Genomic DNA, 72,089 nt, shown 5'->3' with positions numbered 1-72,089 from the left:
ACACATAAAACAAACTTAAATATAACTTCTCAAAATATCCATATTCCTATTCATCTGACTTATAATTTCTGAAAAACTATATCCACCTATAACCATTTTTAATACTACAATACATAAATGCCCAAAGATTACCTCGTTAAAATGTTGTATACGATTGCTACTGTACCCTATATTATAACCAAGATTTTTACAAATGTGTTTGGTGGATTACCTGTGAATGAATCAAATACATACTTTCTATTTCCTTCTTTCCAATAACAAATCCAATGAGTTCCTGAATTTTTAGACGTATCAAAATTAACAACATCACACTTATTCTTTTCTGGCTCTCTAGGTAATTCATCACTCATGAATACACCTCTAAAGGTTCTTATCTTAACCTGTTTAACAAGATTAATTAGATCCAAGTTATTAAAGGTCTAATTTCTTTACTTTTTGGGCTTTACGTTTTCTGGGAAGCTTGCCACCTTGCTTCTCTTCCATTGCCAAGTTTTGTCTCTTTTGTTCTTTTAATTCATTTTTATTCTTTTTGCTTCATCTACCGTTTTGGCTATAACAGCAGCTCCGGTAGCAACAGAACCTAGTGCACCTATTATAGCTAAAATTGTTGAAAGAGTAAATATAAAACCACCATAATTAATATTGTCTTTAGTTTTCATTTCTTTGTTTACTTTCTTCACTTGTGGAATTGAAAGAGATAACTATATTTCTCTACCTTCTTTAATCTTCTTAGCTTTATCACTTAATTGTTTATTTGTTAAAATGTGTTAAATATTTAATTTATTATGCTCTTCGTTAGCTATTGTAAACGTAAAACTACTCAACTTCATACTTATATATTTATTATAAAACTTTTATGGAAAATCCATAAATATTAAACACAATAATTGTAAACCTAAACCAAACCTTACTTTTGAATTCATAGCCAAAGCAGTTGCAAAAGCTGGTAATCGTTCTGTTATCAAGTTTCCATCTTTCGCAAAAGCTCTTTCCCATGCTTTTTTTCTAATTCGTTGTCTGCAATATGTCTAGAAGGTGTATCTTTATTATCTCTGTAGTAAATATAATGTTTTCTACAAGCTTTATCTAGAGGGATAATACCTTTATCTCTCTTTCTAACCCTTCTTGTAGCTTTGCGTAAGGACCGCAAAATTCATAACCCTGTATATGCAACTCTGGCATTCCCTTCACGTTTAAAATCTTATTCATTAGTCCTTTTCCATACTTCTCATTATTCCAAAATTTTGGTGGTAACGTATGCAATATCTTTATCAAATAACCTATGCGCTTCGGATCGTTAGGAATAAATTGCGAGAGTTTAGAATTAACCATATCCATTATGCCTTATTTCTCATTATAAAAGTTATCATTTCCAGATTTTTCCTCTCCGTCAATAACTATTAATCGATCAATTAACTTTCTCACATCATCCATCCATATATCTTCTTTTGGTAATTCGTTATATATTTTGATTCCCTTTCCTGTTTTCTTTCTTGTTGGTGTTGGACCCAAAGTTGGTTTTATATACTTATCCCAAATAGATTTAATAATTTCTTTATATTTTTCGCTTCTACTAGTTCGTTGTTTTTTGTATTTGGGTCATTGTTATGAAATATTACATTAAAATCAATTACTATTTATTTACATTTTTCTAGATCATCTTCATTATAGTTTTTGGATTATGTTTTGTTAGTAAATCCCATAAACCTTCTGTTCTTGTGTAATGTCGATTATTAATAATTAATCATCACTATGAATTTTAACTTCTGCATCCCCTATCATATGTATGCTTTTTCCATGTTCATCATATGGTTGTATTTCAAAACCTTTATCATCTCTAGCTGCATAATATCTTGAGGCAATCTTATTAAAATGAGTAGTTGCTAAAGATTCTATTCCTTCTATTTTATACTTAATTTGGTTTTTCATATGGTTTAATTCTTCTGTTATAGGCGTATCACTCTCATTTATTGAACTCTCATACATAGGAGGTATTACTAATAAGCTTGAATCTACTTTTGCGCTTTTATCTACAACTGGAACTACCGCTTGAATTATATTTTTTTCTTCTCCTACTTTTGATATGTCTTTTCCTAAATCTTTAACTGCATCGATAAAAGGCTGATTTTGTTCTTTATATTACTCATTTACTTCGATTAGCCTGTTTAATTTCCTTAAATCTTTTAGTAAGTTCTTGTTTTAACTTTATATATTTCTTAGCTTTATTAACATCCATTTATTATTTAAGAAAAATAAAAAACACACACGTTCATATACTTTCCCCCACGTTCATTTACGTTCAATCAGGCCTTGGCATCATTTAAGTAAGAAAAATATTTGTTTTGTTTGAATAGAGAGCTATACTGTAGCTCCCGGATTTCATGCCCCTTTGATTCACTATACTTTTAAACAGTCTTTCATTTTATTTGTATATTTACCACTATTTGTTTTCCTAGTCATATCTATTGTTAAGAAAGCATGTTCTTCCTCTCAATACTTATTGCATGAAGATTGTCATTTTTCAAACGACATATCAGATCCAACAAATTCATAATATATGTGCTTTAAATTCACATTGTCTAGTCTAAAGATAGAAAGAAAGTTTAAGTTATCACTAATTAATTCTTTCGATATTTTAGAATATGTTTGTCTTAGATAGAAACAGTTTAAATCCTTACGATGCCTCGAGTAAAATATTCTCTAACGTGGTTTTATTGTTCTAAAATGAAATCATCAAACTCTACCACAGAATCATTCTTACATTCATCTAATGGAATAATCTCTTCGCTATTTCATCTTACTTCTGCTACTGTGTCTTTAATATCACATTCTATATCTCAAAAAAGTTGTATTAGCTGTTGGTATTTAGGTTGATGTAGGCTTTTAGAATCTATATAAACATCTGCATATTTTAACCATTCAGGTCCTAACAAAAAATTATCAATCTTTAACGTTGTTTACCACAACCACTAGGCCCAATTATTAGACATCTTATATCATCAGGTAACAACAAGCCGTTCCTCTTTTTGTTTATGGCATTTTCTGTTAACCTTCCTTTAATATTCCAACCATCATTTTATTATTTATTATATAATAAGTGAAAGTATTTAATTTAAATGGTTATTCATCTGTATTAAACATGCCTTTACATTATTAAATTGAAAACAACTTAGAAATAACTCTTACAGGATTTTACACAACATACTTAACACCAAACATTACAGAAAGGAACAATAAATTAACATTTTGTAGTAATTTTTCTAACTGTCCTCAATTTTCAAAACAACTCATAGTTCAACCTTGTCAATATAATTTAAAAGAATTAGAAGGATATATTAAATCAAATCTTCCATACACCGCCGATACTTTTAAAAATATTCAATTTAATGAAGAGAGAGAGAAAAAAGAGTTAAAATATTTAACGAGCACTGCAACATAACCTTAGATACAATTAATACTGTATTAGGTTTTAGTGAGTAAAACTTGCCTAGTAACATAGAACATGTCGGAGATAAGATTCCAAAGTTTCATCTATTTGATACTATAAGTATTCACTGTGATTTAGCAGAAGGTACGATTTTAAAACATAATGATACAACACATAACGAAACAGATTTAATTGCAACATTTTGAACAAATACAGAATTTAGAGAACCAATTATATATGGGCCTAGAGAAAAGATATTTTCCCCCATACAACAGAAGAAATTTAATAATTTCAAAGTTTCAATTCGAGATGAGAATGGTAATTTGATTGGAGCACGAATAACTGTTCTTCTCGCTGTTAAATAGACATAATTTTTATATAATAAATAATGGATATTTTGGTAATGTTAAAGTGAGGTAAGTGGTATTAATATTAGCGAAGTTAAATTAAAACTATTACAAAATTTAAATAATGTTGTTAACGTAAAACAACTTGAATCATTAGAAACCAGTGTTCATAGTCAATTAGAAAACGATAGCAAACGATTTGAACATGTGTTAATATCGTTACGGGGCACATATATCACGAAAGATAAGATTGATGCTAAGATATATGCTACACAAGAAGACTTTCAAATGTTAAAGAAAGGCATCGCATAATTAATAAAGCAGAAAGAAACTATACCCCAATTATGTCGATTGAGAGCTAGAAATGTCAAGTAGCCTATCCTTAGAATATTTAATCTCTCTAATGGTTACAAATTTCTCTATAATGGTAAATAATGCACATGGAATTAAGCTTTGACAGATATTTTCTAGATACATATTTGGGCGATACTTTAATTGGAGCGTTACCTTTTAGCTTTAACAAGAGCGATATAATTACGATTAAACCAAATAAAAATTCTGCTATGAAAGAAGGACAACTATTGTTTGTTGTAATGTATGTAGAAAGAGAGCCTTAGTAAAAAATTTGGTATAGAATAAATATGGACATTTTTGGTAATATTAAAAGTAGAGAGGAAGTTTTTACATCATGGGTTGATCTTAAGAGAAAAGATTGGTTAATGTATCTAATGCTATCGATAAACAAAATTTTGTAACATTATTACAGCTTGAATCAGCAAAAGAAGAGTTTACACGAAAAGAAACTGTAGAATTACCATGTCGATTGGCAGAAGACGATCTTGAGAAACCTGTCTTTTTGGTATATAATTTAGCTGCCGGCTACAAATTTCTTTATAGAGGTAGGTTAATGCATATAGAATCAAGTCCAAATTCATATCTAATAGACATGTTTTTAAATGACGCTCTAGCTGAAAGTTTTCCATTACACTTTAATATAAATGATCAGTTAACAATTAAACCATCCAAAGATTCTGATCTGAAACAAGGAAAATTATTATTACTTATTATGTATATAGAAAAAGATGAAACGAATCAAGTGATAATGATAATGTTAGGAGTGTAGTATTAGGTAATTTTGAATTTTAAATTTCTATATAATAAACAGGATGTATTGTGTTAAGTGTAAGAAATTATCAGATACGAAGAAAAATACCATTAGAATAGAACAAACACAGAATGGAGGATATCTAAAGAAAGGTATTTGTTCTGTATGTGGTGTTACTAAATCTCAATTCGTTAAAAAGAAAGATTGACTACAAGAAGGTAAAGGTATTATAGAAGACATTATAGAAGAAATTCACAAACCTTGCAGAAGAATTATCCTAGGTTAACTGTTATTGTTAAAGGTATAGATGATTTATGGCAAGCAGATCTTGTAGAAATGGATTGTGTAGTACCAAAAGGTGTTTCCAAGTTAAATAAAGGATACAAGTATTTGTTAACGATTATAGATTTATTCTCGAGATATGCGTTTGGTGTTCCTGTTAAAGATAAGAGCGGTAGGAATGTTACACAAGCATTTGAATCAATATTAAAAATTAGAAAACCTAGTAACTTACAAACTCATCAAGGCAAAGAGTTCTACAATAAAGAATTTAAGAAGTTGATGGAGGAAAATAAGATTAATCATTACTCAACCTGTACTGAGAAGACAGTTTATGTTGTTGAGAAATTAAATAGAACTCTTAAACAAAACATGTGAAAGAAATTTACAACACAAGGAAATTATAAATGGATAGAAATATTACCAACACTAGTTAACGAGTATAATAATAGTATGCATAGAACAATTGGTTTAAAGCCTATAGAGTTAACAAAAAGAATGAGCAAACAATATTGGATAAACTGTATAAGAAAGAATATAAGCATGTTAAGCCGAAGTATAAGATTGGTGATTATGTTCATATAAGTAAATCGAAAGGGTTATTTGAAAAAAGATATAGACCTAATTGGTCAACATAAGTATTTGTTATTAGCGAAGTCATTCCATGTAATCCACTTACGTATAGAATTAAAGATTTAAAAGAAGAAGATGTGCAATGTAGATTTTAGGAACCAGAATTATTAAAGACGAAACATGAAGATGAATATTTGGTGGAAAAGGTGTTGAGAAAGAAAGGTGATAAAGTATACGTTAAATGTTTAGGAATTGATGACTCACGTAATAGCTGGATAGATTATAACTGCTACCAGGTTATAGAAGTACTTTTCGTAAACGCCCTGTATATTTCGTAAGGACAGTGATTATTATTTTCGATGTGTACTTTATTCTGCAACGCATATAAGTTCTATGTTCGGTGGGAATAGCTTCTTTCCCACACAATTGGACAAAGAAGTATTTCATCGGAGAAAGAACATTTCAGTTAGTGACAAACCATTCAGTGTTTCTCCCTGACTTACTATATGCACAGTATATATTCTGCAGTTATTTGGAACTGAATTAAGTGCTCTCTTTAATCGCTTATGGAAATATTGCAGTAATATAGAGAAATACGGGCTGAACAGGTATTCAAGTGACCAGAGTGGCACCAGCCTCACAATTTTTGCAGTTTCTTATCTGTATTTTCTCACGCCCGAGTTATCGCAGTGTCTCGTGCATTCTGAGCAGTTGACTAAAATTAACATAAATTGTTTTCTATATTCTGTTTGCATGTGCATACAGATGAGTTAACTGAGTGATTTTTAGAATGAACTGCCAACACTTTTTAGTTGACCATTGCCGACCATACCTTGAGCTTTGGTGCTCAGGGAGTTTGACTCCGGTACTGTACGCAGCCACCACGCACGTTGCGTTGGGAATCAAGTATTAATTTGTATTAAGGGGCACAAGCTATTAGCTGGTGAAGGACGTTTTCTTACGGCTAGCCCCCAAATAGTGAAGTCCCAGGTCCGCAGACCTTGTGCGTACATGTCTATTATACACGCGCCCTCCAACATCAGCATTCTACTTTTTTCTTTTATTTGCTGACGTCTCATCTCTACGCTTCAGGATTGTTTGGCGCAACAACTGGATTTCTCTTGAGTTTGTCCCGACAACTTTTCCCCAGTGCTAATCCCCCAAGTGCATCAATGATGTGAGAGAAGCATTTGTAGTGAAATATGAATTATAATCTCATATATATATATATAAAGGGCTACATCGCATATAAAGGCAAAGTGTGATTTCAGTGATGAAAATTATTACACATATTCTGTGTCGTGTTGTGTTCATTCCTCTTCGCTCTTTTTTTATATATTAGTATTCTAATAAATAAGTATAGTGTTATTTAATATAGTGTGTTTTCGTTGTTTGTGTGAGTGGTGTTTGTGTGCGTTATGGTCTGGATGACCGTCTGATCGTCCGTGAGGTTTTCGAGACGAGACATCCGAACCTCTCGGTGCCTAATGCTCATCTCATCATTGAGATCGACGAGCAATTTGGATACAATTTGTAACTCTTCTTGGAGAGATCCTTCATCGTCCTGCCCAGGTAAGTTCCAGTCTCAGGAAAATACTTATTGGTAGGACCACGAACCACAAACAGCGACCAGATTACACGGAGTGTTTACAAATATATGTTCACCGAAATGGAGACCTCGAATTGGTGTGATTACAAATAAATGGAAGCCCGAACAGTGACACGAACTCCAGCCGGTTACAAGATAAAAGTAATGTTGTAGTGTAAATTTAAATATTGTCTTTTGTGGATTAATAACCATAAAAGGTTAGTATGGATCAAAGAGTGAATGAGATATATTGCAAACATATTAAAGATAACTATTGGTATGGAAAGTTACTACGATCTAAAATAAGCGCTTCCTCTAATCATAGGAGCCGCTCTAAAAGCAATGGTCGCTGGTTAAAAAATAAACATTCCAAAAACTCATAAGGTACTATGATGAGAAATCCTAGTCCCAGTATTCTAGGAGTCGCTCTTCCACATACCTAGTAAAAAAAAAGGAAACAAAGAAACAACCTCAATCAAACATTAAACGGCTGATATTTAACAGTCTAACTTAAATGAAAAAGAATTAACATAATTTCAGGTGTAGCAATCATCAAAGGTAACAAGTGGCAAAGGAGAGCGAAATTTTAAAAAAAAATATTTGTGCATAATAAAATGAGTGCCGTGGATAATTCTTTTAGCTTAAATGACATTTGTTACGGGCAGATCACAGATAACTATCGGTTTGTTAAATTTGGTAATGTCAAGTGGATATAGACAAATCAACGGGATATTTCTACGCCACTAAGTTGTGTAAAGAATTTGGTAAGTGGTTAGATAATTGGTTTCAAAATAAAGAAACAAAAGAACTCATAGCGTACATTTCCAGAACTGGAATTCCAGGAATAGAAATTATCAAGAAAGCAACTTACGAAATAAAACTCGCAGATTGCGACGAAAATAAAGGGAAACAATATTTTCTATATAATAAATGTTGGTACTATAGATAGTTCTCTTAGTTTAAGCGCTATTTGTTAGGAATAGATTAACGACAATTATTGGTTTGGCATTTTTGGAGATTTTAAACTGATTGTGGATACGAGTACACGATACTTCAATGCTACTAAGTTGTGCCAAAGAGGCGGTAAAAGGATTGATCACTGGTTAGAAAATAAACAGTCAAAGAGTTATTAGATTACTACAACAAACTTCGAAATTCCCGGGAGTCCGGACACTTTAGAAACTCATCTTATACAGTAAAACTAGGTGGTAACGAAATAAACAATCTAATTTCAGAAACATATATGTATAAGAAGATATTCCTCTCTATTGCTTTTTGGATATCATAAGACTTCTATGACAAGTGCTATGATATTATAGAAAACTACTACACACAAGACTTTGGACAATACCGAGTAGACATTGAAGAATTACAATCAAGAGTAGAAGAAATTGAAAACTCAATGGGAAGATTAAGGATTCGAAACGAAGGCTTAAAAGAAATAGCAGCACCATATACTGACGATGATTCAGAAGATAATTGTCTAATCATATACAAGAAGAGTAAACTTAATGATCGTTTTCCTTTTTGTGCTATCAGATGTCAAAAGCGAAGTCTATACAAACCTCTTAATGAAGCACAAAAAATATCCAGATCATGAGATAATATACAAAAAGTTTAGAGATCCTAACAATATAAAGTTATTCAACCGAGTGCAACAAGAACTAGATATTCGTAAAGGTAAAGGTAATGAGTTTTGGACATCCCTACCAGAAGAAGATTTGGCTAAAGATATTGATTGTTTATATGATCGGTTAATATCTAATTTTATGTACAAACTTTTAATATAATTTTTATGATTATTATCTCATAAAAGCTTAACATCAATCTCCGCTGTTGTTAGTTCCATTCCTCTCCAGAAAAAAACGGATTATCAAAATCAGGATTTTCTTAAGGATATTCATTATTGTTATTATTGTTGTTAAGTATAATAACTGTTCTACACAAAGGACAAGTGTTATTAGCTCTTAACCAGGTAAGCATACAGTCAACACAGAACACATGCCTACACGTCGTTTTACACTGTTTCTTTACATACTGGGCATTCTTCTGTGTTCTCTATTAAACGTAAACCTGTTAAGAGTAGCAGTAGTATACATACCTCACTTCTGGCGCATTTCCCCTCCGCCCCCTAACTACCAAAATATTATGAACCCACCACTAACCATTACACTTTACCACAAAAGGATAGCGCAAAGTATCCCCGTAACTACAATGTTAAAGTGAGATTGAATATGCTTTTATGACATTTAAAATTACATCTAAAAAACTTACATCTAAAAACTTACAATCTAAAAACTTACATCTAAATCTACATCTCTTCTAACTTATAATGTCCCCATGGTAGGGTATTGATCCCATCCTTTAAAACACATCTCTTATCATCCACACAACTTAAAGCTAACTTATTTACTTCTATACTGTACAAATCGTGTTTATAACTTCTAATTAAATTCATCTCCTTATAATACTCCGTTTGACTAATCAAGCAGTCCTTATATTCGTTAAATGTAAGTTCTTTATACACGACACTCTTCTTAACGCCTTTAGCTTTCTTACAACACTTTTCTTTATCGAACTTCCCTTTAAAGTCTTTATCTATTAAATCTATTTGAGGTGCTTTTATACTGTACATCTTACTTCTTAAACCCACAAACTCTTCTATGATTGTGCCTTTAATCGCACCCTTCATCTTACCAAGTATTTTCTTATTGATCTGTGGTATGTTGTATCTATTGTTTTGAGGGTAATCACTTGTATCGAAGTAATCAATATAATCTTTCATATCTTTGTACACATCTTTTGTTTGAATGTGGTAAATGTAACTATCTGTGTCTGTGTAACATATTTCTATCTTTTCTTGATACTTTGGCTTCATCACATTATAATGAAAGTCATACATTAAATACTTTGAAAGATCTAATATACACATTCCAACATATATCGGTTTGTTAAAGGTTAGTTTGGTTTTATTTAATACTATCGCACATAAGTTCTCTGTGTAAATAGTTCTACTTCTAAAGTTTGGTTGAGCAATTAGTTTCTCTACTCTAGCTGGATCACATTCTACTTTTATAGGCTTACATCTCTTTCTAATATTTTCCATTGTCTTCCCGAATACACTGTTGTTCATCAGCTTATAGAAGTCTTTCTCAAAGTCATTTTTTGCTCTTGTTCTCATTTGTGTGTTTAAATCTATATAGTTCTTTAACCAATCTGATTGCTCGAACTCTATTACTCGATGTATCTTCTTAAGTTTTAATCCAAGTGATAGACACTGTTTTAAGTTTCGATAGTGAATCACATATTTCTCTTTATCATATAGAGTTGTTAATAGCTTTGATTGTTTTGAACCAGGTGGACATATATTTTGAGGAGCTAACGGATAATCTTTGTGATAGTCATGTAACTCTTTTGAATATTCAAGATCAACTTCTAATATGTAACCAGTATTATAATTATCAGGTATGCTTGAGAAATCGGTTTCATTTATCTCTTCTTCACTCAACCATCTAAATTCCTTATACGGTAGATACTGATTCATAGCCCATCCATATAGATTGTTTGCGCCTAAGTACATTAGGTAAGAATCATTTTTGTTCTCATTATATTCTTCCATGTATTTATTATTTGCTTTTACATATCTTTTGGAACATTGACTAATACCATCTCTTATACCTTTCTCTATCATCAATACCATATCATAATCAGTAGAGACCGGATGTTAGGCAAAATGCCTATTCTTTAATATTAAAGATATGATCAAAAATGACGTTTTAAAGTTTATATGAGGGGTTATAATTTCGATTTAAGCCAATTTTATTTTGCCTATTTTGCCTATTTCGACTTTTACTGCCTAAATAATTGCTTTAGTGCCTAATATTGCCTATTCAATACATTTTCTTCAAAATAAGCCTTCATTGGGAAAATATATAATTTACGTAACATAATACACACATATTTACTTATATTATGTGTTTGTAAACACAAGCTCGTGGTACGTTACAATATATATATATAGGATGAACTTCAAAGATGTTCACATACTTCGGGAGGTGATTCGTGACATGAAAAGAAGATTAAAGTCCTCTTGAATTTCACAAATCATCATCTGAAGTATGTGCGCACCTTTATATCCCGTTCCAATTGTCAGGATTCGATTTCGTTTCCAATTTGGCGCCCCTGTCACTCGAACACGACGCAGAATTCGACAACATGCAACAGCACTTTTTGTCTTCTTTTCATGTCACGATTCCTCCCGAGGTATGTGCACATCTTTCAGATTCACTCAGTATATGCAATGCATAACATGCCTCGTTTTTGTATATACAGTAAAAGAAGATATTATTTAACAAACAAGTATGTTTCTATATTCTTTGGACATTACCTATGACTTGAATCTATTTTTTAATGGTATTGAGTATTTATCTTCATTATTTCGAGTTACATTTTAGTGCCTATTTTACTGCCTATTTTTTAAATTTTAAGTGCCTATTTGCCTGCCTATATTCCAGGTTTTTAGTGCCTGAACATCCGGTCTCTAATAATCAGTTAGTAACTCTAGTTTTATATTTGTCATCTTTAGCATTGCATCCCAAGCTAAACCTGGTGCTGTCATATACCATGCTGGATCAAGACCATAAGCCTTAAGACATAACTCTCTAAAGTTTTCAAACACATCTGCTAATAACAGGACATCAGTTTTTAGATATAGATCATGGTATTGTCCGAGGTTATTAATTTTAAATGTCTCCCATACTTTCTTTGCATGCTCATAATCCTCATCACTAATATTTGCGTTAGTTAACTTGTTGAAGAATGCTTCCTTTGATGGTAACTTTCTCTGGCTAAACTTATTCCAGTCACTAACATAATCATACGGGTAAACACCTTTTCTTATTACAAGTCTGAATTGTTCTTCACTAGCGTAGAAGTGTTGTGTATGAATCATTTGTTCTCTTGTTAGGTTTGACGATAGTTTATTCAAACTGCAAGACATAAATCTAAATGAGTCTATGAATTTTAATTTGATGGTTCCAACATTTTTACTGAATGATATATATCGTTCTTCGTTATTAGGAATTAAATCTATTTGCTCTTTATTACATCCTAGCTCTTTAATAAACAAATGGGAATCATATCCTGTTAGATTATGTATAATCACTGGTACAGCGGGGGACACTTCTAAATGGTACAGGCATATGGAGATTTACAGCTAAGGTGTACCATTTAGAAGTGTCCCCCGCTGTACAAACTTAGGTACTTTCACTTTTAGATTACAACTATTACATAATGCAGCTACAAACTTTCCAGTTATGTGATCCTGATGTTTAACTTTATGATTATTTGTAGTATATATTACTTTACAGTAAGAACAGTGTGTAGACTTATTGAATTCTTTTCTCTCCTTACTTGTTAAAGGTACTTCGTTATTCTGTTTATATATATTCGATATCTTTTTGGCTTCTTTCTTTAACATACTTATGAACTTCTTAGCTGCATCTTTACCTCTATACACAGCAGGATTTGTTTTAGTTCCATCGCTCTTTACAATATAGTAACAGAATCCAGATGGTTTATGTTCTTGATATTTTTTAGTATATGATTTATTTTGTGGATAGCATTCATTACAACACATAACCTTGTGTAGTAGACACTCAAAGTCAGCATAAATCACAAATAGCATCTTCATCGTATATTGGTAGTTCTTAAATTCAACGTATGTATTTTTTGGTGGCATTTCTATTTTAACAGCTTCATGACTAGAACAATCTTTCTCATGTCTATCTAATGCATCTTGTGAGTAGAAATATAACAAACATCTATCACATAAATATTTTCGGGCTCCCCACTTAGTCATTTGACTGCTAACTAACCTACTCAAGTCTTTTATCCAACAGTAGTGTGTTTTATTTTCTTCTTTTACATATAATAAATTAACATGTGTTTCTTTTTTGTTTTGAGTGTGATATAAAATGTAGACCATGTATTGCTCATTGTAGGTATAAACGTTAATGTATATATCAAGTATTCTTTCAATTTTTGGAATATCACTTAGTTTTACTGGAAAATGAATATCTTTTAGTTTAGATCCTAAATCTATGAATATAGATCCTAAATCTATATTTTGATGGTCTTTGGGGGTCTTTCTCAACAGGATGTAATGCAGAATAAATCGCATATAAGAAACATTTTTCATCCGTGTTCTTTACATTGATAACATATTTTTTCGTTTTAATTGTATCTGGTAGTTCTATGTATGATGATCCTTTATATGGTGTGTATTTATTAAGTGCTAATTCTAAAAAGTTAATATTGATAAGAGCCCAACCAGAACCTCTAGCTTGGTACTCATCCATTCTTGTTCTTAATATTTGTTTTGCAGTAGTTATAAATTCTTTTAAGTTGATTGATGCACTTCTCTATTATTGGTGTTGAAATAGAAGGTTTGTATTTCTTTTCCTTTCTTATATTCACAGTTTATCAAAAGATTAACTTTTAATGAATTATGTTTCTCTAAGCTGATGTTTATTCTATTTATTAAAGGTTTCGATGTTGAGGTGATATATTGTTCTAGAGGATCATGTTCTTTATAATCTGTTTTAAATCTCCATGTTTCTAATCGTTTTTTAAATGCTGTTTCTTTGAGTTTTACATCAATTGGTACTGATTCAGTTTTTACTTTTGATTCTTCAAATACTTCTTGTTTAAATGGGAATATATCCCTAATCTGTCTTCTGCTTTGTTCATCATCATACTGTTTAAGAACGTCTATCAGTTCTGCTTTTCTTAATCGGGAATATCTTCTGATTCCCCTCTCTTTACATTGTCGTCTTAGCTCTATTACAGTAAATTTGTTATATTTACTCATCTTATTTATTGTATAGAAAATCTTACTATGCTCAATTTTTATCTTTGCTGGATTATTTCAGTTCATTTTCAAACTATTTTTACTTCCATATATCCTAATACAACACTTAACATTGTACACTTCTGCCATTGTCTACATATTACGCGTTGTATTAGAACACGACTTTCATGGGAATAACCCATACACATATTAAAATTAAATCATTTTTGTAAACTTACTCATCATCATCATCATCATAATCATCACTACCATATTTATATTCATCATCACTGCTCAAATCAGATGTTTTTTGTTGTATTATTAATAATTCTTTTTCCTTTAACAGTATTTGCTTCTCTAGTAGTACTGCTAAGAGTTTAAGATCATGATGAATTAGTTTAAGTCTATTATGTAATAAATCAAATTCTTTCTCCATATTTATTATATCGAAAACCAACAAAAATGAAATAAATTTAATAATCTAAGAATAAAAACGAACATGACTAGTGCTAAGGAAATATTATCTTACAAACCTATATTTGATTGTGTATGTAAACATTTAGATATTGGTTGTTATAATAATGAAGACAAAATAAATTTTAGTGTGTCCATTGGTATGTTAGATCATTTGTTCAAGAAGGCCACTAAAGAAAACAACTCATTTCTTATACAAAACATTCTCTATGCGAACGTTATGAACTTGTCTCATGAAATATTATATTCACTGACTGATGAACAATGGCTATCTATAGGTTATGATGATTATGAGGAGGAATATAACTATGATCACATTACAGAAGACTTCATACGCAAATATCTGCAGAAAGTTAATTTGAGTGAAATATGTTCGTGGAAAAAGTTATCGGAAGAGTTTATAAGAGAATTAGCTGATAAAGTTGATTGGGGGATTATTTCAGGAAGCCAAGACTTATCAGAAGACTTTATAAGAGAATTTGCAGACAGAGTTGATTGGGAAGCAGTATCGTTAAATCAAAACCTATCTGAAGAATTTATTAATGAGTTTATAGACAAAGTTGATTTTGTTGCTATATCTTATGGAAGCACACTCTCTGAAGCCTTTATACAAAAACATGCAGATAGAGTTCATTGGTGGAGCTTATGTAGGACTCAGCAATTATCAGAAAACCTTATAAGAGATTACGCTGACGAAGTAGATTGGGAAATGATTTCGATGTTTCAAAATTTAACAGAAGAATTTATTGCAGAGTTCAAAGACCGCGCTTATTGGGATAACATTTCAATTTATCAAGACCTATCTGTAGACTTTATATATATATTTAGACAGTACGTAGATTGGAGAGTTATAATAAGAAAATATCATAATAATCCCGATTTAGGTAGTATATTGAATTTAGCATTCGATGTTGCAACAGATGGTTTTGTTTAATGTTTAACTAATTATCTTTTATGGCTATTATACCATAAAAGTTGTAATAAGAATGAGTAGAGACCGGACTCGTTGATGAAAACAGTTTGAAGATGATCCGTAAGGTGAGCGTTTTGCTCACCTTTAAAATCTTGATGAAAATTGTATGAGGTTGTATGTTTGAAAGGGGTCCAGTGCTGGTGGCCCCCTTGTTGTAACCTTAATTATCAGATAATAACCTATCATACAAGCGATTTATACTGTTAATCAATTCTTCTTCTGATAGCCATGTCCAAAACTCATTGCCTTTACCTTTACGAATATCTAGTTCTTGCTGCATTAGGTTGAATAGCTTAATACTGTTAGGATCTCTAAACGTTTCGTATATTATTACGTGATTCGGATATTTTTCTTCTGCTTCATTAAGAGGCTTGTATAGACTTCTCTTTTGGCATCTGATTGCGTAATGAGGGAAAGGATCATTAGGTTTGTTCTTCTTATATATGATTAGGCAATTATCTTTTGAAACATCATCTGTATATGGTGCTGCAATTTCTTTTAAGCTCTCGTTTTGAATTCTCAATCTCTCCATTGTTTGATCTATTTCTTCTACTCTTTTTTGCAACTCTTCATTGTCTTGTTGATACTGTCTAAATTCCTGAGTGAAGTAATTAATAATAATTTCATTACATTTAATATAAAAATCTGGTGAAACCCATCTTGCTATATCAAGTATTAACTCTTTCGGAACATATGTTCCTCGTATAATACCTAATTGTCCACCTTTAACAATCTTAAAGTCATCCCCACGAATTTGTTGCGATGACTTTATATAAGAAATTAACTCTTTAGATTGTTTATTTTCTAACCATTTATAAAATTTCTTTCCTCCGTCTTGAGACAACTTAGTAGCGTTGAAATATTCTGTTGATTTGTCTTTAATCAACTTGAACTCACCAAACAGACCATACCAGTAATCATCTTTAATCTGTTCGTAACATATATCGTTTAAACTAAGAGAATTATCCATAGTACTCATATTTATTATATAGAAAATCTTTATTTTTACCGGAGCATATCTGCTCCACTTAATTTTTATGTAGAGCAACAGAGCAAAAGTGCTCCATTGCTTTTTTTCTCATTATGTTGTTAATTTTTGATAATTTCTAGACCCGGTATACCGGATTTGGAAATGTCCTAGCTTCGGAGGAATTTTGAAGTTTGTTGTAGTCATATCATTTGTCATAGAAGTCTTGTGAAATCCCAAAAGCAATAGCAAGGAATATTTTCCTGTAGACATATGTTCATGAGATGATTGATGTTGTTTCTTGGTCTCCTCCTTTAATTAGATACTTAGAGCGACCCCTATATGAGGAGTCGGTTATTTTTTGATTTTCAGAGTAGATTGAAGACCTGGAAACTATGAGTGTCCAAAATACTGACACATTATTATTGACCGTTATTCCATATTTCTCCTTTACCTCCTGTATTCGAGCGCTGGAAATATATGTTATGAGGTAGCGTTTCGATACCCCTATCTCATTTAAACTATCCTTTTATGGCTATTATTCCATAAAAGACAAACATTTATATTTACACTACAACATTACTTTTACCTACCCAACTATTATGCGAATCATCAAACCCTAGCCATTTAACATATACTTTATCACGTTTCTTTCTTAATACCTTTTCTACCAAGTATTCATCTTTGTGTTTCGTCTTTAATAGTTCTGGTTCGTAAAATCTACCTTGCACATCCTCTTCTTCTAAATCTTTAATTCTATATGTAGGTGGATTGGATGGAATAACTTCACTAATAACAATTACTTCTGTTGACCAATTAGGTGTATATCCTTTCTCAAATAACCCTTTCGACTTACTTATACGAACATGATCACCTAACTTGTATTTGGGCTTAACACGCTTATATTCTTTTTGATACACTTTTTCCAATATTGATCGCTCATTCTTCTTATTAACTTCTAAGGTTTTAAACCAATTGTTCTATGAATTTGATGATTATACTCTTTAACTAGTGTTGGTAATATCTCTATCCATTTATAATTCCCTTGTGTTGTGAACCTTTTCCACATGTTTTGTTTAAGTGTTCGATTAAATCTCTCAACAACAGAAGCTTTCTTACCACTATAGGTTGAGTAGTGATTAATCTTATTTTCATCCATTAACTTCTTAAATTCTTTATTGTAAAACTCTTTACCTTGATCAGTTTGTAAGTTACTAGGTTTTCTCATTCTTAATATGGATTCGAATGCTTCTGTAACATTCTTCCCACTCTTATCTTTAACGGGAACAGCAAACGCATATTTCGAGAACACATCTATAATCGTTAGCAAATACTTATAACCTTTATTTAATTTGGAAACACCTTTTAATACTCCACTATCCATTTCAACAAGATCAGCTTGCCAAAGATCATCGATATCTTTTATAACTTCACTTAATCTGTCAAAGTTTTTTCTAGATGGTTTGTGAATTTCTTCTATAATGTCTTCTCTAACACCTTTACCTTCTTCTAGTCAATCGGGCTTTTAACGAATTGAGTTTTAGTAACACCACATACAGAACAAATACCTTTCTTTAGATATCTTCCATTCTTTGTTTGTTCAATTCTAATGGTATATTTCTCCGTATCTGTCAATTTCTTACACTTAACACAATACATCCTGTTTATTATATAGAAAATCAATAACTATCGCTGTTTAATATTATGCTATCAACATTCTCACCATCATCATCACTATCTTCGTCTTCTCTTTCTACATGCATAATAAGCAATAATAATTTACCATGTTTCAGATCAGAATCTTTAGATGGTCTAACTGCTAATTTATCATTTATATTAAAGTGTAATGGAAAAGTTTCAATTAGAGAACCATTTAAATATATATCTATAAAATACGTATTATAAGATGATTCTATATGCTTTATCCTACCTTTATAAAGAAATTTGTATGCGGTAGATAGATTATGTATTAAAAAGAATGGATTTTCAACATTTTCTGATATCAATCGACTTGGAAGCTCTATAACATAACTCCGTTTGATGAAGTTAAGCTCTTCTTTTAACATGGCAATATCTTTTCTCACAACTGTATTATCTAACTCTGTTGTCATTTTAACATTACCAAAGATATCCATATTTATTATATAGCAAACGTCTTTAGGAAAGCTCTCTTTCTATGTATATTACAACAAACAATAATTGTCCTTCTTCCATAGCAGAATTTTTATTTGGTTTAATCGTAATTATATCGTTCTCCTTAAAGTCAAAAGGTATCTCTTTAGTCAAAGTATCACCCAAATATATATCTAGAAATTATTTATTTATCCAAACTTAATTCCATGTGCATTATTTTCCCATTATAGTGAAATTTGTAACCATTAGAAAGATTAAATATTCTAAAGATTGGCTCCTTAACGTTTTTAGCTCTTAATCGATATAGTAGAGGCATGGTTTCTTTCTGCATAATCAAATTAGTATTATCCATCCTAATCTTTTCAATATCTTCTTTCTTTATGTATGTGTCTTGTAACGTTTCTAATGCATCTTCAAATCGTTTTCTATCGTTCTTTAATTGGGCTTCTATTGACCTAAGTTGACTTACGCTAACAACATCATTTAAATTCTCCAACAATTTTAATTTTTCTTCACTAATATCAACATTATCTTTTCTTTCTTTAACATTACCAAATATATCCATACTCATTTATTATACAGAAAATGTCCATCCTAGTTTTTCAAAACATATCTTTAACATCTCTATTTGTCTAGGCGAGTGTTTAAAATCAATATCAACATGAACATCGTGCTTTTTCAACAGAAAGTACAATACACATTTTAAGTTAATAAACAATGCTCTTTCCGGATACAGCTCCCTAAAGACCTCGTGTAAGTTTTTGAACTCATTTATAAGTGTTTCCTACATATGTTGTAATTTTAATGGTTTTTGATCGGTAAGGTGATAGTGTATTAAACAGACATCATCATAATATTTTGTATATTTGTTTTTCTTTAGTACTTCTAGAACATCTTTTGTTGATATTAAATCTTTTGGTATATCTCTAAATCCATCATTTAACACTTTGAACACATCTTCAGGAATAATTCTATCCTGTAAAGCATGCAAACGAGATAACTGTAACTTAAATCTTTTTATAGTATCATACCATGGTTTTCGTACGCAAGCAGCTTTCGTTTCTTCACAAGTACTGTAAACCCAACCACTCTCTACAGAACAATCATCACAAATGTATCTACTCATACCTTTTGTTAATGACTTACTACCACAATTACTGCATTCTAATGGTCTAGAGCTATAATTCGACAACAAGTCCTTTAAGGTAATTTTTGGACGTAACTTTTCCAACTCTTCTTCCTTGTACAAAAATTTTGGTATTAACATTTTCCATAAATCAATAACATTATATACGTTGTTTTTATCTTTTAAGTCTATCTCGCTAACATCCTGAAAATACTGATAAAAATTATATCTATCTAGTGCATCTAGTTCATCCTCATGCTTCTCAAAATAATCTAAAAATCTATTGTGTATAGCTTCCATATTTATCTTAAAACAAAACTTTTATAGATATAAGCCATAAAAGTACTTAAAGTTAATCATTTTTAATCATATACATAACATTACTAAAAGAATACCCTTGATTTAGAAGATTTAAAACCTTAACACAAAGATGACCGCATATAACTGAATTAAAGTCTTGTATTCGTTCGTCATTGTAAAATAAGTTTTTGGTACCAAGATATTGTACCAGTTGTTTAGGAGGAATACCACCATAAGAGTCGAACACGTACTTTATGTTGTTATCTTTCCAATAGCATATCCAATGAGTACCAATGTTTTCTGATTTATCGAAGTTAACTACACCACACTCATTTACATAGGGTTTTTGGGAAGTTATCACTCATAAATACACCTCTAAATCGTTTTATCTTAATTCTTTAGCCAACCTCTCTATATCGAAGTTGGTCAATGGTTTTAGTTTTTTGACTTCTTTGGTTTACCTGCTCCCTGCTTTTCTTCCATAGCCATATTGTGTCTTTTGTGTTCTTCAAGTTCTTGTTTATTCTTCTTAGCATCCAGTACAGTTTTAGTAATCGCTGCTGCACCACCTGCTAATGAGCCAACTGCTCCTTAAGCTGCTAGAATGGCCGGATTGTAAAAATAAAACCACCCATATGCTCTTTCTTAATCTTTTTCATTTGTGCTGTAGTTAAAGTTAAATCCATTCCTTTACCTTCTTTAATTTTCTTAGATTTATCACTAAGTTGTTTCTTTGTTAATACATGATCAATATTTAAATCTTTTAGTTCGTTATAAGGAACGCTAAACATACAACCTTTAATAGAACACATCTTCCTATTTATTTAAGAGAAAATCTTAGTTTGTAAAAGTACAGTTGTTGTAGTTCCACCAAAATCAATTAAGGAATCATTCTCATCTGTTATCCTTATCTCAAAATTATCAATCTTGTCTTTGGATATAGGGAAAAATAATGGATAAGTAGGCTCGTAAATAATACTATGTTTGAACTCAGCATCTGCTTTAAATGATGCTACAATTCCTGTTTCTCTATGTGTGTATTCTGTATCTTTAACAAACATGCCATCTGCTATATTACAGTGAACATTTATAGTATCAAACGGATGAAACTTTGGCAACTTACTTCCAATATGTGTTCTGTCCTTTTCTAAAACTTCAAAAACATTAAACCCGAGGACAGTGCCTATACTCCCAATTGTAACATCATTACTATCAGTTTCAATTTTAACTCTATTTCTTAAATGATCTTCTGATAATGTTACGTTAATGGATTGTTATTTTAAATATTCATTAAGACTGTTTAAGCTGTATTGCCCTTCTGGTATAAAAACTTGTCTATCACCATATGAGAAACTGTTTTTTTCTGTTGTTAAGTTTGGAGTTAGATATGTACTGTAAAACCCAACTAGTCCTATACTTAAATAGTTGCTCCTGTTGTCTAATTCGTAATGGAGTTTCTTCTTTAAAACAGAAGTATCACTCGTTAGCTTAAATACCTTACCCATTTATTATATAATAAATGAATGAGTTTGATTTACCTTGAGATATTCCAAGAGAGAAAGTAATCAAGTTAATAGAAGATGTCATTCAAAAGTTAGAATACAGTTTAAAGAAGAAAAAGAGAAAACTACGAATTGTCAGATATGCATACTACACTTTGATCACGTTGTCGGTTATACTTTCTGCAACAACTGGGTTTATTAATATTTTTATATTTGTAACAATTTACTCGATATTAACAACGTCTCTTGCAACTGGAAATGCTATAATAACAGGTTTGTCTTCTAAGTTAAATATAAGCAAAAGAAAAGACGAATATAAAACCATTGTCACTTGTATTAACTCATTTAAAGAACAGTTAGAGATGATAATAACATTAAATGGTGAAATGGATAACGAATATATAAAAGATACGTTGCTTAAGATCAGAGAACAACTTAAAGATATAAGATAGGCTATGTAAATACAAGTCAATCCCTTAAAGACAACGTAAGACCTGGAGACTACAAATGGCGTCCGTATTACGGACACCTTTCCAAATAAACAACCTCACACAACCTTCATCAACACACCAGGGAATGTACTCCCTAATCATAAAAGAGACGATTTTCTCTATAATAAATGAGTAAGAAAACTATTAATTGGGATGTAAAAGAGATGATAAAAGAAACAACAGCTAAGAAAAGAAATGGAGAGCTTATACCTGATGATGTTCGATGCCTTATAGTGGGTCCGTCTGGGTCTGGTAAGACGTTTTTGTTATTTAACTTCTTATTACAGCCAGGTTGGTTAAACAATAATTACTTCTACATATATTCTAAAAGCATGAATCAGCCAAAGTATGAGCAGTTAAAAGATCGACTTGAAAAAGCAGAACTAAAATTCAATAAAAAAATAGCGACGTTCTTAAGCGGTAATGATTCTATTGTACCTATTGATGAATGTGAAAAATACTCTGTCGTTGTGTTTGACGATTACATTTTGGAGAATCAAGATACTGTTAGAAATTACTTTACAAGAGGTAGGCATAGACATTTAGACTGTTTCTATCTTGCACAAACATAATCAAAAGGACCTAAACAGCTTATAAGAGATAACGTTAACTTCCTATGTATATTCAGGCAAGATGATACTAATCTTAAACATGTGTATAATGAGTTTGTTGGAGGAGATATGTCTTATAATAAATTTAAAGAGATATGTTCAAAATGTTGGCAAGAAGATTATGGTTTTATAGTAATTGATATGACAAGGAAGGTAAACAATGGTAAGTATAGGAACAAAATAAAACACTTTATAAACGTTTGAAGTTTTTTATGTTTGACGTTTTAACGTTTGACGTTCTTTGACGTTTATTGACGTTTTTCACGTTTATTGACGTTTTTTCACGTTTATTGACGTTTGTTTGTTTTCTATACAATAAGTGGATGAGAAAGAAATTGATAAGAATATTAAGTTGAAGGAGTTCTTGATAAAGAGCTTCAAATCTTGGAAAAAAGAAAGAGCAGGTATATACGATAAATTTAAAACACAAGAGCAACCTGTAATTGATGCTATTCAAAACTTGGGAAGTGAGATCAAAGAAGTAGCAGAACAAAATAAAAATCTAATAACTGAACTTGTTCCAGTTGCACATAAGTCAGCTTCAATAGATCCTAGTCTACTAGAAACACCTAAAAAGATAACTTATGATTGTTCTTCAAGTAGTAGTGATACACCTATAACGGGAGAAATAAAACAAATGAGAAAACAAATTAAAGACAGAGTTGAAGGTGTAGAACCTTTAACAACAGCACAGTCATTTGGTAAGATTGCAACGAAATATTATAGTAAAAGAAATGATAGTGTATTTAGAATAAGAACTGTAGAAGAAGATGGAAAAATAATAAATAAGATAGGAAATTCTGAAGTTAAAGTGAATAGTGATGATTTAATAATTAATGGTAAAACTTATAAAGGAACAGAAGGTCTATGGGAATTGCTAACGACGAATACTAATAAAACCATCGAAGATTATGACGATGATGATTTTGAACAGTACAAGGAAATAATAATGGAATCAGATGCTGCCTTCCAAAAATATAATCGAGATAAAAAGTAGCATCTAGTAGAGGTTCTAAGTACATTAATATTATCAAGCCTATTTGGGATAATTATATTAAACCATCTTTACCTCCAACACTGCCAAGAAAGAAAACACCAAAGTCTGGGGAAGGAATTAAACAATATACAGAGATACCTAAAGAATATGTATGGATGGATGACATGAGAAAGCTTATAGATAGGTTAATAGTTATAGATGGAGAAGAAAAGGCTGGAAATGATATACTTTTATAATGAGAAAGTAGGTATAGTGAGTATGATTAATAATAAGCTTTCACAATTTATTCCTAATGATCCAAAAGTTATAGGTTATTTGATTAAGATCTTAAATACATTAAAACCACAATTCTGGAATGATGAGAAGCTTGGAAAAGGATTAGTAAATGATTTGATTAATAAACTTCCAGTTGAATTACGTATTCCAGGTTTTAGATTTTGCCAGCCTGGGTCTAAGCTCCAAGAAAGGTTAGAAAGAGGTGATGAAGTTATTAACCCATTAGATGAGGCTTGTAAAGAACACGATATATACTACAGAGACAATAAAGATACAGAGTCAAGACATATTGCAGATAAGGAACAAGAAACTAAAGCATGGAAAAGAGCATTTAGTAGTGATGCGTCAATTGGTGAACGACTAGCTGCTTTTGCTTTTGGTACTGCTATGAATGCTAAGGTTAAGTTAGGATGGGAATTATAAGTTTTTAAATGTTATTATGTATGATTCTTTTATGGGTATGTCCCATAAAAGCGCCAAGGGGGAGTTTTAACTCCCCTTACATTAACGCTCATCCTCAGTTTTTATCAACGATGTTTTAAGATTTTCTTTATAATAAATGGATAGCGTTGAGAGTTACGAGTTACAGAGTTTTAAAGCTAACACAAGAACATTTAATAATTTGAATGAAGCTAACAAAGATATTGAGTTTGATTTCGATGTTGGGGGTTGGCTTCATACATCCACAGAAAGCAGATTCTCATATGACTTTTGAAGTTGTTGGTGCATCAGTTGGAGGAATATTTGGCGCAAATGATACTATAAGACTTGTAGATAACTTCTTACCATTCTTCTTTTCTCAAATTGAGGTTAGAAAGCATGGAGTTGTTATAGATAAGATTGAACTACCAGGAATAACATCTACAGCTATTGGAACATTAAAGATTTCCAAACCAGAAGTTGAATATCTAAAACAAGCAGGATTTGAAACAGATGATAAACTTGGTCTACGAAAGGACTTTAGCGTTTTGTACCCATTAAGAGTAATCCCAGGCTTCTTAAGTGATTATAAAGAGGTTATGTGGAAAGGTGGTTTGAGAATAACATTTAAAAAAGCTAACAACTATAACGATGTCTTGTACAAATGGACTGGATCAGGAGCAGCTCCTCATGATGGAAAAATAACAATAAAGAGTATGGAGATAAGAATGCCTATTGTTGAATACGAATCTAATTATGAAAACAAGTTAAAGTTGAATATTCTTAAAGAACCTAAAATCATGTTTTCATTCCATACTTATCAATGTATTCAGAAGACTGTTGTAGGTTCTTTTTTGGAGTTCGATGTTACTACTCAATTTAATTCTAGACAATTTGATATGCCTGATTTCGTAGTTGTAATGTTCCAAACTGATAGAAGTGGCAAACAAACAGCAGATGCAAGTAAGTTTGATCATTGTAAGGTAAAGAATATCTATCTTACGAATGGAAGGAATGAGGTATTTCCAAAAGAATCAAGACACTTAGATATTGCTAACAAGGATTATTTTAAGATGTACGAAGATTATACTGCGTTTAAGAGAATAACATGTGGCAATACCGAAATGTACTATGGTCCTAAAGAGTTTATAGATAACAGACCAATGTATGTGATTAATTGTAGTAAGAGGAAGAATGTATCGGTAAATGAGAGAACAAACATAAAGATTGTGATAGACTTTGCAGAAGCTGTGGCTGCTGACACTATATGTTATGAGATTTTAATTGGACGAAAGAACTTTACATATGATCCTAAGAATGAGAAAGTAGTAGAGGAGTTTTAGATAGTTAACAAAATATTAGCGGGCATATAGAGATTTTAAAGGTGAGCAAAACGCTCACCTTACGGTTCATCCTCAAACTGTTTTCATTAACGATTGTTTTATGGAAGTTTTTCCATTAAACGAAATTGACAAAAATGATTAAATATTTTTTGGTGAAGATAAAAATTGAAGAGTGTTGATTGATTTTCCATTTAATAAATACCATGGCGAGTCATATTGAACTTTTAAACAAGCTTGGAAGTCTTGAACAAAAACAGGTTATTGGATTAAGACAATTAGATTTAATTCAGAATATAAGATTGTGAAAATGGAAAAGATTAAAACTAAGTATGGAAAGAGCATTTTAGTTGAATGTGAAGAGTTTAAGGTATTTCTTCCACCTAGATTTACAAAACACTTAACAGATAAAATGATTGATGAGATCGTTAAAGATGGAATAAAATTCAAATACACTGGTTTAAAAGATAATTATCCAACTGTTGAGTTCTGTATGTAAATTTCAAATGAGAATCGGTTTTGCGAATCCAAAAAATAACAAAAATGAACAAAAATATATCGTCAGAAGTAAAAAATGGTGTGGTTAGAAATGGATCCCCAAAAGAAGTTCATTCTTACTAATAATTTCAATGTAATTGTGAAAAATGTGCAGACCGAAGTTCAAGTTGTTTTTGATATTAACGGCTGTCTATTCAGCTTGAATTATGATCAGTGGACGGAGTTTAAGAAGTCATTGTTTCCTATAGAGAACGAGGTTAACAGAAGATTCCATTATCAATATCCAAACTTGTAATTTTAAGTATGTTTTAAGTGTATAAGTGTTTTTATAGTATCAAGACTATAAAAACTATGAGTTTTTTTGTAAGTATATCCTTAGAGTTATGCAATTTATAAGACATTCAATAGATAGGAAATTTATTTGTCTATTGATTACCGTTTGAATTTTGAAAAGCGGTTAATATTTGATGATGTTATAGCAAATTCGAAATTTCGGGAATTTTTTACGGTTTTTTTTAGTTTTCGGGAAAATGTTATTCTTTAAAAAAAGTCTTAGAATTTTTTTGTGATTATGGTAGTTTTTTTATTTTTCAAAAGTAACAATAATTAGTGAAATTATTAAAAATTAGAATCGTATCTTTAAAGGTAGGCAACCAGTTATACATGAAAAAATAGTACTTATAAGTCTCTATCGATTGTCGTTTGAATTTTGAAAATCGGTTAATAAATAAGGATGGTATAAGCATTTTTCGTTTTTGCCCCTGAAATTTTAGAAGTTATGCAATCTAACTTGTCCATGTAAGTATGCAACCAGCAATACATATACGGGCTATCCAAAAATGCAATCAGATTACCAAAATATTCAATAGGAACCAAGATATAGATAATCTTATTGTTATATATTTTGAATTTACCGCTTCTATACTCATGCTCTCTCTAAAGGATTGTATGATGGTAAGAAAACCAAAAGATTCAATGTATTAGGTTTTCTCCCCGAAGGAGACTACGTGACGGATTCAATGACGTTATGTATGATGTATTCTCTCCGAAGGAGACTACGTCATTGCTATACAGCGCCCTCTGTCCACTGCTAGCTAGAAGCTGTGTTGAAGGAAGAGAGTTACTAAGTGCATATATGTATGTTGGCATGAGGAGAAGGAAAGAGAATCGGATTGGACGGTCCTGTGCTGGCACTGAAATCGTTCAAATGAATCAGTGACAGATCACCTGTTCTGGAGTTGTATGTATTCCTTCTCATTGAGTTTTTAAAGCTAATTATTAACGGATTTTCATGATTCAAGTGTCAAATGAAAGCTTGTAAACTGGAGATTAAGATGCAATAAATATATTTTGTGTAGGATTCCATTGTAATATTTTAGATGTAAGTTTTTATGATTTTAAATGTCATAAAAGCATATTCAATCTCACTTTAACATTGTAGTTACGGGGATACTTTGCGCTATCCTTTTGTGTTAAAGTGTAATGGTTAGTGGTGGGTTCATAATTTTTTGGTAGTTAGGGGGCGGAGGGGAAATGCGCCAGAAGTGAGGTATGTATACTACTAGTAGCATTATTTTGCTTCTGAGGGAATCGTGAACATACTTATATACTGTTATGAATTCAACCATATTGATCTTGTTCCTGATTTTCATTAGAAAGTTTTCAGAGAACTTATCGCAACAAGTGTGAATTATGCTGTTTAATTCTAAACCTTTGCTTTCGAACTCGAGAATCAGTTTTTCGCTTTTATCGTGTAAACTAACATTTGACAAATAAACTTTATTTTGATATTTTCTCACACTTGTTTCATCTAGCAGTGGTGTAATATCGTACCAATAGATAAAAGAATCAAATTCACTCAAGAAGGCTGTTAGTTCTTTTCGTGAGATGCGATAAAATTTAAAAACTGTATCCCAACAGAGTTTGTCTTTAAAGGTTTTTAGGAATGTAAGTTTGAGCCTATCTGTTTTGCAAGAGATTATGCCTCAATGTAAATATTCTTGGAATTGTGTACAAACATCAATATCTTGTTTTTGCGAATGCTTACCGCAGTTATATTCTTCAATAAACACGAGCCAATCAACTTCTTCTTTAAACTCATTAAGAAAATCTTCACTCATTTGTTGAGCGTATTCATACGTGTAGTCTTACCAATGAATATGTGTCTTGTATGTTCTTTATGGTTTAGTACGAATTCTGGTTTTAAATGATAACACCATCAACCATACCTTCGTTCACACAATTTGTCCCAGAAAAGTTTATTACCATACTTGTTAATAATGTCCTCGTGTTTAAGTAAGTCTTTCCTCTTTGATAATCTGACACAATCGACGGGTTCTTTATAACGTTCAATAAAAGAAAGTGGTAGTTTATGAATTGATGTAACTGAACACCGTTTTGAAGATGTATCTTGATTTTGAAGATGTGTAGAAAGTCATCGGGCAAGTTCTTTATTTCTGAAATTTGTTTTCATTCTTTGAATTTTCGACTCTAAGTGCATCTATGACTATATTTCTACAAAACGGATTTTGAAAGTAGTTATGCTAACGATTAGAATATGCTCACGATTTAATTTTTGAATCATGTCATTTATAAGCTCATCTTTATTCATCATTGTGTTATCTTGTTAATTGGTTGTTGTGAATTTGCAGCAGTTGTTGCTAAAGATTTACTTCTCTGCTCGTTGATTAAGGCTATTACTTCTGCTTCCCTAAGCTTTGAATAACCATGTATTCCGTTCTACCTACAGTATTGTTTTAGTTGGGGATGGTTTTCCTTTCCATAACTTCGTTTTTTATAATAAGAAGACAATAATTATTCATTTCTGTTTAAGTTTGTATATAATAAATATGGATAAGCAATTTGATTTGATAAAAATAAACTTACTCCTATTCATCAAGATCTTAAACTCATAACAGCACTACTGGAAAAGCAAATATTATTAAAAGAACAGGAAATGTTATTAAAATAAAAATAAAATGGGGTACTAGAAAGATATACACCAGAATCAAATTGGGATAGTGACAAAAAACTTGAGCCTACAAAGGACAGTGATGAACGTGATGAGTTACATTTGAAACAAGAATAACAAAAATGAATTAGTTGTAATTTAATATTAGTGACTTTGAAGCGGTAATCCCATGAAACCCGTATACTAATACAATATGCTAATAGACATCGAGATTCCCCATGTCACATGAGTATTAGCTATTGTATTAGATAACGAAAATTATTAAAATTATTTTTTGTATAATAAAAACGACAAAGTAATTATGAAATTAATTAAACATGCAGTAGTTGAATTTAAAAGAAACTTATGTAAAGCAAAGGGGATAAAAGGTTATTCCCGATTAAGAAAAGCAGAAATTATTGACCGTATTAAAAAACATGAAAATGAACAAAACACGTGAAACTTAGGCAAACATTTCCGTTTCAAGAAGACATTTTCGGAAAACCTAAACCTAAGAGATTAGGAAGGAAGAGAGGTCTAAAACTGTTTCCCTTTAAAGAATAAGTATTTGAAGAACCGAAAATCAAAGTTGAATCAATACCAATCGATGTAAAACGTCAAAATACTACATTTAAATCAAGATTATAAACATGGTGACTCACAACACAATATAAACCAGAAGATCCATTAGAACATTAAATTAAATCAACATCCAAAGCTATATTAAACAGAATACAACTCAGCTTACAAAAACATGGCTCATTGAAAATTATGTTTAATTCTAAATATAAGAAAGAAATGAAATTCAAGAGTTTCATTTTAACATTCAAAACCGAGATATATATCAATCAATCAATTTAAATGAAGCACTAACTAATACCAAACAAGCATTAAGAACAAGAATGGATGAGTATCAAGCTAGAGGTTCTGTCTGGGCTCTTATAAACATTGACTTTTTAGAGCTAGCAATCGTTAAATATGTACCATACAGAGGATCATCATACATAGAATTACCTAAACAGATCCAAAACAAAAAGGAAGTAATTAATGTAAAGAATGAAGATGAAAAATGTTTCTTATATTCATTATACAGAGCCTTATATCCTACAAATTCACATCCTGAACGAGTACCAAGAAATAATGAACTATTGCCAAACTCAGAATCTAAACTAAAAAATATTCATTTTCCCGTAAAACTAAGCGATGTTCCAAAAGTCGAAAAATTACTTAATATTTCTATAAATGTCTATGCGTATGAAAAAGACCATTCAATCTATATATTATATCGCAACAAGAACAAAAAAGAAAAACATGTGAATTAATAATATATAAAACAACTTGTTGAAGAAAATGTTAAAACACATTATTGTTGCATTAAAGACTTAAGTAAATTAGTTATTACTCAAATAACTAAATGGGGAGCTCAAAAATTATTGTGTGATCGATGTTTGTTATACTTTTACTCAGAAAGTGCATTAGATAAATATGAACAAGATTGTTCATCGAATGGTGCAGTAAAAATAATAATGACTGAACAAAACACCTATGTTAAATTTAAGAACTATCAATATAAAATGAGAATGCCCTTTGTAATCTATGCTGATATTGAATGCTTATTACATAAGGTTACGGGATGTGAAGAATGTTACTCAGAAAATAAACCATATACAAAAAAGTATCAACAACATAAAGCTTCTGGATTTTGTTATTATATTGTAAGAAGTGATGGAACTAAAACCTAACCTATTATGTTTAGAGGTAAAAATGCAGATAGAGGGTTCATAAATAAATTGCAGAAAGAAGATAAAATAATATCAAACATTTATAAGCAAAATAATAAATTGCCTTTAACAAAGAAGCAGAGAAGTTGGTTTAATAAATTCAAATTTTGTTGTTACTGTAAAAAATACACTAAAAGAATTATAAAGTTAAACATCATGATCATCTAACAGAAGAGTTTGTAGCTCCTTTATGTAATAATTGTAATTTAAAAGTTAAAGTTACAAAGTTTGTACCAGTCATTGTACATAACTTAACAGGATACGACTCCCATTTATTCATTATAGAGCTTGGATGTAATAAAGAAACAATGATTTAATACCTAATAGCGATGAACACTACATTTCATTCAGTAAAAAGGTTGAAATTATCAAATTAAAATTCATAGATTTATGGTATTAAGTTTAGACAAATTATCATCAAACCTAACAAGAGAAGAAACAAATGACTCACACCATACTTCTACCATAATGAAGAACAATTTAACCTTGTAACAAGAAAAGGTGAATACCCGTACGATTATGTTAGTGACTGGAATAAGTTTAGACAGAGACAATTACCCCCAAAGGGAGCATTCTTCAACAAGCTAACCAACACAAATATAAACGATGAGGATTATAAGCGTGCAAAGAAAGTATGGGAAACATTTAAAATTAATAATCTCGGACAGCACCATGAACTATATCTAAAAACTGATGTGCTTTTATTAGCAGATGTGTTTGAGAACTTTAGAGAAACATGTCTTAAAGGTTATGGTCTTGAACCACCTTGGTATATGACAGCACCAGGTTTAGCTTGGGACGCAATGTTAAAGATTACAAATATAGAATTAGAATTATTAACAGATTATGATATGGCGCGGATGATAGAAAATGGTATAGGAGGTGGAATTTCACAATGTAGTAAAATATATGTAAAAGCAAACAACAAGTATATGGAAGGTTACGATGAAAATAAAGATTTTTACTTAATGTACTTCGATGCTAACAATATGAGTGGGCAATGAGTCAAGACTTACCATTTAAGGGATTCAGATGGTTAAGTAAAGACGAAATAAGAAAAACAGATTTCACAAATATACCTGATGACTCTGATACTGGCTACATATTAGAAGTTGATCTTGAATATCCTAAAGAATTTCATGACTGTCACAAAGACTTTCCATTAGCACCTCAAAACATGTGTCCACCTGGTTCAAAACAATGAAAACTGTTAACAACTTTATACGATAAGGAAAAATATGTCATACACTATCGAGACTTAAAACAATGTTTATCACTTGGATTAAATTTTAAGAAAATTCGTCGTGTAATATAACTTGAACAAACATATTGGTTAAAGAATTACATAGATTTAAAAACACAGATGAGAATTACAGCAACAAATGACTTTGAGAAAGAGTTTTATAAGCTAATGAACGATTCAGTTTTTGCAAAGACTATGGAAAGAGAGTTAACATTAAACTACTAAATGATGGGAAAAAATTTGAGAAGCTAATAACAAAACGAATCTATAATAGCACTACAGTTTTTACGGTAAATTTAGTAGCTGTTCACACGAATGAAGTTAAAGTACAATTTAACAAACCGATTTATGTGGGTATATCAATTTTAGATTTGTCAAAACATTTAATGTATGATTTTCACTAAAATGTGATGAAACCTATGTATCAAGAAAAAATAGAAATTTGATACACAGATACATATATTTACATTTCAAACAGAAGATGTGTACGAGGACATGAAAAATTATATTGATTACTTCGCCACGAGTGATTACTCCAAAGATAACAGGTATAAGATCCTCAGATCAAAAAGAAAATGCTGAGCAAGATGAAAGATGAACTTAAAGGAACAATCATAGAAGAATGTGTTGGTTGAAGATCAAAAATATATTCAATCATGTTCGATAAGACAAATGTTGTAAAAAAGCAAAGGAGTTAAGAAAAATGTTATAAGTAAAGAACTTTCATTTACGATTGTTATGATATGACTGAGTCTGTAATAGCAGTTTTTCAGACTTACAGAAGTCCACCAAAAGATAATAGAAAATTTGATCATATAAGTAGAAAACATATCTTTAGATCTGGTTGTATTTCCTTAGAAAATTGAAACTGAGATATTCCGGATGGTCAGAGAAAGATTATTTTAAAATACATGAAGATTACAGTACATTGAAAAGAATAACTTGGAGAATTCGGAAAGTTACTATAATAAGTATGAATTTATTAAACGTTGATTGAAGTTTGTGACTAATTGCAGCAGAAAAAGGAATGGGTCTGTAAATGAAAGACCGAATATAAAGATTGTTGTAGATTTTACGGAAGTTGGAGCTTATAATACACTTTGTTGTGCGATTACAGATGCTTAGAAGATCTTTAGATATTGTCAAAAGAATGATAATAATTGAAGAGTTTTTAGTATATTATAATGGGTTTATATAAATTGATATTTATAGATTATTATCCAAAAAATTAATATATAAAAATTTGTATATAACAAAAGAGCAAGTAATATTACCTTTTTCATTAACATGGAAATTTATAAGATGTTACTAGTTTGAGACCATTATATGCAGAATAATTAATTCCAAAGATGAAAGATATAAAGGCGAAGTAAAGTAGTGGGATTTCAGGTGAGAGGTAAGACTTTAGGGTATTTTTCACCAAGATTTACACATTATATTACAGATAAGATCTTGTCGAAATACTTGCATATTGATTAAAAATAAATATATACTACCATAGAATAATATTCAGCTTTGAATTTTATATTAATAAAAATATATGAATAATTAAATGATTCTGTATGTAATAAATAAGAAATAACTACATATTTAAACAAGGACGGTGTTAATACTTTAAGACTTCTTAAATTACAAGATCAAGAGATAGATAAATAATACGAAATAATGTTATGGAAATTGATTCAAACAATATACTGGTAGAAAGATTTAGCACATTTAGATAGAAAATTTAAACCCTTATTACAACAGAGATATAATGAATACAGATATCAAGTTTTAAATGGTATGAAGAAATTATGAACTGTGTAAAATATATTGGGGCTCAAACATTAGGATAATAGCTATGTTTCAAAAATGTACATTATAATGAACTCAAGAAGTACAAAATAAAAATTTAAACTATTTTTTTTAGAAAAAATGACTTGTATGTGTATAATCTGGAAATAAACTATTGCTTTCAAGTAGTCAAGTAGTGTTCTTTTTATGTAATTCTAAAGGATGTCCAAGATAACATGCCCATTTATTCGATATAAATGGATATCAATTTCCCAAAATAATGACTAATAGATTGAGTTTAATATTTTAACTTATTTTCAATACAAATAATGTATTATCTGACAGGAAAGTAAATGTACACCTATTTTTCGAGTCTGGTATTCCTGCGCTACATCCGTGGAGAGTATGAGAATTAAATCAATCAAATGTTTACTGAGAGGCCAAAAGAAAAGTTTAATCTGAATAAGACATTGCAGAGGGGCACAAGCTGTGAATACGAATAGTGCATAGTGTAAATAAAGGACGACACCGAAAGAGAAAGCCAGAAACAGCTGTTAAACTTAGAAAAAAGAGTAAAAATTGTTGAAGTGGGAACATAAAACACAAATACCACAAATACGCCGACAACTAAATGTTCACCTCACCATGATCTTGGTGTAGTGGTTAAGGTGCTGGCTTACAAATGCAAAGGACGCCAGTTCGAATCTTCGGGGAGGACTCTTTTAAAATTTTTTTTTAATAATACATGCAGCTCATGAGAAATGGTAAAAGAGGTCGTATTTAGTTTTTCGTAGCAATTATTATTGGTAATGTTTAGTAATGATAATACTTTTTGTCTTTGCGTATTACTTTTATTCTTGTCTTCATTTTGAAAGAGAAGAATATCCGAACAAATGCCACCAAAATTCCTCATATTTTGAATGTAAACGCCATTTGCAATTAGTAAAGAATAAAAATTGAACGTTCGGATGTAGCTGCAAAAAGTAAGAAGAAAAACATGGAAGTGGAGTGTTCGAATCCATACTCATGGTTATTCTACATGCCTACACCTCCCGACCACGTTTCTACGTTAGCAAGTAAGAGGTTTGTGTTTAGGTTAGACTGGTCAATACGTTTTGCAAAGGGGCCGGTTTAGCTCTGACGCACCACAGGTATGAGAAAGGAGCAAAACACTTTTTCTCTCTCCCTCTGTGTATCTATTTATCTATCTATCTGTATATATATAACGCTATTTTTGAATGCCATAACCACCCTAATTTTTAGCGGATTGAGATGAAACTTGGCACAAACATTAATGGTTGAAATATCTTGATGAGTTCGCTAACCAGAATAATCAGATGAAAATGTTCGAAATGGCGGCCCTTCAAACTCTTAAAAAGTTTCAAGGGAACCAAATTTCGCCCATAAATAGGTATTCAGAAAGTTTGAATAACTTCTCCGCTTTTACTGAAATATTTGTGTGCAGGGACTTATTGAAATATTGGACCCGATTAATTGCATAAAGAAGGTTCACGCCCTTTCGCTACGGTCAGGCTTTTTTTTTTGCAGAGGGGTTTATTTTCGTATCGGCACAAGATAATTGTTAGTTATAATATGAAATTACACATTGAAAGTGAAGTAACTTGTGAAACGTGTTATTTGAAAGAATAATATAATAATTGTGATTTCCCCTAACACAGAGAACTATAAATCATGTATTTCGGGTTCGGGAACGTGAATGGCGAGCAGTGTTATTTGATTGCTTTTTAGTAACACGTTGCAGTGCAAATAAAGGTAGGCAACATTAGTGGTAAGTAAAACAATAATAATAATAATAATAATAATAATAATAATAATAATAATAATAATAATAATAATAATAATAATAGGTGTTGTTTGTGGCAAGGCAATATCTTCCTCAATTCATCTTCAAACGTATTGATTGTAACGCCATATCTCCCTTACAAACAAAATATTAGCAATTTATATCGAGAGAACGGGAAACTGTTGAGTGATGGGACCAACGTTGGACAGTAAGCACTCATAGTACTCAGAAAAATAAGCGATTTCAATGCAAAATGAACGAAGAGTCATTGTCATGGGTAGTCATGGAGCCACGGCAGACCCCTCTTTAGGCAAAATGTCGATAACTTATATCGAGAGAACAGGAGGTGATAGTGAGATGGGACCAACGTTGGACACCGTGGACCGATAAGGCGCATCGAAAAAATTAGGGGGGCGGGCGCCAGCCAGCCTTACTTATTTCCACATAACAATATAAAATGATATTGTCGAAATACACACACGAGTTAGCTAGCAATATTTCATATTATTATTATTATTATTATTATTATTATTATTATTATTATTATTATTATTATTATTATTATTATTATTATTATTATTATTATTATTATTATTATCGACAGCGTCTTTTCATTACGTGTACATGTTTTACATGAAGCCAAAGAGAAGGTCCATCATTCGTAGAAAGAATAGGAATAGCCAGTTACTTTAACTGTGAACGACGGCGAGAAATACGAAAAGAGTGTCTACCTGTAGCAAAAATAAACAATACTTTCTCTCAAATTGATAAAAAATCAAGCCGAGATAGATTCGAATGCGCATGGACGGCGCGAAAAGCCAGTTCATTGTCCACTTTTTTGTAACTGACTCTCCGAACGTGTTTTAGTAACTTACTTATTGCTAATTTTACTTGGTTCACTCGTTTAATTGCTTTTTCTAATAACTTATAACGACAGCGACACGAACACAGAAACAACGAGGACAGTTAAAAATCATAGATGCTCTCCCGCCGGGAATCGAACCCGGGACACCATACACCAAAGGCGCACGTGCTCGCCACTACACCAGCGGGGAGGGCATTGATGTCGTTAGGGATTACGACCACTGTATTGCCAGCTATCACTTCTGTGGGTTGTATACTATGATCACATGTTTCTTCTTTGCTGGTAGAGTTAAAATTACATTCTATGTAATACATGAGGTAAACAACACCTGTTATTATTATTATTATTATTATTATTATTATTATTATTATAATTATTATTGTTGTTGTTTTACTTACCACTAATGTTGACTACCTTCATTTGCAATGCAATGTGTTACTAAAAAGCAAATCAAATAACACTCCTCTCCAATCACGCTCCCGAACCCGAAATACATGATTTATAGTTCTCTGTGTTAGGGGAAATCACATTTATTATATTATTCTTTCAAATAACACGTTTCACAAGTTACTTCACTTTCAATGTGTAATTTCATATTATAACTAACAATTATCTTGTTCCGATACGAAAATAAACCCCTCTGCAAAAAAAAGCCTGACCGTAGCGAAAGGGCGTGAACCTTCTTTATGCAATTAATCGGGTCCAATATTTCAATAAGTCCCTGCACACAAATATTTCAGTAAAAGAGGAAAAGTTATTCAAACTTTCTGAATACTTATTTATGAGCGAAATCTGGTTCGCTTGAAAGTTTTTAAGAGTTTGAAGGACTGCCATTTTGAACATTTTCATCTGATTATTCTGGTTAACGAACTCAAGATATTTCAACAATTAATGTTTGTGCCAAGTTTTGTCTCAATCCGCTGAAAATTAGAGTGGTTATGGCATTCACAAATAGCGTTATATATATACAAATAGATAGATAAATAGACACACAGAGGGAGAGAGAAAAAGTGTTTTGCTCCCTTCTCGTACCTGTGGTGCGTCAGAGCTAAACCAGCCCCTTTGCAAAACGTATTGACCAGTCTAACCTAAACACAAACCTCTTACTTGCTAACGTAGAAACGTGGTCGGGAGGTGTAAGGCATGTAGAATAACCATGAGTATGGATTCGAACACTTCACTTCCATGTTTTTCTTTTTACTTTTTGCAGCTACATCGGAACGTTCAATTTTTATTCTTTACTAATTGCAAATGGCGTTTACATTCAAAATATGAGGAATTTTGGTGGCATTTGTTCGGATATTCTTCTCTTTCAAAATGAAGACAAGAATAAAAGTAATACGCAAAGACAAAAAGTATTATCAGTGCTAAACATTACCAATAATAATTGCTACGAAAGACTAAATACGACCACTTTTACAATCTCTCCTGAGCTGTATGTATTATTAACAAAATTTTATAAAAACATCCTTGACGGAGATTGGAACTGGCGTCCTTTGCATTTGTAAGAAAGCACCTTAACCACTACACCAAGATCATGGTGAGGTGAACATTTAGTTGTCGGCGTATTTGTTTTATTTGTGTTTTATGTTCGCACTTCGACAATTTTTACTTTTTTTTCTAAGTTTAACAGCTGTTTCTGGCTTTCTCTTTTGGTGTCGTCCTTTATTTACACTATGCACTATTCGTATTCACAGCCTGTGTCCTCTGCAATGTCTTATTCAGATTAAGCTTTTCTTTTTGCCCCTCAGTAAACATTTGATTGATTTAATTCTCATACTCTCCACGGATGGAGCGCAGGAATGCCAGACTCGAGAAATAGGTGTACATTTACTTTCCTGACAGATAATACATAAAAGATTAAAACTTGAATGCACTTACTTGTATGTAACATTCAATGTTGTAAAATTCAAATAAGTTTTAGTCTTTTCCATATCAAATAAATGAAATATTTCATTTTCTAGTGTCATCACTAGCGGTTGACAAGCATTAATACATTAGAGGAAATTGAGGTTTAAACTTTTATTAAGTGTCGTATGAATTTTTCAAAAATAATAATAATAAATAAATAAATAACTGCACCAAATCAATATAATATCTTTGGAATTGTAATTTTCAACGTGGTTACCTTTGATTTTTCGAAAAATAATGTTATTCTTTCCAAATGTCTTATTCTTTCTATACATGTTTTACTTTGATATCCTTTACTTTTACATCTTTTACTTTGAAATCCGATAATAAATGATTAGATTTTTAAAACTTATATTAATCCTTTTTAGTTACACAAATGACGGACCATAGTAGAAAATCAGGCTTGTAATTGCGACTCACTCCGGTTTAATTGTTTTCAAATACATCAATTAGGAGCTGAAGTGTTTGAGATTTTGGAATTTGAAAATGCCTGCTCAAAAAATATCTGAAGTTTTTCACTCCCACATCGTGAAATACATATATGGACTTTTCATATATGGATGAAGATAGAAAAGCATTCAATACGATTCACATTAGTTATAATAATACGTTTTTCTAGAATAAATGGATGTCTTATGAAGAAGTGTACCTCATTTGTTGGTCTCCTACTCTCGAACATTAACACCCAGTACAGTATCGTGTATATGCAGAGCGTTTCATAACTACAGATACGAGCTTTGTCACATATTAACCGATACAATGCGAGACAGAACCAAGACACATTTATCAGATATTTAGTTGTTACTACTAAAAGTCTTTGATACACGCTGTACCAATTCATTCAATTTCCTTATCTGGCTAGGGTTTCCTAATTTGTACCAAGGTATAAAACCATTTTATTTCGAGGATGTGACAATGGACATGTTGTAGGGAATTAGAGAACATCTCATCCTTGTTCAAGTCACCACCAAAACATAAATCTCACATATTTAATCCTAGTGGTTTAGTTCTGTGATGTACATTTAATGACTTAATGCAATGAATTTCACAATCTTAATGGATTGCCGGAGTGTTTTTATGCTTGTTGCGGGAGTCACAATAATATACTAGAGATAATAAAATTAGGATTTAGTGACTACCATGATTTTTAGTATAACTTTACAGGTATTTTGTTAAAACTTTGAAAATATTCCATGATAAACACATTTTAATATTAGAAAATAGTAGGAAACTTTTCAAGTTCAATAAAAGGAAACCTGAGAATTTATATTTAGATGACATCGAATCTAATATTTTTTGCGATAAAGCTAAGTTTATTTATTAAATAAGAAAAGTATAATTACCTTACTGCAGTAAAAAACACAACTCTTCGTTGAAGAAAATTTTCTCGGGATTCCATAGCATACGGTTACGGAAGGATCTGCTGAAGGTCGATGTGAACAAGGAGTATATATTGTACACCATGTCCCACAAAGGTTGGCCGCATTCTTTATTGCTGTTTTGAGACAAACCTTAAGTCCAACTTTAGGTACCTTCGAAAAAAGTAAACCAGGTTCGAAATTCCAAACCAATATTTGGAATCATGAAGGATAATGAAAAAAAATTCAAATAGGATTGTGATTCCACTTAAGAGTTGGAAACATTGATGAACATTGCTGCTATAGTTTATAGTGCTGCCACCTACGAACTTACGTTTGATAAATTGACCTATCGAACCTTGCAGTTATACAAGGTAATTTATACAGCCAACATTTAATAATTTTGATAGTGAAATTGTTTCGAAATTGTGTCGTGAAGATGAGAAGTTAAAAGAGAAAAGTGTATAGTGGTTTGTATAAGGAACCGGGAGCATTGTGAGTGAGTGATTAATATTCACACATTCTAAACTTAAAATCCTTTTTCATTTGTATATTTTCGGTGAACGATAAGGTGAGTATTGGTCACCCACTTGGGAATGGCCTCGACTCCTATTAGATCAAAGGTGCATGTAATTATTAGTGTTGGATTTGGTAAACTATTTCTAAGTGAGATTTTGAAACTAAATGAAATCTTCAAATTTAATCTAAATTATATGAAATTGAATGAATTTTGAGAAAATAGCTAATTTTCGCCTTACGATATTAAATTGTGATTGCGGAGCAATTTCACCAAGGAATCGGTTTTCTAGTTGTTATATTTACATGTTGTGCGTTGAATTATTTGTTATAATAAATTATACCTCAGTTGAAACTGATTCCTTCTAATTTTAAAAAAAAAACTATTTAATCACCCTTTCACCAATTCTTGTTTTCCGTAACCACTCGGAAAATAGAGTGTACTTGTCGTCTTTTTGACATGATTGCTACATATTACTTTTAGTTACCTTGTATAACTGCCGGGAAATATTAAGAGTTTGGTTAGAAAGAAAGGGATTTATATTATTTTATAATTGAACCTGAGCGAGAAAATACGAATAAATTGAAGGTCATTATTTGGAAGAGTAATAATAATAATAATAAGTGAAAATAGCGAGAAGGTATTTCGGCTTAGTATTAGAAATTATAGCTTTTGTATTTAAACCTGAGAAAAAACATGTCTCAAAACCTTCTTGAGTGTTTTTCAACAGGTGAGTATGGCAAAGGTAATTCTCTCTTAGTTGACCTTGGCGAGGGGGAAGGAGTGAATGTTTGCGGAAGCGGGCGATCAAACGATAAGGATTCCTCGCTTGAGTTCGCAGGTGTTGTTCTTCCTCCACATCGCGTGTCAAAGCCGGCTGTCAGACCAGTTATAAAATGTAATTGCGATAAGCTTCTTGGTGATAACATGTATAAAGCTATAGAACAGCAAGTTAGTAAGTTACCTGAAATTGATGAAAGTAGTGGCTTTGAAGTATGTACATTTATATTAAAATATTATTTGTTAGAAGCCCAACTAGATACTTGTATAGAAGCCTTGTTAGTAGCCTCCTTGAGTAAATGTACAGGCCCAGCATTCGAAGAAATGCAGCGGTTATTAAATCACCACTGACTGGGAAAGAATTCTAGTTGCATTTCTAGAAAGATTTTGTTACTCCGCTAGTTAAAATAGAATTTTTGAAAATAACGCTGTAGAGAATAATGCATGTAGAGGAATCTCTGGTAGATTTTATTAAAGAAAATTTAAGCGTATTATTCTTTTTTGATATGAAAATGTCGGAGGATGAATTAACTAGAACTATCGCTAACTTTGTACAATCTGAAATACGTGATCTAACGTTAATTACTCAGCTTCCCCTACTGAGAAGGAATTAGTTGCCTTTGCAGAAAGTTATGAAATGAATCGGCGTTATATGTTGGATTATAGATTTATAGTGCAGAAGCAAAACCAGAATGTAAAGCACCTTGCTTATGTTAGTGAGAGGAATAGGCAGAGGAATAATTTAAGTAAATGTAATTTATTTGGTCTTAATAATCATTTTTAGAAAGTGTGTCCTTATAATAAAAGAAATATTCGTGTAGAGAAAACATACTATGTTAGTGAGGAACAACCTCCCTCCTTATTACATATGCCGATATCAATGTGCCGAGAACTATATCCTGTATTATCGACTCTGGAAGTAGTTTGTCTTTAGTTGAAGACCAGGTATTGAATAGGATTCAATGAAGGTGCCGTCCAAAGACTAAAGCAGTGAACTTTACCCTCTCTGTCATGAATTCTGAACATATTAAAATCTCTAAACAAGTGGAACTAACATATTTTATAAATGGAGTTAAGTTTGTTAACTGGTTTTCGCTAGTTCAACATCCGTCTTTAAAACTGTTAGTGGGACTTGATTTCTTACAAAAATATAACGTTAATATAAACATTCGAAATCGAGAGTTGAACTTTACGGACAATAATTTAACCGTAAATTATCTGAATGGAAACAAACTAGTTGTGAGTCCAGTGATCTGTGCCCTCAAATTTCTCGTTTTAGGTCTGGTCCTGAAAACTCTGTGTCGCCACACGACCTTGACGCAGGGAGAGCGGGAAACCCAGACCTAGTCAGCGAACGTTTCAGCCGTCATCCACTTGTCAACTTCGATCAGCTGATTCTCGGAACAGCGGCAGGTCAGCAGTGTTTCCATACCCAGCGCAGAAGAGCCAAGCGGAATTTTTGTATGGAGGAGTCCAAAGCCCAACAACCGAAACCAGGGACAAGCCAACAATCTTCCACTGTAAATCAGAATCATGGTGCTATGGGAGGTGATCAGTATCAAGACGTTCCAGCTGGAGTACCAATTTCCAATCCTACCATCCATGATATTTATCCGGAGGAAGAAAATACAGGTAGAGTAAACCTTCATGATAATATTTTTTTCTGACGATTTAATACCTTATGTCGAGAATGTGTTTGACAAATATAAGGACGTTAATAATGAAGAACTAGGAACTGTTAAAGACTTTGTTTATGAAATTAAAATGAATGATTATAGTCCGAGTATAACTCAACCTTATCAGATGCCACGTCATAAGTTGCGTGAGTTAGATGAATACTTGGATGAATTAATTTAGAAAAAGGTAATTGAGGAAGTTTCCAGTTCTGCCTATATCTCTCCGTGTTTCCTTGTTAATAACCGAGATGGAACCAAGCGGCTCGTAGTAAATTATTTTAATATTAATTATAAAGTTCTTGTAACTGGTTTTCCAGCTCCTAATGCTGAAACTACTATTGCTAATATAGGTAAACATAGGATTTACAGTGTCATCGATGCTAAGGGAGCCTTTCATCAATTAATGTTAGATGAAAACTCTAGGCAATATACTACTTATGCTACGCCAACTAGGTTGTTAAGATATTTGAAAATGCCGATGGGCTTCATAAATTCACCATTTATTCTTTCTAGTATCATGAATAAAATCTTTAGGGATCTCTTAGGAGATTATTTAGGTATATTTTGTGACGATATTATTATTCATACTGATACTATCGGAAAGCATAAAGAAATATTAGAGCTAGTTTTGCAGAGACTTCGACAATGGGGTATAAGAATTTCTAAAAGAAAAACTAAACTATGTAAAAATAAAATACAATTTTTAGGAAATATATTTTCAGGAGGATATATGAGGATCGATGAGGATCGAGTTCAGGTAATTAAAAATCTACCTAGACCTAAGAATCGTCGAGCGTTGAGTAAAATGATTGGTTTCTTGTCATATTATTTAAAATTTGTGATAGATTATGGTGAACTAATGGGCCCTTTGCATTCTTTAAGGTCAAATAAAATACCGTTTCGTTGGGGAAAAGAAGAAGATGAGATATTAGATCAAATAAAAGAGGCAATTATTAATCATATTGTATTGAAAGTCCCAGTCTTCTCTAGTCCTTTTGTAATTCACATAGATAGTAGTAGTCGAGCTTATAGTGTTATCTTAAGTCAGTATGATGAGGAAGGGCGTCTTCGTCCTGTATATTTTTTTTCTAAAATGATTCCACCTAGTGATTGGTCTAAGAGTATTTTCAATCTTGAAATGAAGAGTTAAGTTTATGCTTTAGAGAAGTTTGATATTTATTTACAAAAGAAATTCACTATTTATACTGACAATGGTAGTCTATCGTGGATTTTAAGAAATCACAAGAAGCAAAAGAAGTAAGGTTCTTTAATTGAAAAAATAAGAAAGTACTCTTTCGATATAATTCACCTGCGCTCTTTCAAAAACCATCTCGCCGATTACATCAGCCGTATGTATAATTATGTAGATTTTACTCCACCCAAGAGTGAAATAGTAGAAATTAATACGATTAATGAACAGAAGGTCCATCTTTCTTTTGGAAGCTTCTGGAGTCACTCTATCTTTAATAAACCACTGGCTGAACATCAAAGGGAAGATCCTCAGTTAAAGGAGAAAATTTTAGCTTTAGAATGAAAAGAAAATAAGGATCCTTACATATTAAAAGAAGGTGTACTATTAAAAAGAACTAATGGCAAAAAATATGGTGGTTTACGTGCAGTAATTCCCCATTCTTTGCGTTATTCTGTTATTAAATACTGGCACGAAGAATTAGTGGGGGGATGTCACGGTGGAATCCAGAAAACTATCTCTAAGGTAGCTTCTAGGTTTACATGGGATAAATTGTATGCTGAAATTAGTGATTTCATGAGACGATGTAAAATTTGTCAGGAGAGCCAAGAACTTAATCGGAAACCCTATGGTACATATTATTCAAAGGAGCCTCGATACCCAAATAATGTATTACATTTAGATTGTATGGGAGCTTTACCTACTAGTAATGGATTTAAATACATTATGGTTTTGACAGATAGTTGTAGTCGATTTGTAATAATAGAACCTTTAAGATCTTTGTATTCAAAATTAATTTTTTGTAAGTTAACTAAGATCTTTCTTACTTACGGATATCCATTTTCGCTTCTGTATGATAATGCGTCATACTTCTCTAGTGAGTACATCAAACAATATTTGTTTAGCTTAGGTATTAAGAATATCTGTACTTTACCTTACTCAATGTCTTCGAACAGAACAGAGCGTATGAATAAGACAATTAAAGGGATATTCCGAGCATATATTAATAAGAAACATACGAAATGGGCTAACTATCTTTATCAAATTCAATATACTTTGAATCTTACTGAAAATAGTGAAACTCAGTAAACTCCGAGTGAGCTTAATCTTGGTAGGAAAATGTTCAATCCATTAGTAGATAATTGGATTTTAGATTTAGGTATAATAGAAAAATCACAAAATAAAGAAGAAATTAGTGATACTATAGTAGATAACATCGAGAAAGCTTTGAAACGGAGACAACAAGCTTATAATAAAAAACATGTACCTAGTAATTTGCCTGTTGGTGAATTAGTTCTTGTAAAGAAAATGCTAAAATCATCCTTGGATAAAAATATTATGCCAAGTTTGATACTAAATATTCTGGTCCATTCAAGATTTAAAACTATGTGACACCCAATACTGTTTGGGTTGAGTTAGTTAGTAATCCTGATGTAAAGTTAAAACGGCATGTTCAATTTATAAAGAAGTACTTGCCTCCAATAAATGTAAACAGTGTTACAAAAATTAGCAATAATAATGACTAAACTAAGAAAATGAAATCTGTTCATTTCCAAGATAATAGAAATTGTATATAATTATATTTTGTGTGTAGTTTATGTAATGTTGTTGTAAGATATGTACTGTTGTGTATTTTTACAATTCTGCAGGTACAGAATTATGTGGATCCACTATGTTTATGTTTTCGTCTGAGACATCTGATTACCCTGAATCTACTGCCTGGTCGAGGAAAGGCGATTTTGTCAACACGAAGGCGAGTTTTGTTTTCCACTCTTGTCATCTAATGGGAGCTGCAAGTCATTCTGTTGTGGATAACGAGGAAGATCTCATCTTGTTGTGATCATCTACTTCTTTGACTTGATATAGGACGTCCGAAATTTGGTAATAATGGTAATATCTGGAAGTTGTTGGACTACTCTTGGTGAGTCGAACTATCAAATTTCTGCATGCAGTGATTTGACTTCTTCAGTGAATTATATTTTTTCTTTGTTATTTCGCAAAACCATTGTAAAGAAGTAAAACTTCTCAGAGAGGAGGAACTTAATATGAAGCATAATGACAAAAAAGTCAAAAGATATTGTGATTCCGATTAAGAGTTGGAAACATTGATGAACACTGCTGCTATAGTTTATAGTGCTGCCACCTACGAACTTACGTTTGATAAATTGACCTATCGAACCTTGCAAGGTAATTTATACAGTCAACATGTAACAATTTTGATAGTGAAATTGTTTTGAAATTGTGTCGTGAAGATGAGAAGTTAAAAGAGAAAAGTGTATAGTGGTTTGTATAAGGAACCGGGAGCATTGTGTGTGAGTGATTAATATTCACACATTCTAAATTTAAAATCCTTTTTCATTTGTATATTTTCGGTGAATGATAAGGTGAGTATTGGTCACCCATTAGAGAATGGCCCCGACTCCTATTAGATCAAAGGTGCATGTAATTATTAGTGTTGGATTTGGTAAACTATTTCTAAGTGAGATTTTGAAACCAAATGAAATCTTCAAATTTAATCTAGATTATTTGAAATTGAATGAATTGTCAGAAAATAGCTAATTTTCGCCTTACGACATTAAACTGTGATTGCGGAGCAATTTCACCAAGGAATCGGTTTGCTAGTTATTATATTTATATGTTGTGCGTTGAATTATTTGTTATAATAAATTATACCTCAGTTGAAACTGATTCTTTCTAAATTAAAAAAAACTATTTAATCACTCTTTCACCAAGTCTTGTTTTCCGTAACCACTCGAAAAATGCAGTGTACTAGTCGTTTCTTTGACATGATTGCTGCAATCAGGAAAAGGTTTGCAAATGTGCTTTTTTCCTAAATATAATAAGGCTTTTTACGTAGTGTAGAAACCAAAATATTGATTAAAATACTTAACGATGTAATATTTCGGAACCTTGCATTAATGTAAGCACATTCTTGTTTGTCATTTAGCTCCCCATACGTAAAAGAACATGTACATACCTAAAGGAATCTTTCCATATGTAAAAGAATGACAAAAGTTAAGACATATAACATAATTCTCACCTGACTACTAAAATTCAAGGCAAAGTAGAACAAAAAGAACATTTGCAGTGGATATGATGTCATTGCCTTGCCTGTTATTCATCGCTCGAAGAATGTTACGAAGACTGCTTGTGTTAGCTGAGTTTTAAGCTGTTGGATTTCAAGTAATAAAGTTTTTAGATAGATTCCCATCTTTGTCAGTTCTCTTTTTTAAGAAATTTTATTTTCTTCAATACATGAAAAATTATATAAACTAATTACAATAAATTATATCAGTTGTATATATATAACTGCAAAGCATATTTAGTTATTGTATGTAAAATATAACAACTGAGATACGTGTTCACAGTATGTCGGTACTATATATGGGAATGTTAAATACAAATTAACAAAATCGTTAAAGGGCAATAAAATATTATGTAGCATATTTATTTGCTGATATTTGTCATATAGAGGTTACTTCTCAACATTCTCATTACAGCATGTCATTTACATAATTGAAATACAGTATATTCCTTCGGATATAGAAAGTGTATAAAGAAAGTATCCAAATTCGGATCGTGGTTCCAGACAGAACATTTCAAGATCCCCTTAACGCCACGATAAACAGTCATTGTCTTCAGAACGGAAAGTCAGTACATAGAGTTTCATTTCAATACGCCTATATGCTTTTGTATATTCATCTATCTTTCTCACTCCCGCTTTGTGTATGTGTGTTTTTTAGCGTGTGAGTGTGTATGTGTTGCCGTATATCACAAGTTGAATACAATATTTGCAAATTATATGAGTGTAAGTGTTTTCGAATATCGGGAATTCAAAGTAGTATTTCTTCACATTGAGTTTGTGTGTCATGTAATACAACTGGTGGACTACGAGCTTGGCAATAATGAGGTCTTAAGTTCAAAGCCTGCAGCGATTTTTGTTGTTAGTGGAATTCCACAAATTCGGATGTAACGAATTGTTTACTCCTAGAAATATTTTCAGAAGCGTTTAGGTAGCCCTGAAAAGTGATGTTTTCGGGAGTTAAGGTGGGAACATTAATATTATATCCAAGACCCTTCTGAATTTTTGCACGCTGCATTCTTATGGGCATGGTGTCTTTAAATGTGTGAAAGATCTATCTCTTTCCCCTACCTCCAGAAATGTATCGAAAACAAGATTCCCGAGGTCATCCCCAGTCCTTTGTGGATCTGCCTCAGACAAACTGTCCCTTAGAATACGCTTAACCTTGGCCCACATATTTTCCACGGAATTGAAGTCAGCTTCGCGAGGCTGCCAGTCAAATCAATCTGAGGCTGCCCTACGAACCATTGCTGAACCACACGAGAAGTATGTATTGGCGAGTAGGCTTGCTAGAACTGAATTACACCATCAGCCTGAAGTACTCGTACGGATAACACGATGATATTACTTAAATGTCCAAGTACTACACACTCTCCAGATGCCCTTCAATTCTGTGAATCTGTCCTGCACCGTGATTTGAAATCCAACCCCAATATGAAATAGATACATGGCCACTGGGATTGGAAGCAGCCACATATCCAGGGTAATATCGCGTGCCTCTTGAACGATATACAAAACGGTGTCCCACATTCGATGTTGTGAATATGGATTCATCTGGGAAAACTATGTTTCCCCAGTTGCGACCAACGTTCGCATGTGCAAACGTGAGACGGTAAATTTTGTTTTCGTCTGAGAGTTTAGTTTCCTTTCACGGCAGCAACACGGCCACTTAACCCAGAGTGACTGAATCTTTGCAGAGCTGTCTGCTTACTTCCATTAAAGTGAGAAGTTTCCCTTAGCTGTGTAGACGTCCTTCGTGGGTATAACTGTTATCCGTTTCCTAATCTTGCTCCTTCTGCCTTGGAAGACACATGGGGGCAAAAGAAGATCGTAAATTACCAGTCTGACCTGTACCATCGTATTGCTGAACCCATTGCCTTCCTGTAGTGACCGGAATACCTACCTGCCTGCTAGCTGCAGTTTCAGTATAGCCTTCCAACGTCTATAACGTAATTACTGGTCTACGTCAGTAGCATATCATAGTTACTTCTGGGCCAAAACTCTAAGCCAACTCATTTTAGACATATCTTTGACTAGCACAGAAGAGCCCGAGAAGCTAATACTAAGTTACATAGCACAAAAATGCATCTACATAACTACAATGTTAAAGTGAGATCACATAGGCTTTTATGACATTTAAAATCATAAAAACTTACATCTAAAAACTTACAATCTAAAAACTTACATCTAAAACTACATCTCTTCTATCTTATAATGTCCCCATGGTAGAGTATTTATTCCATTATTTAAAGCACATCTCTTATCATCAACACAACTTAAAGCTAACTTATTTATTTTCATATTTTACAAATCATGCTTATAACTTCTAATCAAATTCATCTTCTTATAATATTATTTTTGGTTGAATAAACAGTCTTTATAATCGTTAAATGATAGTTCTTTACTTATAATATTTTTCTTAACTCCTTTTGCTTTTTTACAACATTTATCTTTCTCGAATCTGATTGCATACATTTTTGATCTTAAGCCAACAAAATTCTTCTATGATTGTCCCTTTAAGTTCATCTTTCATCGTACCAAGTATTTTCTTATTAACCTGTGGTAACTTATATATGTTATCTTTAGAGTAATCACTCGTATCGAAGTAATCAATGTAGTTTTTCATGTCTTCGTACACATCTTCTGTTTGAATGTGGTATATATAACTATCAGTATCTGTATAACATACTTCTATTTTGTCTTGGTATTTTGGTTTCATCACATTATAATGGAAATCATACATTAAATATTTCGATAAATCTAAAATTGACATACCCACATAAATCGGTTTGTTAAATTGCACTTTAATTTTGTTCATGTGAACTGCTACTAAATTTTCCGTAAAAACTGTAGTACTCTTATAATTTGGTTTTGCTACAAGCTTTTCGTATTTTTCTCATCACTTACAAGTTTAATATTAACTCTCTTTCTAATATTGGGGGGCGCGGTGGCTCAGTGGTAGAGCGTTCACCTCTGGTGCTTGGGGTCCCGGGTTCGATCCCAGCCCCCGCCAAGTGAACTTTGTGGTGGACAAACACCGTGCTCGTGGGTTTTCTCGGGGTTCTCCCGTTTCCTCCCACTTTCTTCATTCCACCATTTCATTCATCTCTCATTATCACCGTCTCCTTTAGCCTATCCGGCATAACCGTGGGACGTAAAACTCAAAGATTTCATTTTTTTCTTTCTGATATTCTCCATAGTCTTCCCAAATACTGAATAATTCATGAACTTATAGAAGTCTTTTTCAAAATCATTTGTTGCTTTCGTTCTTATCTGTGTGTTTAAATCAATATATTTCTTCAACCAATCTGATTGTTCGAACTCTATTACTCGATGTATCTTCTTAAGTTTCAATCCAAGTGACAAACATTGTTTTAAGTTTCGATAATGAATTACATATTTTTCCTTATCCTATAGAGTTGTTAATAGCTTTGATTATTTTGAACCAGGCGGACATATAATTTGAGGAGCTAGTGGATAGTCTTTGTGATAGTTATGTAATTCTTTTGGATATTCAAGATTAACTTCTAATATGTAACCAGTATCAGAATTATCAGTTATACTTGTAAAATCTATTTCTTCAATATCATCTTCACTTAACCATCTAAATCCCTTATACGGTAGATATTAAATCATTGCCCACCCATACAAGTTATTAGCATATAGATACATTAAGTAAGAATCTTTATTCTTATCGTAATCTTAATATACTTATTGTTTGCTTTCACATATCTTTTTGAGCATTGACTAATTCCACCTCTTATATCTTTCTCTACCATTAATACCATATCATAATATGTTAATTCTTATTCTAAATTTGTCATATTTAACATTGCATCCCAAGCTAAACCTGGTGCTGTCATATACCAAGCAGGATCAAGGTCATAAGCTTTAAGACATGTTTCCCTAAAATCTTGGAATATATCTGCAAACAATAAAAGATCCGTTCTTAAATATAAATCATGGTGTTGTCCGAGATTCTTACTGTCAAATTTTTTCCATACTTTCTTTGCATGTTCATAATCTTCATCACTTATATGTGTGTTCATAAGCTTGTTGAAGAATGCTTCTTTAGCGGCAATTTTCTTCCTCTAAACCTATTCCAACATAATCATATGGGCAAACACCTTTTCTTATTACAAGTTGAAATTGTTCTTGATTAGGATAAAAGTGTTGGGTAGGCATCGTATTTTCAGGTTTCAAGTTCGATGACAATTTGTCTAAACTAGAAGCCATAAATCTAAACGAGTCTACAAATTTCAATTTAATAGTTCCAATCTTTTTACTGAATGATATGTATCTTCTTCGTTATTGGGTATTAGATCTATTTCTTCTTTATTACATCCAAGCTCTTTTATAAACAAGTTTGAGTCATATCCTTTTAAGTTATGTATGATCACTGGTACAAACTTTGGTACTTTAACTTTTAAATTGTAGTTATTACATAGAGGTGCTACAAATTTTCCTGTTATATGATCATGATGCTTAACTTTTATGATTTTCTTTAGCATACTTCTGCTTATAGTAATAACAACATTTAGATTTATTGAACTCTTTTCTCTGACTTTCGTTAATGGTAATTCGTTATTTTCTTTGTATATGTTCGATATGTGTTTAGCTTCATTTGTAAAATAGTCTTATAAATTTTTAGCAGCATTTTTACCTCTATACAAAACCGGATTGGTTTTACTTCCACCACCCTTTACTACATAATAACAAAATCCAGATGGCTTATGCTGTTGATATTTCTTCGTATAGAATTCATTATCTGGGTAACATTCTTGACAACTCAGAGCTTTATGTAACAAGCATTCCAAATCAGCATAAATCACAAATGGCATTTTGGTTGTGTATTGGTAGTTTTTAAATTCAACGTATTTACCTTCTTCAGGCATTATTATTTTTACTGGCTCATTTAACGAACAATCTTTCTCGTGTTTATTTAAAGCGTCTTGGGAGTAAAAGTATAACAAACATCTATCACATAAATATTTTCGAGCTCTCTTTTTAGTTAACTGGGTACCTACTAGTCTGCTTAAATCCTTAATCCTAAAATAATTTGTTTTAACTTGGTCTTCATTTTGTTCTTTTACATATAATAAATTGACATGATTTTCTTTCTTGTTTTGTGTGTGATGTAGTATATAGATTGAATAGTCTTTATCATACGCATAGACGTTTATAGAAATATTAAATAATTTTTCAACTTTTGGAATATTGCTTAGTTTTACAGGAAAATGAATATTTTTCAGTTTAGATTTTAAGTTAAACAAAAGTTCATTATTTCTTGGTACTCGTTCAGGATGTGAATTTGTAGGATATAAGGCTCTGTATAATGAATATAAGAAACATTTTTCATCTTCATTCTTTACATTAATTACTGCCTTTTTGTTTTGAATTTGTTTAGGTAATTCTATGTATGTCGGTCCTCTATATGGTGTATATATGACGATTGCTAGTTGTAAAAAGTTAATGTTTATAAGAGCCCAACCAGAACCTCTAGCTTGGAACTCATCCATTCTTGTTCTTAATCTTTGTTTCATTTTAGTTATTTCTTCTTTTAAATTACTTGATTGAAATATTTCTTTTTTTCAGTGTTAAAATAGAAGTTTTGAGTTTCTTCACCTTTCTTATATGTACAACTTATATAAAGAATAGCTTTCAATGAACTATGTTTACTTAAGCTAATTTGTAATATGTTTAATATAGCTTTAAATGTTGCAGTAATATATTGTTCGAGTGGATATTCTGGCTTGTAATCTGTTTTAAATCTCCATGTTTTAACCTTGATTTTAATGCAATATTTTGACGTTTTACATCGATTGTTACTGATTCAACTTTGATTTTTGGTTCTTCAATTATTTCTTGTTTAAATGGGAATATATCTCTAATCTGTCTTCTGCTTTGTTCATCATCATATTGTTTAAGAAGGTTTATTAGTTCAGCTTTTCGTAATCGGGAATATCTTTTGATTCCCCTTTCTTTACATTGTCGTCTTAACTCTATTAAGGTAAATCTACTATAATTACTCATCTTTTATTATATAGAAAATCTTAGTATCCCTCTTCATTTTTTTATCTTCACCAGATTATCTTTAATCGTTTTTGTACTATTTTTATTTCCATGTGTCCTAATACAGCACTTAACATTGTACACTACTGCCAATGTCTACATATTACGCGTTGTATTGGAACATCGCTTTCATGGTAATAACCCATCAAAGTTATATATACACATTTTAAAACTGAATCATTTTGTAAACTTACTCTTCCTCATAATCATCACTATCATATTCACATTCATCACTACTCAAATCAGGTGTTTTTTCCTGTGTTATTAATAATTCTTTTTCATTTACCAGTATTTGCTTCTCTATTAACAGTGCTTGCTTCTCTACTAGTGCTGCTAAGAGTTTAAGATCTTCGTGAATTAGTTTAAGTCTATTATGTAATAACTCAAAATGTTTCTCCATATTTATTATATAGAAAATCTTTAATCACTACGAATTAAGTTTTTACATAGGATTAGATATTAACTGATCATATAAGCAATCAATTTCTTTAACCAAATCTTCTTCTGATAAGGATGTTCAAAACTCATTACCCTTACCTTTACGAATATCTAATTCTTGCTGCATTAGTTTGAATAGCTTAATACTGTTAGGATCTCTAAACTTTTCATATATTATTACATGATTCGGATACTTTTCTTCTGCTTCATTAAGAGGCTTGTATAGACTTCTCTTTTGGCATCTGATAGCATAATAAGGTAAAGAATTATTACGTTTGTTCTTGTATATGATTAGGCAATTATCTTTTGAATTATCGTCTGTATCTGGTGCTGCTATTTCTTTAAGCTTTGTGTTTTCTATTTTTAATCTTTTTCATTTATTGTTCTATCTCTTCTACCTTTCTTTGTAGTTCTTCGTTTTTGTGCTGGTATTGTCTAAAACCCCTAATAAAAGTCTTCGATTTATCATAACACTTACCGTAAAAATCATCAGATATCCATGTTGTTATATTTAAAATTATCTTTTTATAAACATATGTTCCCGATATCTAATTCGCTTCCTGCAAGATTTACTTCATAAGATGAGTTTCTGAAGTGGCCTGAATTCCGGCTATAAGCTTTTTCTTATAATAGTTGATTCGTCTTTTAGACCTTACATTTTCTAATCAATGTCTAAATTATTTTCCACCATCTTGACATAACTTAGTAGCGTTAAAGTATCCTGTACTCTTATCTATAATCAATTTGAAATCACCAAAAATACCATACCAATAATTATCTTTAATCTGTTCGTAGCAAATATTGTTTAAACTAAGAGAACTATCCATAGTACTCATATTTATTATATAGAAAATCTTTGATCACTACGAATTAAGTTTTATTTCGTAAGTTGCTTTTTTAATAATTTCATCGGCTCGAATTCGAGCTCTGGAAATATATGCTATGAGTTCTTATGAATCTTTATTTTTTAACCAATGTTTAAATTCGTTTTCCAAAAACTAATAGGTCTTTCTCGTTTATACCTTTTAGGTCTATATAATACGTTGAGTTTTGCTGGCTTGCATGTAAGCTAGCTATTTTTTGGAATAATACGCTATTACGTTTTTCGATCCTTTATTTTGAAACCAATTTTACCCGCCCTTTTAGCGGGTAAAATTTTAAATACCCGTGGCGAAGAATAACGTTTCGTTACCCCTTTGTTGTTTGAAGAGTAACGAATTTTTTCCTTATCTCATTCAAACTAGTCTTTTATGGTTATGGTTTATAGTTTATATTTATATTACAACATTACTTTTGTCTATCCAGCTATTATGTGAATCATCAAATCCTAGCCATTTAACGTATATTTTGTCACCTTTCTTTCTCAAAACCTTCTCCACTAAATATTCATCTTTATGGTTCGTCTTTAATAGTTCTGCTTTGTAAAATATACCTTGCACATCTTCTTCTTCTTTTAAATCTTTAATTCTATACGTAAGTGGATTAGATTGAATGAATTCGGTAATGACAAATACATATGTTGACCAATTAGGTCTATATTCTTTTTCAAATAACCCTTTCGATTTACTTATATGAACATAATCACCAATCTTATACTTCGGCTTAACATGCTTATATTCTTTCTTATACACTTTATCCAATATTGTTGGCTCATTCTTCTTATTAACTTCTATAGGCTTTAAACAAATTGTTCTATGTACTCTATTATTATACTCACTAACCAATGTTGGTAATATTTCTATCCATTTATAATTCTCTTGTGTTGTGAACCTTTTCCACATGTTTTGTTTAAGTGTTCTATTGAATCTCTCAACAACAGAAGCTTTCTTACCACTATAGGTTGAGTAATGATTAATCTTATTTTCCTACATTAACTTCTTAAATTCTTTATTGTAAATCTCTTTACCTTGATTGGTTTGTAAGTTATTAAGTTTTCGCGTTCTTAATATGGATTCAAATCCTTCTGTAACATTCTTACCGCTCTTATGTTTAACAGGAACAGCAAACGCATATTTCGAAAACACATCTATAGTCGTCAGCAGATACTTATAATCTTTATTTAATTTGGAAACACCTTTTAATACTCCGCTATCCATTTCTACATGATCAGCTTGCCAAAGATCATCGATACCTTTTATAACCACGTTTAGTCTGTCAAAGTTTTTTCTAGACGGTTTGTGAATTTCTTCTCTAATGTCTTCTCTAATACTTTTAGTAACACCGCATACAGAACAAATACCTTTCTTTAGATATCTTCCATTCTTTGTTTGTTCTACCCTAATGGTATCTTTCCTCGTATCTGTTGATTTCTTACATTTAACACAATACATCCTGTTTATTATATAGAAAATCAACAAAAAATTAAAATTTGTCATTACTTAATACTATACTTTTAACATTATCAACATCATCATCACTTGATTCGTTTTCGAATTCATCTTCTATTTCTATATACATAATAAGCAATAATAATTTACCTTCTTTTAAATCAGAATCTTTGGATGGTCTAATTGTTAACTGATCATACATATTAAAGTGTACTTGAAAATTTTCAACTAGTGTCTCATTTAAAAATAGGTCTATAAGATGTTTATTAAGACTTGAGTCTATATGCATTAACCTACCTCTATAAAGAAATTTGTAGGCAGCAGCTAGATTATATACAAAAAGGCTGGTTTCCCAAGATCATCTTCTGCAAATCGACATGAAAATTCAACAATTTATTTTTGCGTAAGTAAATTAAACTCTTCTTTTGTTGATTCAAGCTGTTCTAATGTTATATCTTGTTTATCAATAGCATTAGATACATTAACCAATCTTTTGTTTTTAAAATCAACCCAGGATGTGCAATTTGACGTAAAAACTTCTCTAGATTCTTCTTTTTTACTTTTAATGTTCCTAAAAATATCCATATTTATTATATAGCAAACGTCTTTAGGAAAGCTCTCTTTCTATATACATTGCAACAAACAATAATTGCCCTTCTTCCATAGCAGAATTTTTATTTGGTTTAATTGTAATTATATCATTCTTGTTAAAGTTAAAAGGTAAGTTTTCAATCAAAATATCACCCAAATATATCTCTAGAAAGTATTTATCCAAACATAATTCCATGTGCATTATTTTCCCATTATAGAGAAACCTATAACCATTAGAAAGATTGAATATTCTAAAGATTGGGTCTTTAACATTCTTAGTTCTCAATCGATATAATAGAGGTATAGTTTCTTTTTGAATATTCAATTTAGTAGTATCCATCCTAATCTTTTGAAAATCTTCTTTCTTTATGTATGTGTCTTGTAACGTTTCTAATGCATCTTCAAATCGTTTTCTATCGTTCCCTAATTGAGCTTCTATTGATCTAAGTTTACTTACGCTAACAAAATCATTTAAATTCTCCAACAATTTTAATTTTTCTTCACTAATGTCAATATCACCTTTTCTATCTGCAACATTACCAAATATATCCATGCTCATTTTACTATAAAGAAAATGCCCATCCTAATTTTTCGAAACATTTCTTTAACATCTCTATTTGTTTAGGTGACTGTTTAAAATCAATATCAACATGAACATCATGCTTTTTCAACATATAGTACAATACACATTTTAAGTTAATAAACAATGCTCTTTTCGGATACAGTTCTATAAAGGTCTCGTGTAAGTTTTCGAACTCGTGTATAAGTATTTCTTCCATACGTCGTAATTTTAATGGTTTTTGATCGGTAATGTGATAGTGTATTAAATAGACATCATCAAAATATTTTGTGTATTTGTTTTTCTTTAATACCTCTAGAACATCTTTTGTTGATGTTAAATCTTTTGGTATATTTCTAAATTCATCATTTAACACTTTGAGCACATCTTCGGAAATAATTCTATCCTGTAAAGCTTGTAAACGAGATAACTGTAGCTTAAATCTTTTTGTAGTATCATACCATGGTTTTCTTGCACAACCAGCTTTCATTTCTTCTTTAGTACTGTAAACCCAACCACTCTCTACAGAACAATCATTACAAATGTATCTATTCATGCATTTTGTTAATGACTTACTACCACAATTTCCGCATTCTAATGGTCTAAAGCTATAATTTGACAACCACTCCTTTAAGGTAATTACTGGACGTAAAGTTTCCAACTCTTCATCTGTGTACAAAAATTTAGGTATTAACGTTCTCCATAATGTATAACTGTATATACGTTGTTTCTATCTTTTGTCTATCTCACTAACATACTCAAAATACTCATAAAAAATATATCTATCTAGTGCATCTAGTTCATCCACATGCTTCTGAAAATAATCTAAAAATCTATTGTGCATAGCTTCCATATTTATCTAAAAACAAAACTATTATGGATACAAACCATAAAAGCACTTAATCATTTTTAATCATATATATAACGTCACTAAAAGAATACCCTTGATTTAGAAGATTTAAAACCTTAACACAAAGATGACCACATATAACTGAATTAAAGTCTTGTATTCGTTTGTCATTGTAAAATAAGTTTATGGTACCAAGATATTGTACTAGTTGCTTAGGAGGAACACCACCATAAGAATCGAACACGTATTTTTCGTTGTTATCCTTCCAATAGCATATCCAATGAGTACCAATGTTTTCTGATTTATCGAAGTTAACTATACCACACTCATTCACATAGGGTTTTTGTGGAAGTTTGTCACTCATAAATACACCTCTAAATCGTTTTATCTTTAATTCTTTAACCAACATCTCTATATCGAAGTTGGCCAATGGTTTTAGTTTTTTGACTTCTTTGGTTTACCTGCTCCATGTTTTTCTTCTATAGCCATATTGTGTCTTTTTTGTTCTTCAAGTTCTTGTTTATTTTTCTTAGCATCAAGTACAGTTTTAGTAATCGCTGCTGCTCCACCTGCTAATGAACCAACTGCTCCTAAAGCTGCTAGAATGGCTGGAATTGTGAAGATAAAACCACCCATATTCTCTTTCTTAATCTTTTTAATTTGTGCAGTAGTTAGAGCTAAATCCATTCCTTTACCTTATTTAATTTTCTTAGATTTATCACTAAATTGTTTCTTTGTTAATATATGATCGATATCTAAATCCCTTAGTTCACTATAAGGAACACTAAACATACAACCTTTAATAGAACACATCTTCCTATTTATTTAAGAGAAAATCTTGGTTCGTAAAAGTACAGTTGTTGAAAATGAAATGAATTTATTTAGTTTTACGTCCCACGGTTATGCCGGTTAGGCTAAAGGAGACGGTGATGATGAGAGATGAATGAAAATGGTGGAATGAAGAAAGTGGGAGGAAACGGGAGAACCCCGAGAAAACCCACGCACACGGTGTTTGTCCACCACAAAGTTTACATGGCGGGAGCAGGGTTTGAACCCGAGACCCCAAGCACCAAAGGTGAACGCTCTACCACTGAGCCACCGCGGCCCAAGTACAATTGTTGGTGCTCCACCAAAATCAATTATGGAATCATTCTCATCTTTTATCCTTATCTCAAATTTTCAACCTTGTCTTTAGATATAGGTAAAAATGATGGATAATTAGGCTCGTATATAATACTATGTTTAAATTGGGCACCTGTTTTAAATCATGCTATAATTCCTGTTTCTCTATATGTGTACTCTGTATCTTTAACAAATATACTATCTGCCATATTAGAGTGAACATTAATTGTATCGGATGAAACTTCGGTAACTTATCTCCAACATGTTCTATGTTTTTAGTCAAGTTTTTCTCACTAAAACCTAATGCGGTATTAATGGTATCTAAGATTATATTACACTCTGCTCTAAAAATTTAAATCTATTTTTCTCTCTGTCTTCGGTGAATTTAATATCTAATATAGCTTTAAAACCATCAGAGTATGGAAGATTTGATTTAATATATTCTGCTAATTCTTTTAAATTATATTGACCAGGTTGAACTATAAGTTGTTTTATAAGATTAGGATGGTTGGGTTCGTTACTGCAAAACGTTAATTTATTACTTCTTTCTGTAATGTTTGGAGTTAAGTATGTACTGTAAAACTCAACTAGTCCTATACTTAAATAGTTGCTACTGTTGTCTAATTCGTAATGGAGTTTCTTCTGTAAAACAGAAGTGTCACTCGTTAACTTAAATACTTTAGCCATTGATTATATAATAAATGAACGAGTTTGATTTACCTAGAGATATTCCAAGAGAGAAAGTAATCAAGTTAATAGAAGATATCATTCGAAAGTTAGAATACAGTTTAAAGAAGAAAAGAGAAAACTACGAATTGTTAGATATGCATACTACACTTTGATTACGTTATCTGTTATACTTTCTTCAACAACTGGGTTTATTAATATTTTTATACCTGTAACAATTTACTCAATATTAACAACGTCTCTTGCAACTGGAAGTGCTATTATAACAGATTTGTCTTCTAAGTTAAACATTAGCAAAAAAAGATGAATATAAAACCATTGTCACTTGTATTAACTCATTTAAAGAACAGTTTGAGATGATAACAACATTAAATGGCGAAATGGATGAAGACCATATAAAAAATACGTTGCATAAGATCAGAGAACAACTTAGAGATATAAGATAATAAAGGTGCTAGCATCCAGGGACCCGTCGATTTAACGGGTCTAAATCAAAATTTTCCCTATAATAGTGTAAGAAAACTATTAATTAGGATGTAAAAGAGATGATGAAAGAAACAACAGCTAAGAAATGAATTGGAGAACTTATACCTGATGATATTCGATGTCTTATTGTGGGTCCATCTGGTTGTGGTGAGACTATCCTGTTATTTAACTTCTTATTACAGCCAGGTTGGTTAAACAATAATTACTTCTACATATATTCTAAAAGCATGAATCAGCCAAATTATGAGCAATTAAAAGATCGATTTGAAAAAACAGAACTAAAGTTCAAGAAGCAAATAGCAACATTTTTAAGCAGTAATCATTGTATTGTTGCAATCACGTAATAATTGATGAATTTGAAAAATACTCTGTAGTTGCGTTTGACGATTACATTTTGGAGAACCAAGATACTGTTAGAAATTACTTTACGAGAGGTAGACATAGACATTTAGACTGTTTCTATCTTGCACAGAGATACTCAAAAGTACCTAAACAGCTTATAAGAGATAACGTTAACTTCCTATGCGTATTTAGACAAGATGATACTAATCTTAAACATGTGTATAACGAGTTTGTTGGAGGAGATATGTCTTATGATAAATTTAAAGAGATATTATCAATATGTTGGCAGGAAAATTATCGTTTTATAGTAATTGATATGACAAATAAGGTAAACAATGTTAAGTATAGGAACAAGATAAAACACATCTTAAACGTTTGACGTTTTTTCATGTTTTTACGTTTTTTGACGTTTTTTCACATTTTTTCACTTTTATTGAGGTTTTTTGACGTTTGTTCGTTCTCTATATAATAAATGGATGAGAAAGAAATTGATAAGACAATTAAGTTAAAGGAGTTCTTGATAAAGGGCTTCAAATCTTGGAAGAAAGAAAGAGCAGGCATATACGATAAATTTAAGACACAAGAACAACCTGTAACTGATGCTATACAAAATTTAGGAACTGACATCAAAGAAGTAGCAGAACAAAATAAAAATCTAATAACTGAACTTGTTCCAGCCGTACATAAGACGGCTTCAGTAGATCCTAGTCTACTAGAAACACCTAAAAAATAACTTATGATAGTTCTCCAATTAGTAGTGATACACCTATAACAGGAGAAATAAAACAAATGAAAAAACAAATTAAAGACAAAGTGGAAGGAGCAGAATCTTTAGCGACAGCACAATCATTTGGGAAGATTGCAACAAAATATTATAGTAGAAGAAATGATAGTGTGTTTGGAGTAAGAGCTGTTAAAAAAGATGGAAGAATAATAAATAAGATAGGAAATTCTGAACTTAAAGTGAATAGTGATGATTTAATAATTAATGGTAAAACTTATAAAGGAACGGAAGGTCTATGGGAATTGTTAACAATGAATACTAATAAAACCATTGAAGATTATGATGATGACGATCTTGAACAGTACAAGGAAATAATAATAGAATCAGATGCTGCATTCCAAAAATATAATCGAGATAAAAAAGTGGAATCTAATAGAGGATCTAAGTACAATAATATTATCAAGCCTATCTGGGATGATTATATTAAGCCATATTTACTTCCAACACCAACAAGGAAGAAAAGACCAAAGTCTGGGGAAGGAATAAAAAAAATACAACGAAGTACCTAAAGAATATATATGGATGGACGATGTTAGAAAGCTTATAGATAGGCTAATTGTTATAGATCGAGAAGAAAAGGCTGGTATTAATAACTTTTATAATGAGAAGGTAGGTATAGTGAGTATGATTAATAATAAGCTTTCGCAATTTATTCCTAATGATCCGAAAGGTATAGGTTATTTCATTAAGATCTTAAATACATTACCACCACGATTCTGGAATGATGAGAAGCTTGGAAAAGGACTAATGAATAAGATTTTAAACATGAAGGGAATACCAGAGTTGCATATTCCAGGCTACGAATTTTGTGGGCCTTTTACGAAGCAACAAGAAAGGTTAGAAAGAGGTGATAAAGGTATTAAGCCATTACATAAGGCTTGTAAAGAACACGATATATACCACAGACATAATAAAGATACACAGTCAGGACATATTGCAGATAAGGAACTAAAGCATGGAAAAGCGCATTTAGTAGTGATGCATCAATTGGTGAACGAATAGCTGCTTTTGGAGTTGGTACTGCTATGAATGCTAAGGTTAGGTTAGGATGGGGATTATAAGTTTTTATATGTTATTATGTATAATTCTTTTATGGGTATATTCCATAAAAACGTTGTTTCAAGATTTTGTTTGTAATAAATGGACAGTAGTGAGAGTTACGAGTTACAGAGTTTTAAACCTAACACAAGAACATTTAATAATTTGAATGAAGCTAACAAAGATATTGAGTTTGATTTCAATGTGAGGGATGGGTTCATACATCCACACAAAGCAGATTGTTATATGACTTTTGAAGTTGTTTTTGCATCAGCTGGAGGAACACTTGGTGCAAATTATACTATAAAACTTCTGGATAACTTCTTACCATTCTTCTTTTCTCAAATTGAGGTTAGAAAGCATAGAGTTGTTATAGATAAGTTTGAACTACCTGCAATAACATCTACAGCTATTGGAACATTAAAGATTTCCAAACCAGTAGTTGAATATCTAAAACAAGCGGGATTTGAAACAGATGATAAACTTGGTCTACGAAAGGACTTTAGCGTTTTGTATCCATTAAGATTACAGTAATTCCAGGCTTTTTAAGTGACTATAAAGAGGTTATGTGGAAAGGTGGACTGAGAATAACATTTACAAAAGCTAACAATAATAACGATGCCTTATACAAATGGACTGGAACTGGAGCAAGTGCAGCAGCTCCTCATGATGGAAAAATAACAATAAAGAGTATGGAGATAAGAATGCCTATTATTGAATACGAATCTAATTACGAAATCCAGTTAAAGTTGAATATTCTTAAAGAACCAAAAATCATGTTTTCATTCCATACTTATCAGTGTGTTCAGAAGACTGTCGTAGGTTCTTTTTTAGAGTTCGATGTTACTACTCAATTTAATTCTAGAGAATTTAATATGCCTGATTTCGTAGTTGTAATGTTCCAAACTGATAGAAGTGGTAAACAAATAGCAGATGCAAGTAAGTTTGTTCATTGTAAGGTAAAGAATATCTATATTAAGAATGGCAGAAATGAGGTATTTCCAAAAGAATCAAGAAACTTAGATATTGCTAACAAGGATTATTTTAAGATGTATGACGATTATACTGCATTTAAGAGAATAACATGTGGTAATAAATGTACTATGATCCTAAAGAGTTTATAGATAATAGGCCAATGTATGTGATTAATTGTAGTAAGAGGAAGAATGTATCAGTAAAGGAGAGAACAAACATAAAGATTGTGATAGACTTTGCAGAAGCTGTGGCTGATAATACTATATGCTATTCGATTTTAATTGGACAAAAGAATTTTACATATGATTCTAAGAATGAGAAAGTGGTAGAAGAGTTTTAGATAGTTAAATGTATTTTTGTGATGTTTATGGGAGTTTTCCATAAACGAAATTTGCAAAAATGATTAAAAAGTTTTTTAAAGATAAAAATTGAAGAGTGATCATTGATTTTCTATATAATAAATACGATGGTGTGTCATATTGAGCTTTTAAATAAACTTGGAAATCTTAAGCAAAAAGAAGTTATTGGATTAAGAGAATTAGAATTAAATACAGAATATAAGATTGTGAAAATGGAAAGGATTAAAACTAAGTTTGGAAAGATCATTTTACTTGAATGCGAAGAGTTTAAGGTCTTTCTTCCACATAGATTTAAAAAACGCTTAACACATAAAATGATTGATGAGATCACTAAAGATGGAATAAAAATCAAATACACTGGTCTAAAAGATAATTATCCAACTGTTGAGTTCTGCACGTCAATTTAAATGGAAAGCGGTTTTATGAATTTTCTCATAAAACGAACATTTTTCGTATAACAAATAAGCCATGGCTACTTATTGGAATAAGAAAAATGACATTAAAGCATTGAGATTCCTTCGCATAGATGAGTTAGAAAAAAGTAGGCAGTACGAGATAACATTATGGAAATTGATTCAAACAGAACGTTATGGTCAAAGAGTATTAGTACATTTAGATGAGAAATATAAGACGTTATTACCACAAAGATATAATGACGATAATGAACAAGTGTTAAAAGACATGAGAAAATATAAGCTGTTTGTTAACTATGAGGCTTTGAAAGATTTAGATAATGGTTATAAAATACATCAGATTACTTTAGAAATGAATCCCAAAAATAACAAAAATGATTAAAAATTTCTTTTCGGAAGTAAAAAATGGAGTGATTATTATGGATCCCCAAAAGAAGTTTATACTTACAAATAATTTCAATATAATTGTGAAAAATATGCAAACTGAAGTCCAAGTAGTTTTTGATATTAACGGCTGTCTATTCAGCTTGAATTATGACCAGTGCACAGAGTTTAAGAAATTATTGTTTCCCATACTCAACAAATTTAGCAGAAGATTCCATTATCAGTATCCGAACTTGTAATTTTAAGTATGTTCTAAGTTTATAAGTGTTTTATGGTTTCAAGACTATCAAAACTAAGACCTTTAGACATACATAACGCAATACCATTTAAATTTTAAAGATACATGTATAAATAAGAGTGTTATTTGACTTTTTAAATTATATCCTTAGAGTTATGCAACCTACAAAACATTCAAAAGATAGTAAATTTACTTCTCTATTGATTGTCGATTGAATTTTGAAAATCGGTTAATAAACAACGAAGTTATAACGATTTGAAAAATAGTATCCCTCGAATACGCCATTAATGACAGGGTTGGTTATCGTTTCCAAAAAATTATCATGTTTACCTTATTTGATGATGGCTCATTGGTAATAGTTTCAGAGCTTAATTCGTAATTTTAACAATTCTGGAAAAACGTGTTAAAAATAATTAGTTCCCAACCCTGTTTTTAGAATTTTTTGTCTTGCAACTTAGGATTTAGTTATAATATTCTGGTATCACTGAGTGTTGATGGGAAGGAAAGAGAGAAAGAGAACCAAGAGATATTTCGTCACGGATTCAATGACGTCATGTTCTGCGTTGTCTACCCGAAGGAGACTACGTCACATACAGCGCCCTCTCGCGACTGCTAGCTAGAAGTTCTGTTGGCGTGAGGAGAAGGAAAGGAGAGAGACTATAAATCTAATGCATATATGTATACTCATGCTTCTCTCAACTGAAACTGGCTTGTAAACTGAATATATGTATGTGCGTCTGGCGCAAGTGTATATATGTATGTATGTATGTATGTAACAGCAAGTCAACACACTTAACTTTAACTTTTCATTATTCACCTATCTATGGACCAATTTAGATCAAACAAAAACTATTATTTCAATCAAAGATAGCGCTATAAGTTATAACTTTTTACATGTAAGTTTTTATGATTTTAAATGTCATAAATGCCTATGTGATCTCACTTTAACATTGTAGTTATGTAAATGCATTTTTGTGCTATGTAACTTAGTATTAGCTTCTTGGGCTCTTCTGTGCTAGTCAAAGACATGTCTAAAATGAGTTGGTTTAGGGTTTTGGCCCAGAAGTAACTATGATATGCTACTTACGTCGATCCATAGTTACCAATGCTCTGAGCTGTGAGGAGCAAGCAAGAGGTAATGGCTAGTACCTGACATGTGATTGGTTACTTGCGCGACACGCCTATTGTGGAGAAGGAGTTGGTAAACGACTCCCGAAGGAAATCTAAAAATGATGGTAGAAATATAGTAATAATATTAAAACCAGTTTTCTTAAATGAATACATACGAAAATCTGATGAAAGAATTAATTCTTATACTGACTTTACACTTATAAAATCTTATACCATACTCCAAACACATTGAGCGATATAATGATGGCTGTTTTGAGACAAATACTTTCAAAGCCCAACTTGGGTTAAGCTGGGAATCTTGGGAAAGCTTGTAAAATAAAGCTGCTATTTTGAGCCTCCAAGTTAAGCTTAGCAATCGGGAAAACTTGTACAGATATGTTTTGCCTTCTGTTAAATATGTTGAAATATATTAAATGTAGAAAAAGTAACATTGATTGAAATACTGAATGATACAATATTTTGAAACTATGTATTTACACTCTCGTACCGTCATTGTGAGTTACACGGAACAGAACATTTATGTATGAGCTTAGTTATATATCATTAGAACCAGATTCCCAGGCACAGTCATAGTAGCACAGTGGTAAGCCTCCGAGTGTTCGAAACATGATTTCATGGATCTATACTCGCTCGGATGAAAATTTTATATAATACTTTATTTTCGTCAATGTATGAATACTTATGTAAAACAATTACATTAAAATACATCAGTTGTATATATATAATTAATTCAGGACACAAATAATTACAATTTTTAATATATAACATCTGAGGTATTCACAGAACGTCGAGATGTTATGTGCCAATATTTATACAAATTAAGAAAATCGTGTTATAGTGAAAGACATAAATATAATTAGAATCTAATACCGGAAACTGTTTTTAAATATTTTTTTATTTTGTCCTGATAGGCATACTTTTATTTTTATACATACTGAAAATAACAACAAAATAACTCTCCTAAGCATTTTCAAAAGGTATAGATCTGTTTGGAAACGAATTTAAATAAAAGAGTATGGTTTGAAACTAATGAGAATTGTATATTGAAATACCAGAACAATACAAATGTAAGAAAACCTGCATATTGAAATACAATTAAATTGAAACGTAATAAGATACCTAAGCATGGTTTAATTTCACTAGTGCAGCAATGCTCAATCTTCGCGACGCACGTTATCGAGCCATTTCAAACTGATAAGAGATTTTGTTTCTTTGTTTTAATGCTTAACGTCGAAGGAAAACCACTTTCGCACTGGCTCACTATGGCGAATGGAATTATTACGTTTAAAGCAGGAGAAACCAAATAGGGATATTATTCTCCCATCATCAGGCAGAACTTACCCAAGATTTCCTTACAGGAAACCAGTTGCAGGGTTCTGTCGCCCAATAATATTATTAGTTGGTCAAGAAGTTGTGGGCTTGGGTCAGCTAATCTACAGGCCTATTCAATGAATTTTAAGATCCATCTTGAACCAGTACCTTCATCGTAGGGAATATATTACTGTTACTTTATCCACTATCAGTGCCGCGTCGTAAGGCGGATCACAGAGCGCAGAAGGAAGGGGGCACAAAATTCGGAGAAAGTGTGTTACTCAAGATAGGAAAATGCATGTGCAGATATATTAAATAGAAGGAAAGACGAAATAAAATGTGCTCTAAATCAAGAAAAAGCTGTGTTTACTTTGGAAAATTTTATTGCGCTTCGCGCCAATTATGGAGGCGTTTCACAGCAGGTCTGTAGACCTCAGTCATACTTAAGGGGACATCGTCGTCCACTTCCGCTCCGGGCGCTGACTTTCCACGGAACGGCACCGTTCACTATAAACAAGAAAAAGATTCTACTATGACAGAAATAGGTATGTTAGAAATCCCACACAAATTTATTGTAAGATGTAAATTATAATCTGGCCTGACAAGAGGATGTGATCAAAATTGTTCGTCTAATGAATTACGTAGAGAAAAACTGGCCTAGAGTAATTTTGACAATATTTCTTATAGTCTGAAAAAGAGTAGTGACGGGTTAGCTATGTTGAATAGGAGTGGTGTATATATATAAAGAATTTGTAGAAAATGATTGATGTAAGTATCGGATTCATAGTTTTCGGAGGCGCTTAGGGAAATAGTCTGATTTTCTATTTCGCCTAACTCCGATTAAGCTCCCATTAATACCGATGGAAACTAGCGACTTTTCTTTGAAACTCGAATCAACTCGAACCAGACATATTTGAGATCTAATCTAGAACACGGCGCGAAAACCTTCCTCCAATTCGACTTGGATTTGGGTCAAGTTTCGGGTCGAGTCGAACCTAAACGAGCCAAACGACTTCCTTTTTCATTAAATAAAAATGAAAAAAGAAGAAAAATAAAGTTCTTGAAATAAAACGTAGACAAATTCAGCAGTGTCCAGGGATGCAATGCACTGAGCAGAATGGATCGGTGGGTCGTAATGGGTCCGTGCGTCAGTGGACCAGTGTGAGTCAAGCTGAGTGATGTTTCGCAGTGGGTCACGTCCTGAATCTCTCACTAATCTTGACCCGTTTCACCCACTGACCCATTCCATCTCTGATTTTAGCATGTCTTATTTTATTTAAAAGGGGAATTAGAAATTTACAGTTTTTTCTTGATTGCGAATGTTGGCTTGATACATATAATAGTTGAGATAGTCATTTCTTTTTACAATGGGAAATTAATAAAATTAAAAAGTCTATCCCATATCGAAGTGGATACAAACTACCTTCCAAAGTTATTAGAAACGCTTTGCCAACCCCGAAAGCTATATATTTGACAGATATACTAGTAATTTTTGACGTCATTCAGTACATAACTATTCATCTCAATGACACAGAAACTATGAAAACACACTATGGTCAGCCGTTTCACATTATGTTTTCATGTCACTTCTCCCAAATTCAATCCCTTGGGTATTATACTACCACAATATTTTTTCTTAGATTGAAAATAATATGACTACTACTTTTGGTTAAAGTTGCTCCAGATATTCCGGAGTTACGCTGGAATATTTATTTATACATATACAGTAAAGTATTTAGAACTATGCAAGCAACGGCTTCGATGCTGCTTCTCCTAATTCAAAATCAAGCTGCCATGGCTAAATGGAACAAGAAGTGTTGATATGTATCTCGGTGATCCCGAGACTATGGGTTGTACGCTAATATCAGTCGTTTGTAATCATTGTATATGTTACTCCATTTGACTCCCTTAGTAGATGTGAGTGGATCTTATCCATACTAGAAGTTAAACTTAAAGTCATTAGATAGACTTCCGGTGAACTTGGGAACCCAAAAGCTATGGATTCGACAGTAACATTTGTGATCTTCAATTGCTTTTCCATGTCAAAATTTCACACAATCCTTCGAGGTGCTAATGGGGCTTAACTTTCATGGCATACGGAGTTTCTCTTTTTATCTAAGCGAATTCCATAATTATTGATTCTGCACTAATACCCATATTCTTTATCATTTTCATGTTAGGTTCTCCCAATTCTTCTAGGGTGGTTAAGGGAGTATTAGTACCCCGAGGGGTAAATGTGGTCTTAAATCACAATACAATTGCAAGCAACTAATTTTGTGAATCGGAAACCTTTCGATTCGACAATAATATTAGCCGATTCCAATTTTTATACGTTCCTATGTTTTCGTCCTGGGTGCTAATGAGGTCTTAATTGGAGGTGAGCATAATTGATAGTGACACTATTTACTTTAACGACACCGAAACTATGTATCCGATACTAATATCGATCATTTTGTTCTAGACATATCAGAATTATGTTGAAACACACACACACATGCAATATTGTGGAGCATTTTGCACTTTTGTTCGGAATTCTGAGGGATAGTACGGAAAAGGTGCCATTAGTGGCACCGACCTTACTGATTTTTTTTTTTTTTTTTTTTTGATCTTATGGACAACCCCTTATCCTGTCCCAATGAACTTTTTTTAAGTGTTTGATTAGGCAACATGCACAAATCAATGACAGAAAAGCTACTTGCGTTCGTTATTTGAGTTATCTGATGGCTATAATTCAATTATTTTATTAAGAGAAACTTGTAGCAATGCCAGTAAATAATTTTAAAATGTTTATGAGTAAATTAGTACAGTCATATTAGCTGAGTTGTTGGAATTAATGTCCCGATTCTGTTTGGAATGCCACGTTAATGATGATTATAGTGGCAACTCTTCGCTTGTTATGTACAACGACAGCAAATGCCATCTAGCGGCAAGCTACACAATTTCGTGGTTGCTTAATTTGGCCACGCTCTTCGAGCTCCGAGCTCAATGTCCGGCTCCGCCCAGAAGATTCGCGCACCTCCCGCTCGCATCGTTGGCTCCAGAACCTACGCCGACGTTTCTAGAATATTCTCGCTCTAAGTTTGTCGTTGGCATAAATATTGCGTCCTTCGGGCAACCAGTCCAACAGGCCAGTTTCTTGCAGCTTAAACTTTAGCTTGTTTATTTCGCTACTGCTTCTGCTTATATAGAGTGTTTGTGCATTGTACCTAAAGTTACAGTCTTCTTAGTGCGATACGATTCAGAGAAATTTTGTATACTTTGGTTTCGAAGTTCGGAAACAATGGAAAGCAAGATGAAGTAAAAGCCTTATAGGAGACCAACGCGGAAAATGTGAAACGAGGCTTATTTTACACTTCAAGTGAAATGAGTCAAGTGCATTTACCCACGTTCGCTGACGTTATGCGACCCTATCATTGGTTTCGAAGTGGTTTAAGTAGTGACGAAAGTGTAACTAAATTACTAGTGACTGACATTTGTAAACTAGTTTGATAAAGTGTTGTACATATTTGGCGTAAAGCAAGCATTCCTGCTTTTTCAGAAGAGAGAGTTTTTGACATGCTGAAAACATTTTATAATAAGTGTGGCACCAAGGAAAAATATTTCAGTCAACAAGGACAAGAACTAACACTTCGTGCAGGTTTTGTTCCTCACGCGGAAAATTCTATTTTTGACATGTAAATCACCGAAGATTGTAACTGTGAGAGGACACGCAAGATTTCAAAACGAGAATTCAAGTTTCTTTTGGACTAGAGAACATCACGGAAAATGAGTATTGGTAACATTGACGCCCGAACCATCAAATCTTTGTCAAAGATCTTTCCCGTAAAGTGAACAGATTTAAGGGGCAGGGAAGCTAGAAGGACGCTAGAAGTGTTGAAGCAAGTCCATTAACTAGTGGGATTAGGCATAGGCACAGGTCAAAGATACTGAAGTCGTCAGGGGAATCCAGCGAAACTGCTGAATCGGGAAGCACGTCGGTATCTGACTTCGATGTGCGACCAAGAAAGAAACATAGCCTATAGTGCATCTGTTTTCAAAAAACAGTGGAGGCAGCGTTTAGAACTGGAGCTTCAGACAGACAGGTTGCTTTGATAGCTTCTACTATACTTTAGGACGCGAAACCCATAACCTAGAGGACAAAAATCTTGTTGTTGACATATCTAAGGTAGGAATACGAAAAGATAAATTGGATGAGAAGATTCTGAAAGAAAAGACTCCCCTAGGCTGGCGATTACGAAAAAAATGATGCAACACTTTTGGAAGAAAAATTAACGGCAAACTCAGAAGACGAGAGGTTACAGAAAAGCATATCACAGTGCTATCGGAGCCCAGTTCAGAATAGTTGTGTCATGGCACACCTAAATCAGTCACTGGCAAGGATATTGCCGACTCTGTATTAAAGCTTTTAGAGAAGAACCAGTACGACGTATCAAATCTTGAGGCAATCGGCAGCGATGGTGAAGCCGCGAACACAGGATTGGATAACGGCGTGATAAGTCTGATACGAAGATCCCTAGGAAAGGAAGTGCAGAATTTTCATACCAACGAGTTGCCATTTCCACACCTGGTTACCGAATTGGATTTTGGGACGACCGGACCCAACGTTTTTCCGGCCCCACCGAAAAGAAATTAAAGGATTGTGAACGTTCACCGAATGTCTCCTTTATACCCATTTCCGTTGAATAGGTGTCTGAAATGGAAAAACAGATGGTATAAGGAACAACCAGAATTATCTCTTTGAAATTTGTAAGGCAGTTGCTACAGGAATGTGTA

The sequence above is a fragment of the Thermobia domestica genome, chromosome 9, assembly GCF_964235325.1.
Source record: "Thermobia domestica chromosome 9, izTheDome1.hap1.1, whole genome shotgun sequence".
Taxonomy (NCBI): Eukaryota; Metazoa; Arthropoda; class Insecta; order Zygentoma; family Lepismatidae; genus Thermobia; species Thermobia domestica.
The sequence above is the reverse complement of the archived record's forward strand: the minus strand, read 5'-3'. Positions refer to the sequence as shown.